At 39.3% G+C, this 60,948-nt stretch overlaps 5 protein-coding genes and 1 long non-coding RNA gene across 8 annotated transcripts in view; 3 read left to right on the forward strand and 3 right to left on the reverse strand.

Annotated features, from left to right (window-relative positions):
- LOC133729480 (uncharacterized) overlaps positions 1-1,126 on the reverse strand; it is a 4,048-nt gene extending 2,922 nt beyond the window's left edge. For all 3 annotated transcript variants that reach the window (XR_009856384.1, XR_009856383.1, XR_009856382.1), the window contains exon 1: positions 1-1,126. This exon is cut by the window's left edge and continues 455 nt beyond it. This is a non-coding gene — a long non-coding RNA (uncharacterized LOC133729480).
- Positions 1,127-8,221: 7,095 nt separating this feature from the next.
- On the forward strand, positions 8,222-10,645 carry LOC133731708 (omega-3 fatty acid desaturase, endoplasmic reticulum). Its single transcript, XM_062159112.1, has 8 exons — positions 8,222-8,718; positions 8,864-8,953; positions 9,096-9,162; positions 9,286-9,378; positions 9,489-9,674; positions 9,754-9,837; positions 10,054-10,191; positions 10,311-10,645. The coding sequence occupies exons 1-8, from the start codon at positions 8,411-8,413 to the stop codon at positions 10,500-10,502; spliced, it is 1,158 nt and encodes a 385-aa protein (XP_062015096.1). The 5' UTR covers positions 8,222-8,410; the 3' UTR covers positions 10,503-10,645.
- Positions 10,646-28,340: 17,695 nt separating this feature from the next.
- LOC133734226 (26S proteasome regulatory subunit 4 homolog A-like) lies at positions 28,341-29,675 on the forward strand. Its single transcript, XM_062161865.1, has one exon. The coding sequence runs from the start codon at positions 28,341-28,343 to the stop codon at positions 29,673-29,675; it is 1,335 nt and encodes a 444-aa protein (XP_062017849.1).
- A 3,173-nt stretch (positions 29,676-32,848) lies between these two features.
- LOC133730341 (uncharacterized) lies at positions 32,849-34,186 on the forward strand. Its single transcript, XM_062157955.1, has 2 exons — positions 32,849-33,687; positions 33,853-34,186. Exons 1-2 carry the CDS (start codon positions 32,849-32,851, stop codon positions 34,184-34,186), a joined length of 1,173 nt encoding a protein of 390 aa, XP_062013939.1.
- An 11,505-nt stretch (positions 34,187-45,691) lies between these two features.
- LOC133730343 (uncharacterized) lies at positions 45,692-47,029 on the reverse strand. Its single transcript, XM_062157956.1, has 2 exons — positions 46,191-47,029; positions 45,692-46,025 (listed from the first exon to the last, which is right to left on the reverse strand). Exons 1-2 carry the CDS (start codon positions 47,027-47,029, stop codon positions 45,692-45,694), a joined length of 1,173 nt encoding a protein of 390 aa, XP_062013940.1.
- Positions 47,030-50,187: 3,158 nt separating this feature from the next.
- LOC133730344 (26S proteasome regulatory subunit 4 homolog A-like) lies at positions 50,188-51,522 on the reverse strand. Its single transcript, XM_062157957.1, has one exon. The coding sequence runs from the start codon at positions 51,520-51,522 to the stop codon at positions 50,188-50,190; it is 1,335 nt and encodes a 444-aa protein (XP_062013941.1).
- Positions 51,523-60,948: the final 9,426 nt, after the last annotated feature.

Here is a 60,948-nt window from a genome sequence, read left to right on the forward strand (position 1 = left end):
AACCAATATAATGTGATAATATGTAGTACACCGTGTTTGGACACTGCTGCAGGATTGTAGGCTCCTCCATAATCTGTTTGGCGCCGATACCGAACCCCAATCGTCGTTGACCACACATCACCCACCACCACAAACACAAAGCTCGCATGCCCAATTCCATGAAGAAGATCAACACCCGAGCCTATATTCCCACCGTCTCCATCCCCAAACCCAGAGGGTCAACAACCCTACTGCCGGATCCGAATCCCCGACCGTCGCCACACACCCAGTCACCACCATCTTCCGCTCACCCAGTCTCCGTGCAGCCACCGTCATCAAATAAAAACCAAACAGATCGAAATCCCAACGCCCCAGTCTCCGATCTCCATCCCAATCACCTCCGACAGCAACCTGTCCGGTCACACTAGACGCACACCTGCGAGGCCAGAGGCCTGCTCCAATCTACACAGAAACCAAGCAAAAAGAGGTTGAGAACTGACCCAAGACGCGAACTCTCCGTCAGCAGAGAAGAGAAAGCATCCGAGTTGAATCGAAATTGCGCTCGGACAGAACGAAACTCGCACGAATGACCTCGCCATTGAATTGAAAGCATCTGAGTTGAATGACCTCGCACGAGAGAGGAAGAGGAACGACTGGAAAGAGCCAAATTGAAATACCCAAAAAGAATAAGCCCATAAGCCCTGGATCTAGATCAACACAGTGGCCACCAAGTGCTCAATTTGTTGAGTTAGATCGAGAACGGAGAGAAAGAGAAAAAGGATTGCGGTGGAGATCGAACAGAGTTTAAGGGAAAAGACCAAATTCCGGAGCTTGTTCATCATAGAGAGAGAGTGAGAGTCCGGGGAGGGGGGGGTACCACCCGAGTAGGGTTTGGAAGGAGTGAGAGTTAGTCATTACGGTTCGAAAGTTTCAGAGTGAAAAAAAATAGTGTTGGAGGAATGGAGGGAATGAAAATTTAGTCCCCCCGCGTTTCTAAAATTTTTAACTTAGTCCCTCCGCAAATTTTTCAAAATTTTTGAACGAGACTTTACACATCGGTTAATTTAATGACCGATGTTTATAATCACAATAAAAATCGATATTTCATAAACCGATGTTAGCATGTATTTTTTACATCGCGTGCAATTCCGACTGATTTAATAGTGGTGATGTCTAATGACATAATTCTAGTAGTGTCTCTCCAACAATATATTTGCAAGTCATGGCACTCAATTTAATCTCATATACTTGCACGTCTTCATAAATTTGCTGGTCATGGTACTCAATTCAATCTCATACACGTGCACGTCTTCATAATTTTTCGTCAATTTTGAGATTGACATTAATTGACGTTGTTAATTGGTACCTAAACCTAAGCGGCTAGGTTTTTAGCAGGGCAGCCCTCTCATCCTTGACTTGTTTTCTAACCCTTAGAGCAACTCCAACAGCTTCCCTATATTTTAATTTTGGGTTAAATACTGCTTATTCCCTATACTTATAGAGTTTCATTGTTTCAGTCCCTGACCTTCGAATTTCACCTAAAAAGTCCCTGAACTCCCAATTTCCTCCCAATTGGTCCCTGCCATCAAGTATCAGTCAAAAATTTCGTTATCTTCCCCTAAAAAGTCTATTATACCCTAAATTACTTAAATTTTTTTTTTTTTTAAATTTCTTTTTTAATTTTTTTAATTTTTGTTCTTTTTACCTCTTCTTCTTCTGGCTCTCTCGCCTCCTTCTGTTCATCTTCTCATCAAGATGGTTCCAATCCACTGACCTTCAAGAGGTGAAATGAAAAAAAGAAATAAAAGAGAGAGAAAAAATATATATATATTTTTTTAAAAAGTGAGGGCATAATAGACATTTCAGCAACTTTAACAGAAAATTTTGACGACAGGGACCAATTGGGAGGAAATTGAGAGTTCATGGACTTTTTAGGTGAAATTCGAAGGTCATGAACTGAAATGATGAAACCTTATAAGTATAGGAGTAAACAGTATTTAATTCTTTAATTTTTCTCTATTTTAGGGAAAAATGAACATCTTTTGCTCCAACAGATTCCCTATAACTATTCCCATTTTAGGGATAATGAGGAAAGAGAAAACAAAATTCCCTAAATTTACAGTAATCTCTAAAATTTTAAGGAAGAATTATGGAGGTTTTAGATATTGCTGTAAAATAGGAAATCTCTTGGAGTTAGAGAAGAATTGGCTAAAACTAACTTTGACTTTTGCTTCCTTATAATACATAAATTAGTGTTACTCCACGGAACCCATATTGTTCACATATATTAGTGTATTTAAATTTTGAAAAAATACACAACAATTCACAATTAAAATGAAACTAAATCAAAATACGTCGTCAGCATTTATAATTATATTTGTCGAATTATATTTGTCGAATAACAGTTAAAGAAAATTATTGAACGAATTTTTGCGTCAAATTTTCACAATAGTTATCTTTCGTGTTTGATGTGCATTCTTTCCGTTCTGTACACAAAGAACAAAGAACATACAAATCTTGTAACCAAAAAAATCAAAAACATACAAAGCAGATTTGCCAGGAAATAAATAATCCCGACGTGAGGACTGGTACGAGTTATTTGTCACATTCACACTTAGCTTTATTAAAAATCTTTCTCTCTGTTTTTATTGCTTTTTCTTTTTCTGGGAATGGGTGCACTGCAGACCTCACTTTTATATAAACTGTCGTATTTTTCCTCTTGTTTTATCAACTGTCTCCATGCATCCATACGATTCTCTTTCTAGTTTCTAATTCAGTAATTTGATAACAAACAAAAAAGAAAAATTCTATATTCCGTTGTTAATTAATTAAGGAAAAAGATACTAATGAAGAAGAAAAAAGAATATTGTCTCTTGCTTTCGGCATAACGGAAAAATGCTAGCAGTAGGCCTGTAGCTGATGACCTTAATTATTATTCAAGTTTAAGTGTTTTTAGGTTGGATGTCAAAAAATTATTGTATAAGTCTTGATAATAATTATTTATTTTATTCCCTAATCTTTGGTGTGTTTGGATGAGAAAATTATAAAATCCGTAAGAATTTTTTTTATAAAAAAAATGGCTGGTGCGGCTGCCCTCAAGCCTTGATTAATGAAATTGAAGAATACAAGGGGGGGGACGTAGAGCCTGAACCCCAGATTACAATAAGCATAAAGAGAACATTCTGAAATAATACCAAGACTCTCCACAAAATCTATGTACTCTGACAAGCACCAATTAGCAAAGAGTGCACGAATGGTTACTCCATTTTCTTTGAGATAGCGGTGACATACCGGAAAGATAACTCTATAACGAAGAAGCATCATTGCAAATAGCACAGCTTTCCCACTATGTTGCCGCACAGAAATAAATCCGACGACACTCAATTTCATCCTGCCACTAGGAGGTTGCGTCCATTTGATCAAGTAAATAGCTCGCCGCCTCGCTAGGCCAAACAAGGCACACAGAGTGTGCATACCGGGACAAAACCCACGTCAAAAAATGATAGGGTCTTATTGCTGGCATAAAGCCACGTCTTACTAATTGTAAAAAAACAACAAATAGAAAAAGAAACATAAAAATATGGGCCTAGAACAGAAGCCCAGGCCCAATTACCATCATGCCCACGCCAAAGATCAAAGCTGCAGGAGGCAGGACGCCAGAATCTCTCCGGCAACCTCACCTTCCGACCACCGACGGCATCGCCACCGCTACCAGCTTGTCGCCGAGAGATCGCAACCCGTCTCAGTCCCCCATTACGCCGGCTAGAGGAAACGATGCACCCAAAATCGATCACAAATCGCCGAAACCATATCGGATCCGATTGATCCGATCTCAACGTCGATCCCAGCACTGTTGCCTCCCAGTCGTCACCTCCCGGTGATCGCCAATGTCGCAACACCAACTCGGACCGGCCTGACATCGATCGTCTGCGCTTCACTCTCGACAACACTGATCCCGCATCAAACCGCCGCAATCCTCCACCATCAGAACCTCCAGCCCGTCGAGATAGTGCTGCCAACCCCCAACAACCTTCACTCCAACTAGGCAACTCATCACCGGACACTAGGTCCCCTCGGGCCCGTCCGACGACGCCGCCACGAGGGCGCGCCGTCGGACGGAGCATCTCCCTCAACGCGGTCTAGGTCTTCACCTCCTATATTTTTGGAGCTCTCAGCTTTTTTTGTTGTAGATGATGGAATCTTTAACTCCATCAATCTAAAATTCCATTAATTGCAATTTCTATTGTTTGGTTGCATCTATTTAGGATTTGAAATGTGTAATAAATTAAGAAAGTTTAAAACAAAAAAAAAGATAAAATAGAAAAAAGTCTTGTTTTGGAAATAAAAATTGAATACTGCAAATGAATTCGTAAATGACACCTGTTTTGGTGGAAATTAAAGTGAGGAATTTAAATAACGAATTCCTTCGTTTTTTTCCACTGAGAAATTTAAAATTTCCAATCTGATAATGCCAAACGAGATAATTGACTTTTAGGAATTATGAAATCTTCACTTTCAATTAAATTCCATCATTTTTTCCCTCATCCAAACACACTCTTAGGAGCTGTTGATGTAGACGTTCTTAGGAGTCTTGTTCATTTTTTTCTTAAGAGAGTAGATGTGATGTAACAAATGCCGCAAATAAAACAAACTAGTAGATAAACTTCTTCATCTCAATTGAATAAAGAAAAATCATTTAAATAAGGATTTTTTTTTTATTAGTAGAGATAATAAATAAGCTTATAAGCATGCGTTTTTGAAAGGATAAATATGCGTTTTAATTAAAAGAAATATTTTTCATAAGGACATTTTTGTCAAGACAAAAACCATGGCAAAACAGAATATAACGGTCATTTCTTTCTTCTTCTTTTTTTCAAAGTTTATGGCCTTAAGTGTATTGAGATTTACACTTTTCATACCTTCATGGGTTTCAATAGTTTTTTTGTCTTTCATGTGTTATGAACGAACCATACCATTTTTAATGAAATTAAAGTATAATTCATCACGCTTTCAATATCATTATTGTCGCTATAGAAAGAAAAATAACCATATAATTGTATTTAGTTGCTAATAGAAAAACATAAAAAATCAATTTTGGAGTTCACCCAGAAATTCAATGCTACCCACGTGTTCTGTGGTTATTTTTTTATTTTTTTCCTTCTAGCACTTGAGAAGATGGAATGAGATCGAAGAGAGCCTATTCCTTTAACCCCCACAACACTTTGTTCCAAGGGGATTCTACAAAATGTCTGAGCAAATTGTAATAACTGCAGACTGCAGGGCAAGGCTGCCATAATTAATGTAAATGAAGCAAGGCATGCCCAAGTTCCCATGCCTTTGCCTTTGCCTATCCTTTTAGTCAGGTTTTGTTCTTTGGGACAGCCTTTAAAGTTTTTATTCTTTAACTAAATATCTTTGCCTTTTCAGATCGTGAAAGTTGAAACCATCATGGTCCTCACTCCTCAGTTATTTATTGGCCATAGCTTAGCTTGCCATATTGACCAAAGTTTTCCTTCATTTCATCCAAATCCTCCTTTTGCTCATTCAATCTTGGAATGCACTATTGAACCATTCAATTCAAACCAATTTGATCTTTTCCAGTTATTAGTATGATTTTTTCAATGCTACTAGAATTATTTGATCATACTTGGATAATAAAAAGAATGCAAGTCCACCACTCTTTGTGATGATGATGCTGATGCTGATGCTGGATGAGTGTAGTTTCTAAGATGTGTGGATTTAGATAATTAGATTCTCGTGATCTTTTCTATTGTTACAGTTCCACCATATGTGTTGTCCCTTATTCTAAATCGATATTACTGTATAAAACATTTGTGACATCCTTTATGCTCGGATTTAATGATTCATTTGAGGAGGGTCGGGGATGGAATCAGATACCTTCAACTTCCCCAAAATTATTCCCCATCATGTCTCCGCCTCAATGCCTGTTACAATCCCTAATGGATTTTTCGTGGCCGTCTTCGCGTCCTCATTGGAGAATAGATTCGTATATCCGCCCTGAATGTTTATATATTGCTACTTTACTCATACCACAATTTCTACAATGTTGAAGGAAATTCATATTTAATGGGTGCCTGACCCAAACAGATTTTCTTATCCTAATTGTAATAGGGGTATATTATTCTAAATATTCTAGTCTTAGTTAAAATAGGATTCCTTGTACTAAAAGATATTGTACTTGTAATCCTCTATAAATAGAGGTCTCTACTATCAATGGAATACACATCTCTCAATATATTTAATGTAACTACAATATCTTGAAGAGTTGCTCACTTATCCTTCTACTGTTGCCTCTAACATATATTGCTAGTTTACATTAACAAATTGATTACTCTGCTTGTGAATTTGAGTAGGGGAATCAAAGTAATTAACATTTCAGCTCAATACATGACTCCCAATACATGGTCGAGAAATCAAAGGTCAGGGATCCCCATTATCAGGTTTTCATTCAATTTTCCCCATTAGGGTATTTGATTTTATGTATGAGGCTTTTTAACACCCCTAATTATTTTGTTGGATTGAATTTTACTTGATTGTCTGTGGCTTCATTGCATTTGCTCATGATTTAGTTGCCTTCTTGTTTTCATTTGTTGTTATGTTTTTTGTGTATGACTTCATTAAATAAAAGACCTAACAAACCAACACTCCAAATTAACTAAAACATTGTGTAATGAAGTCTTTCACTCCGATCAAAAGCACAAAAAAAAAAAAAAAACATTGTTGAATGATAACATAGGTCGTTTTAAATCATAAACCCTAAGGCGCCATAAATAGTATTCCTTTTTTTTTTTTGGTGATTTCTATTAGTACTAATTATTTAATTATTTGTTCTCTTAATTTAAGAGATTAGATAATATTTACACGGTCTCTCATTCATCGAAAGCAATTTCCTACTGATTTTGGAACTTCACTAGCTATAATTAAGCAATCAAAAGATTTTTGGAACATCAAATTTAAACAGCAGTGGACGAAAGTTTCCTATTTAGGTTTTCATCATTTTACACTATGGTAGTGTACATTGTACCACAGAACAAGATTTAACAAGTTTTCCGGAAAAACTTGGTCTGCAATAACAGAATCCAGAAAAATTGGTATTACCAACAGTTAAGAATTCCTAAAATTGTGTCTGATATATATATATATATATATACATACATGATAAATGTGTGGTCCGACTGAATGGACAATTTCTGGGTCACACTATTTTTTTTATTCATACGTTTCATGTTCTTTTTTTCAGTACACCACTTTCTCATTCACAGATAAAAGTCTCTTTTGGGCAACAATAGCTAGCCTCTATTCGATAAGACTACAATTAATTCGTTTTTGAATCCTAGGTCCCTTTTATTGGCCACATCATCATCGTTTTTGGGCAATATTGGACCAGATTAGTAGCATATATGACCCCCTCCAGAAGTGATTCACATGGTTGGTGTTTTTTGGACCTCACATTTGGTCAAGTCCTATGCTTGTAACTAAGGGTATAGTAGAACTTGATGATTTTTCTCAGTCCTCGTTCTGGTGTCACACATTCAACAGGTGACGAACAGGTGGCCTAGAAAAACCAAAAATTCTTGTATGCATGTTCTTAGTCTTCATTTTGGTGTCACACATTCAACAGGTGACGAACAGGTGGCCTAGAAAAACATGAAATGTTGTATGCATCTTCTTACTCTTCTTTTTGGTGTCACACAATCAATAGGGTTATCAATAGGTGCTCTAGAAAAACATGAAATGGTGTATGCATCTTCTTACTCTTCTTTTTGGTGTCACACAATCAATAGGGTGATCAATAGGTGCTCTAGAAAAACGAAAAATGGTGTATGGATCTTCATTTCCTTTAGATTCCTCGAAGTTTAAAAAAACTTGAAGAAAAAATATTTCATTGTTTAATAAGTGTAAATATGAGAAAAAAACATGTTGCATGAAAAATATCTTTAAGGTGGAAATTAAAACTCGTCGATCCTTTCGGGTTTGATTTTAACTTCTTTGGAGAAGTTGAATTATTCTAAGCTCTCCCATATGCATCTCAAAACTGAGAAAACTAAAACCCTCCGATCCCATTAGCTTTATTTCACATATTGTTTCGTGAAGTTGAATCAGGCTAAGCTCTCTCAAACACTCTTTTAGAACACACATAATTTTCTGAGGAGGAAGCTTCGTATTTCGTAGTGGCACGTAGAATAGAATAGATACAAAGATTTGTATGCGTGTAGATATACTAGTGTACCGTTGCACGGTGCACCCATATCATTGCCTCTCTCTTCTTTCAGCTTTATAAATATTAAGCACTGCCCTTAACCTCGGTGCCTGCAGCAGCTAGCCCTCTTTGTCCGCTTTCTCAGAGAACACAAAGAGATTTGAGAACCAGTGGTTTACTCCTTCAAGAAAGGAATCAACTTTAGCTACAATGGAGGGTGTTGAAGCCAAACCCATGAATGGTGTCAATGGGATCCACAACCTCAACAAAGAATACGATGCAGATTTCGACCCAAGTGCTCCTCCTCCCTTCAAGATAGCTGAGATCCGAGCCGCCATTCCCAAACACTGTTGGTGCAAGAATCCATGGAGGTCCTTGAGCTATGTGTGCAGGGACATCATTGTCATATTTGCAATGGCTGCTGCAGCCATTTACTTCAACAATTGGTATGTCTGGCCACTATACTGGGCTGCTCAGGGAACCATGTTCTGGGCTCTATTTGTTCTTGGACATGATTGGTAATTCCTCATTTCACTCAGATGCTTCTGCATTTTTGTACACTTTTCTTCATTTTCTAAATCTTGTTACTGTTTAATTGAAATGAGTCTTTGAAAGATTGCATCTTTTTTTTTCCTGATGTAATTGGTTTTGGATTGAACACAGTGGCCATGGAAGCTTTTCGGACAGTCGCGTGCTCAATAATGTTGTGGGGCATGTTCTGCATTCTGCAATTCTTGTACCTTATAATGGATGGTGGGTTCCTCTGTTTTTCTTCAATCTTCAATGCTTGCTACCTAAAAAGATTTCATCTTTACGTTGTGGTTTGAAAATGTTGTTGATGTGTGGTTGAGATTGAGATTGAGTTTCATTACATATGATTTGATTGGCTTTGCAGGAGAATCAGCCATAGAACTCACCATCAGAACCATGGCCATGTTGAGAATGATGAGTCCTGGGTTCCTGTATGTGCCTGTTCCTTTAATTCACAATGCTAGCGCTTGCTTAGCTTATACATATTGTTAGTGCTGAGCTTCTGGTTGTTTAATCTTCAATTAACTCTGGCTCTCTTTTGCTATTTTTGTTAGCTGACTGAGAAGGTCTATACAAATTTGGATGAGAGTACAAGAAAGTTTAGATTCAGAGTGCCTTACCCCATTTTTGCATACCCATTCTATCTGGTGAGGAAACCCATCTTTCATTGAGCTTATGTCGATTGGTTCAAGATTGTGTTTTAATTTTTTTTTATGGTTCACCTCTTTAATTTGTTCTCTACTGGATTGTTTTGCAGTGGACTAGAAGTCCAGGAAAGCAAGGTTCACATTTCAACCCTTACAGCGACTTGTTTGCCCCGAATGAGAGGAACGATGTGATAACCTCAACTGTTTGTTGGACTGTGATGCTCGTTTTCATTGTCTGTATGTCCTTTATAGTAGGACCTGTCCAAGTCTTGAAGATCTATGGTGTCCCTTACTGGGTTAGTTCATTTTTCTTCGCGATAACAACAGTACATTCGACAGTTTATTTCCTAATTTTGTATTGGCTTTTACTTGCAGATTTTCATAATGTGGTTGGACATGGTAACATATTTGCATCACCATGGTTATGATGAGCATAAACTTCCTTGGTACCGCGGCAAGGTATTGATGGATACATGAATTTAATTGTTACTTGGATATCAACTGACTTATATGCTGAAACTGAAGAATTTAGCACAATGTGAGATTTTGTCAAAAGAGTTAGGCTACGTAAGGGGAAATGTTATCTTGCTCAATTTTCTATCTGGAAGGTTATAGATGGGATCTTGTTGGTACCTAATTAAGAAGCCTTCTTTTCCTGGTGGTTTCATTTTGCAGGAATGGAGTTATCTAAGAGGAGGTCTCACAACCGTCGATCGTGACTATGGATTGATTAACAACATCCACCATGACATTGGCACCCATGTTATCCATCATCTCTTCCCTCAGATTCCACATTATCATCTAGTTGAAGCAGTATGTTCTCCCTCACCTCAACCAAACTAATGACCTGTTCACTATTTACATGTGCAATGTATTAGGATTTCAGATTACTTGATAATTCTGATGGTGGCATTGACATACTTGTATTGCAGACCAAGTCGGCCAAACATGTTCTGGGGAAGTATTACCGAGAGCCAAAAAAATCCGGGCCATTTCCGTTTCACTTGATCAACAATCTTGTGGCAAGCATGAGCAATGACCACTATGTCAGTGACACTGGAGACATAGTATACTACCAGACTGACCCCAAGCTTTACAAAAGCCTCAAGAACAAGTTGATTTGAGTTTCTTGTTAGCTTAATTGAAATGGCAGATATGAATTGTTTCTGTACCGCATAATCTGCCGTTTAAAACCTTGAGAAGGAAAGCTGTATTTGATCATTTGTTAGTTTCTACAAAATAAACTGTGTTTTAGTGACTTCTTTGACTTCTTTTTGGATATTTTAGAAATCTAGAGAGTATTTTGCAAGGCTCCCCTGTATGTTCATTTCAAATTTCAGAATTTGGTCTGTAAAATTCAAGCCTAAGGAAATTGAGCGTATATACATGAGGCGAGTAGAAGAGTTTGAGTTGCATCAACATGAGGCGAGTAGGTTACAAATGAAATTTAAAACGATATATAGTCATGTTATGTTTAGTTGCTTGGTAAATCAGCCTTACCTTCGTGTTACCAAACAAGACCGAAACCTAGTTCTTTGCTTTATAAACATCTCAAGCTGGTGGTGCTACTGATCATTTGGGACAGTGGTGATTATGGTGGTCGACGGTGGCCATGTGGTGGGTCCTGCTCCTGGTTTTTAAGTTGGTGTTGCTGCTCTGCGTAGCTCTGAAGGTGCATGGCCAGCGTTCCACTGCTGCGGGCCTGGTTGGGCTGAATGGGCCTAGTGGGAGTTGTTTATATGCCATGCTTTCCTCAGCCTCAATTTTGGTTAAGAGTGTTTGGGCTTACTTGAGGCTTTTTTTTTTTTTTTTTCCGTTGATTTTTCTTACTAGAAGGATCTTGCTGGTTCGAAGGTTACTAGGAACAGTTCCCGCGCTATGCTGCGGGGATTTGTTATTATTTACAGTTTAATAGTAGAAATCGTAATGTTTCTAGAATTTAACAAAATGATGTTAGAACTTAAATAAGTAGTTTTGTCATCTCTACTCAGCAAGAGCATAAGCAAACAGTAATGGCAGTCACTTCCATAAGTGTCTCTAGTGGACTGTTGTAGGCCATAAATAGGATGCTTTCCTGAAAATTTCGTATCCCCGGTTGCAAACATATGCTTAGAAGTATTATAGGAAGACTGGTCCAAAAGCTTTGTCATTAAGTTCTTCAAAACATCATTTAACTTATTCGGATCGATACATTCTTCTCCTGCTTATTCTTTATAGGATACTTCCCAGCATAGAACATCAATTAAAAGAACATGACATAGGAATAGTGAACTTGACATAGTTCATACCATATAACTGCTTCTTCAGTTTTACAACTCTTGAAGATTTCTTGGCTTGCATCATGAGCACAGTTCTGGCAAACTGTGGAGTTCACATCCCCTCTACAAAGTGCTTGTTGTTGCCACAAAATATACAATCAATCATTTAACATCACAAACACGTATAAACATGTCATATACATATCAATGAGCATACACCAGAACATATCAGATACACATTGATATAAGCATGATAAGAAGACTTGGATCACCAACCTTTTTCAGTTGCTTGGAGAGCCATCTTGATATGAGCAGAGTACAGCTAGAAGTGATGGCAGGAGCCGGAATGAGGAACTCAATAAAAGCCTTTTGTGAAGCACTCAATATGTGAAAAGCTAGATGGTATTGCTGCTGTATTTTCAATGTATCTTGAGTGAACACAGGGACTCCTATTTATATAGAGAAGTGGATCACTCTAAGCCCAGTCCCATCAAGGAGTTAGAGTTTCAATCCAACTCTACTGCATGTACATATCTTCATTTATCTTGTTATACAAGATAAATGCATAAGCCTCTTGTATTTATCTAAACAAAATATATTAGATAGATATCACCAAGTTTAAGTTTATTAATTATCTCATGTTATTTATCCTGCTTTTAAATAACAGTTGTTATGCTTTAAGTAACTATTCTCAATCCACTCTAACACTTGTCCACAGACTCTGTCATTACTATTGCCAATTGTGTCATTGTACAAACTACCAGATATTGACGTATTTAAAGACAATGACTCAAGGAGCAGCTTGAGATTATTTTCAAATGGACTATTGGCAGTGTAGGTTGTGGATGAACAAAATTTGTAAAGAAGATCTGCACCAGAAATGGTACTAGGCACTAAAAGTAGTATAATTATGCAAACCATAACTTAAAAGTGGATCTCTATCCATTTTCAGGAAAAGGTTTATGAAAGGCTGAAATATATGCACATTTAGCTCTCTCTAACTTTTCAGTTCTGGCAGCGACGTAAGTTGAGAAAAAATAGAGGGCAAAAGCGTCATTTCTCACCCCCAAGATGAACAGTAAAATGAATAGTGCAGGAGCTTTAGTATATAGTAAATTATTATTATTATTATTATTATTATTATTATTATTATTATTATTATTATTATTATTATTTTAATAATGTGTTTCAGAAATTTAGAGGATCTGAACAAAACTTTCTCAAGATCTCAACCCTAGCCATAACGGCTAGATTCTGATTTTCTTAACTCTCCGTTTCAAATCTATTTCCTCCTTCTCCCTCCTCCATACTGTCCTCTCACTCCCTGATCTCTTTTCCCTTCATTCAGGGCAGGTCCTGAGCTTTTTGATGCCTAGGGTGAAATTTTTTGTGTGTGCCCAACTAGCCTAAATAGACATGCAGTGATTCTTACAAAAGTCATACTCTAAATCCTTTTTTTTAGGGGTTTGGAACCCAGTCAAGTTAGGCGACTCATCCCCACGCCGATTTTATTACATAAAAAAACATTATACAACGGACATAAAACCAAAACCCCGTATAAAAAAGAATACAAATTTTTTCTGGCCACAGAAAACTCCTAGCTAATCCAAAAGATCACACATAATGTAGCACTTTGACACAATCACACAAATAAGAGACATGATAACGTGTGTCTTGGTAAAACTTACGAAGAATTCCTGAATCAAAAAAGAAAAACCATATTCAAAAGTTGAACAAACAAATAGAAAATGACTTGGAAAAAAAATAGAAATTATCGAATATGCACTTACTTATGGTCGTCCGCTATGAAGTATATGCTTCAACAAGGAAGCCATATAGATATATTCGCCCAGTATGCTACCATTTCCATAATCGAATGGATTACACCAAAAGATCAGTAATGTGCATGAAATTTTATATTCAATAAAACCAATTGAAAAAGCACTAGTATTTTACCTCATCTTGAATATGGTGGCTGACCCCCCAAATGAACAGGGTGCTTACAACATGAAAAGTAGCACAAAATAGCATTGTAGTCCCAAGCCAAATATGATATCTTGCTAAAGCTTCAAACTGAAAGTTGGCAAGCCAAAACACTAAACTTTGAATGATAAACACTTTAGCATAGAACAATAAAACCTGCAAATCTAGAATCAGCTTTTTTCCTTGTTTTTTCTTTTTCTGATCGGGATTGACTTGCAAATCCAACTTCTAATTGCACCTAATATTGAAAATTGAAAACCGATGAATGAGCAGGTTGTTAGAAATCACTTTGAATGATAATTGATAAACACTGGAGCATAGAACAATACCTGGAAATCTGGAATTTGCTTTTTTCCTTCTTGTTCTTTCTTTTCTGATTGAGATTGACTTGCAACTCCAACTTCCAATTGCACCTAATATTGAAAATTGAAAACCAATGAATGAGCAGGTTGTTAGAAATCAACAGAACTCAAAAAACAAGTAACAAGACTTTTGATATCCAAATTTTCATGGGATATCAAAATTGAAGAATACCCAATATGTTGTAGAGAATTGGAAAAATTGTATTGTATTTCATCTCACCATGAGGTTTATATAGGGTTACATCATGTATACACAAGGCAATACATAATAGCTATACTAATCAATCGCACATTACGAGTATGTCAATCGCACATTACAAGTATGTCAATCGCATACATTAAGCAATACCTATTGCATGAATATTCATTATCATTTACAACACTCCCCCTTGGATATTACAAGTATGTCAATCGCATACATTAAGCAATACCTATTGCATGAATATTCATTATCATTTACAACACTCCCTCTTGGATATTCCATGTCAATAGTGTTGCCTCTGCTATGCGCTTCTAAGTTGCCTCGTCAAAAATCTTGCCAAGTAATAAAAACCCTGTGGGAAAAAACAACCTTGGTCGAAGGAGAAAAAGAGCACAACGCGCGTGAATGTGGAGTAGTTGACATCATTCAACACTCCCCATTGTGCCGCTCAAACTCGGTGATGACGCTTTGATCGTTGCCTCACTAAAAACCTTGCCAGGTAACAAAACCATGTGGGATAAAAATAATCTTGGTCGAAGGGAAAAAAGAGCACAACACGTCCTTCACTCTTCGAGATCGAACATGTAGACATCATGCCTCCCCCTGATGTCAATATCTCCACCTGATTGCTACAATCATGGGAGTTTGGATAACTTTCTCAATCCGATGCTCTTCACATGTTTCTCGAAGGTGGATTTTGGTAACGACTTAGTAAATAAGTCCGCTACATTATCCTCAGATCGGATTTGGTTCACTTCAATATTTTGAAGTGCCTGTTGTTGCTGATTATAAAAGAACTTAGGCGATATATGCTTGGTGTTGTCGCCCTTGATGAAACCTAACTTCATTTGCTCAATACAAGCTGCATTATCTTCATAAATGCATGTAGATTCATCTGTGATAGACTTCAAACCACAAGTTCCTCGAATGTGTCTGACTACAGATCTTAGCCATATGCATTCTCGCACGGCTTCATGTAGAGCAATAATCTCTGCATGATTTGAGGAAGTAGCAACAAGGGTCTGCTTTGTAGACCTCCCAGATATCGCAGTGCTTCCCATGGTAAAGACATAACCCGTTTGGGAGCGACCTTTGTGAGGGTCAGAGAGATACCCTGCATCAGCAAAAACCCATCAAAACATCATTGTCATTTTGATGGAGGGGAGGAGGAGCACGGAAGGTGACGTTTTGCCTTGTGGAGTCCGATCCCACACTTCTGTTATTTCTTTTCTCTCTGCAAGGATAGAACAAACCCATATCAATCGTACCTCTCAGGTATCGAAAGATTGTCTTTACACCAATCCAATGGCGGCGTGTTGGCGTAGAACTGTGTCGAGCTAACAAGTCCACTGTGAATGAGATATCCGGTCTTGTACATTGAGCTAAGTACAATAATGCACCTATTGCACTTAGATAGGGTAATTCAGCCTCTAATAAGTCTTCGTCCTCATCCCTTGGACGAAACGGATCTTTTTCAGGCTCAAGACTACGACCGATCATGGGAGTACTCACAGGCTTTGCTTTATCTTCATTAAAGTGCCTTAATAATTTTTGAGTATATGCTGACTGATGGATCATAATCCCATCACTACGGTGCTCGAGTTCTAGTCCGAGGAAAAACCGTGTTTTCCCAAGATCTTTCATCTCAAAATCGGATTTCAAGTACTTAGCAGTTTCTTTTAACTCATCTTGAGTTCCAATTAGGTTCATGTCATCGACATAAACTGCTACAATTGCAAATCCGGAACTTGTCCATTTTATAAATACGCATGGGCATATTTCATTGTTCTCATATCCTTTCCCAATCAAGTAGTCACTTAGACGGTTATACCACATCCGTCCGGATTGTTTCAATCCATATAGTGAGCATCTCAATCTTATTGAAAACGCGCTCCGTGGTTTAGAGCCACTTGACTTGGGTAATTGAAGTCCATCTGGAACCTTCATATATATCTCTGAATCTAGATCCCTATAGAGATATGCTGTAACCACATCCATAAGCTGCATGTCAAGTTTTTCAGAAACTACCAAACTGACAAGGTAGCGGAACGTTATAACGTCCATTACGGGAGAATATGTCTTCTCGTAGTCGATTCCAGGGCGTTGTGAGAAACCTTGCGCCACAAGGCGGGCTTTGTATCTAACAACCTCATTTTTCTCATTACGCTTTCTAACAAAGACCCATTTATAGCCAACAGGGTTTATACTTGGGGGTGTCAGCGTTATAGGCCCAAATACCTGTCTCTTTGTTAGTGAATCCAATTCAACCTGGATCGCATCTTTCCATTTAGGCCAGTCTACTCTTCGTTGACATTGTTCAACGGAGCGAGGTTCGATATCATCGTGTTTTATAATTCCTTGAGCAATAGAATATGCAAACACATCATCAAGGATAATAGAATCTCGATTCAACGTCTCATGTACACTAGTGTAATTCATGGAGATCTCCCTATTCTCTGGAATTGGTTCTAACATTGGAGCGTCACCCAATGATGTCTCTTGGACATAACCATAATCCGGAATATCTTCATGAGACGGGTCATTTATGTCGATGATTAATGGATCTTTTTGTGCCAAACCCGCTTTCTTTTTCGGGCGAGAATCCATCGAACCTTTGGGCCTCCCACATTTCCTTGCTGGGAGCCCGGCCTGAGCCACATTGCCATCACTATTAGTGGTGGCGGCGCCATGCCCAATACCCTAGGGGTGGCGCCATGTCCATGATTTTTAGGGACATCAATCATTGCAGGCACGTTTGCAGCAGGTATATGTGATATTGTCACTTTAGCGATATCAGAAAACGCATCAGGCATAGAATCTGCTACGTTCTGAATATCGAGAATTCTCCGCACTTCAATTTTGGACTGTGCGGTTCGGGGATCAAGATGAGACAAAGTGGGGACAGACCACGACAATTCATGTCGTTCCTGTTGAACATTATTGTTCTTATCTCCCCCTAACGACGGGAAGACTGCCTCATCAAAGTGACAATCCGCAAATCTAGCGGTAAATAGATCGCTTGTCAAGGGTTCTAAGTAGCGGATAATGGTTGGAGAGTCATATCCAACATAAATGCCTAATCGTCTTTGAGGACCCATTTTGGTGCGCTGTGGCGGCGCAATTGGCACATAAACTGTACACCCAAATATGCGTAAGTGTGAGACATCAGGCTCATATCTAGTAACCATCTGGGACACAGAAAAGGGTTGAGTGGTAGTAGGCCTCAAGCAGAAACAGAGAGATTGGTGCGCATAACCAATGCTCTAGCGACCTTTGAAGTCTTTTAATGGCAGATTTTGCGATACCATTTTGGGTGTGAACATGAGCAACAGGGTGTTCAACCTCAATCCCAATGGATATGCAATAGTCATCAAACATTTTTGATGAAAACTCTCCAGCATTGTCAAGACGAATTGACTTAATGGGATGATCAGGGTGGTGAGCCCTTAATTTAATGATTTGTGCTCGGAGTTTAGCAAATGCAGCATTTCTTGTGGACAATAGCATGACATGTGACCATCGTGTCGATGCATCAACCAACACCATAAAAGATCTAAATGGTCCGCAAGTTGGTTGAATAGGTCCACAAATATCACCTTGGATTCTTTGTAAGAATGGAATATTTTCTTTAGTGTCCTTTGCATAGGATGGTCTCGATCCTAATTTCGCTAAAGAGCAGGTTTGCAAAACGAAAGATGGGCTTTAGAAGCAACCAGGGAAGAATCCGGTTGAGCCACGAAGTCACAATGGACTTTAGAAGTAGAAAAAGGAACCAAGGAGGTGTCAATACCACTTTTGGGCCGCAGGGGGTAGGCGGCGCCAGCCCTATCTTGGACCGAATTTCGGTTCTGACTTCTTTTCATTTTGAAAAATGGATGTCCGTGTGAAGTCTTTAATATACGGATCATCATATCACGACCTGGATGTCCCAAACGGTCATGCCAAAGCCTATATGTGTCAGAATCCCATAAGTCATCTCTCATGACATGGTTGGATTCAATAATTCGAATAGTGGTTGCATACAACCCACTAGAGTGACACATAAGTTTCTCTAATACTCGTTTATGTCCGTAGTCATTAGAGGTGATGCAAAGGAACTCTTGTCCATTCTCACAATGTGTTTCCACATGAAAACCATTGGCTCTTATATCTTTAAAACTCAATAGGGTCCTTCCAGCCCTAGGAGCATATAGAGCTTCGGTGACATTAATACTTGTGCCATTTGGCAACATAAATTGAGTTGGTCCTCAACCATGAATCAATTGTGATGGTCCAGCCATCGTAGTCACAGAAGATCGACTAGGTGTCATCCATAGAAATAGTTGCCTATGTCGCAATATAGTATGTGTGGTGCCACTATCAACAAGGCATTCCAACTCTCCAGGAAACATACTGAAAAATAATAAAGTTCGGAATTGAAACATGTCCAGTACATCGAATAATAATATGATACTTTATTGTAGTATCAAATATGACCAGGAAAGTAGAGAGAGATGTTGGTGGAGCGAGGCTCTCTTAAGTACCAATTGTTGGGTGCGCCACATGAGAAAGAGTTAATACAATTGTCACTTATTGACTAAGGCATATTGCCATTACAAAAAATCTTGGAAAATAAGAGAACTAATCTAATCAAAGTTTGCGGCATCCTTGTGCACTTCATCGTCAGCTTTGACGTCCTCTATGGTGAGATGGACGTCTCCACCATTTTCTTCTTCTTCTGCAAGGTATACTTCTTGCTCCCTCAGGTCCCTGTATGCCCTGTATCTTGCAGCTAGTTGCTCGCTTGCCTTGCATTGCTTGAACCAATGCTCACTTGATCCACATCGATGACACACATCATTGTGGTTGCCTCCCTTTAATTGAGGTGCACGTTGTGCACATTGTGGGCGTTCCCTAGGAGGGTTGGTGCCACCACCACGACCCATATTGCCACCACCACGGCCACGGTTGCCACGACCCCCTCTCCCACATGTGGCATTGCCACCACGTGTATCCGCACCAAACTTGCTGTTTCCTTCCTGGTTAGGTCGGTTATATGGACCCATACGTCCCTCATATCCCTTATTCTTAGGGTTCCGCTCCTTGCGCCTTCTTTTGGATGCATTATAATTCACCTCATGAACGCTCTTAGTTCCAATGGGCCTTGAATTATAATTCCTCATGAGTATGTTATCATGTTTCTCAGCTACAGATATGAGATTGATAAGCTGATGAAACCTCGTGATCCGTCCAGCATTGACTTCAGTGCGGTATTGCTTTGATACCACAATGGCTGAAACAGGGAAGGTGGAGAGAGTTTTCTCAATTAGCTCTTGCTCTGTGACAGGTTGTCCACAAAACCTCAACATGGACAGTAGGCGAAGAGGTTCTGAATTATATTCAGCAACAGACTTGAAATCAGCAAAGCGCAGATTATTCCATTGAACCTTCAAGTCAGGGAGGAGGGAATTTTGGACATTGCCAAAGCGCTCTTCTAGCGCTACCCATAGCTCTCTTGCATCCATGATCGACATATACTCCAATCTGAGTGCCTTGTCCATATGGCGTCGCATCAAGATAACTGCTTGAGCATGCTTTGTAGGTGTTCGTACGAACACACGATCTGGGTTAGGTGCCTGGATTATGGGTAATATTCCCTTTGAAGTGAGGTGGTTCTCAACATCGGTTACCTAACTGTGGTAATCCGAGCATGTTGAGTCAAGCATGGGAAAGTCGAGTCTAGGTTCATTCGACATCCCGAAAATAAGAAGAGAAGATATATTAGTTTCGGAGCTAAACTTCCACGAAAACTAAAAGAATAAGATTTTCCGAGCTATGCTACCAAGAAATCAATTTCCAAGAATCTTTTTTGGATTAGACCAAACATTAATGTTTTAATATGGTCACAATTTGATGCTTACGGACGCTCTTAGTCCAAGCATTATGAACACTCTTAGTTCATACAAACGCTCTTAGTTCGTTTAATTATGAACACTCTTAGTTCATGCGAACACTCTTAGTTCATTAAGCGTGAATTCCCACAATTCCGCTTTGTTAAATACTCAAAACCATTTGGCAACATATATTCCAATATTGTGCAGAAAATAAAAGGAATTTAAAATACAATAAAGCAGCAACCTTAATTATAAAAAACTTACGTGATTGTTCTTGGCTTGAAGACACGCGCATGTTGGAGCAGGCGTGTTTTAATAAACTGCAGCAGCAAGAGCAGTGACCGAACGGTGAGCAGCAGCAGCGACTAGTGGCAGCAGCGACAGATTTGGCAGCAGGAAGGTTTTCGGCAGCAGCAGGGTTTTCCGGTGCAGCAGGGACTTTTTCCGGTGTGCAGCAAGGAGGTTTTCGGTGTGCAGCAGCAGCAGCAAGGTGCGGCAAGGGTAGAAGGGGCTGCAGTGGCTTGCTGCAGGTTGCAGGAGGCTGCTGCGCAGGTTGCAGAAGCAGCGGTAGTGGGTTGTTGAAATTCGGAGCAGATTCTCTTCTGAACAGCTTTCACTTCGATTGGTGTACAGGTCTCAAAATAACTCCGATAAGGCTGAAATTCGGAGGTCAGATGGAAGAGACAGAGACAACCAACCTTGATGAAGAAAGTATTTTGATATGAGGTTCCGAACTAGATGTTTCGGGGCTTGCAAGAAGACGGACGTGCACAGGAAAGGGGAAGGATGTAGTTGGTGTGCGTTGGTGCTGCAGGGGCAGCAGACGTGCAGTGGTACTACAGGGGCAGCAGGGATGCGTGCGCAGGGGCACGTAGGTGCTGCAGGGGATGAAGAAGATTTTTGGGTTTTTGGTTTTTGGTTTGTTCTTAGGCTAAGGTTAAAGCTCGTGCTGATAACGTGTTGTAGATAATTGGAAAAATTGTATTGTATTGTATTCATCTCACCATGAGGTTTATATAGGGTTACATCATGTATACAAAAGGCAATACATAATAGCTATACTAATCACTCGTATACATTACGAGTCTGTCAATCGCATACATTACGAGTATGTCAATCGCACATTACAAGTATGTCAATCGCATACATTAAGCAATACTTATTGCATGAATATTCATTATTATTTACAACATGAAACAGGTTTTGTAGACACGAAAACCTGAATTTTGGGCCTGAAATGAAATGAGTCGGTCAATGTTCAGTCCCTGTTGGGACAAATGTGGGTTTTGGTCCTGAACCGTACATTTCAGTCTTGTAAAATCAGGTTGGGCCTAGCTCATGCCTAAGCCTAATACTCTACCTCTTTTTTTTTTTCTAGGAAAACATATGACATGTGCTCAGACGCTTACCTAGGCCTTGGGTAAGTAACCCTGAGGAGGTTGTGGGCTTGGCTGACGGAAACCACCTAAGAGCAAGTTCACCCGTTAGGTCACCAGGTCACCTACTATTCACTGCTTTTTATGTGTTATTTCACCCTCTGGGCCACGAACACAGTGTATTTCGTGCCCTGGGTCACCCTGGATAACTTTCTGGGTCACCATGGTGACCTGCACAGTGTATTTTGTGACCCAGAGAATGAAAATATACACTAAAAAATAGTGAATAGTAGGTGACCCAACGGGTGAACTTGCTCTAATAGTGGTTGCTAGGATACCTGACGTCAACAAGGGCAGTTGCGGTGGCTCAGCCTACCAACCAACTACAGAAGCTAGAGGCAGTGGGACCGGGGCAAGGACCGTCGACGCCGAAACCCGCAGCCCACTTAGAGGAGCAACAACAGAGGAAAGCCCTTAAAGCCAACAACACCCTACCTCAAGTGCCACAAACCATGAACATGCAAAAACATAGCTAGATCATATAGTAGACAAAGGAACCTCCTATTAGGACGCTCCCTTATCACAACCTTGCGAGAAATGACCAAATATTGGAGATGGTTGTTATGAAAGGATCCGAGTTGTGCAACAAGAAACACATCGGTCCCATCCTCCTCTCCACCTTGAAACCCGACGGAGCCTGATCTCCATGGATGACCAACGGCACCTCCATACGAGATACGATGTCTTCAACCACCACCAGGTCGTTTTGATTGACAAGACAGGGAGATGGAGATAAAGGAACCTAAGCCAAAAAACAAAAACAAAACTGTTTTGGGGACTTGGGGTCAGAAATGAAGGCAGGGCCGGCCTTACCCATGGGCATCGTTGGCGACAGCCCAGGGCCCAACATAGAGGGGGCACCAGATTTTATCAATAAGATTTAATATATATAACATATATATTTAATTATATATGTATAGAGAGTGGAACGTGAAAAAAAAAAAAAAAATCAGATTTCTAAACTCATATCACATCTTTACTTCTTCTTCTTCTTCCAACGCACAATGGCAGGCACAAAATTGATTATCCAAGCATCTCTTGCTCTCTCCCAAGTCCCAAACCTTGAAACCCAGCAAATTTTTTCTTTAAATTGGTTTCAATGGTTACTCAATTCTTCAGTTCATTCTCATCCATCACCCAATCTTTCTCCTCTCCATGTTTATGTTATTCTACGATGATCATACAAATTTTTCAGCTTTCCATCGATATAGGCTGAGGTACAAATCAAAATAGGTATTGTGTTGTAAATGATAATGACTATTCATGCAATAGGTATTGCTTAATGTATGCGATTGACATACTTGTAATGTGCGATTGGCATACTTGTAATGTGCGATTGATTAGTATAGCTATATATTATGTATTGCCTTTTGTATACATGATGTAACCCTATATAAACCTCATGGTGAGATTAATACAATACAATACAATTTTTCTAATTCTCTACAACATGTTATCAGCACGAGCTTTAACCTTAGCCTAAGAACAAACCAAAAACCGAAAACCCGAAAATCTTCTTCATCACCGCAGCTCCTAGCCCATGCTAGCCTCACCTGCAGCACCTACGCGCCCCTGCGCATGCATCCCTGCTGCCCCTGCAGCACCACTGCACGTCTGCTGCCTCTGCAACACCAACTGCATCCTTCTCCTTTCCTGTGCACGTCCGTCTGCTTGCAAGCCCCAAAACGTCTAGTTCGGAACCTCAGATCAAAATACTTTCTTCATCAAAGTTGTTCAGCCTTATCGGAGTTATTTTGAGACCTGTACACCAATCGAAGTGAAAGCTGTTTAGAAGAGAATCTGCTCCGAATTTCAACAACCCACTGCCGCAAGTGCTGCAGCTCCCTAGCCGCAAGCCTTCTGCAGCCCCTGCTGCCCCAGCCTCCTACCGTACGCATACTGCAGCCCGTGCAACAGCCGGCCTGCAGCCCTACCTTGCTTTCTTGCTGCACACCGAAAGCTTTGCTGCACACCGAAAACCTTGCTGCTGCCGAAAGCCTTGGACCATCACGCCTGCTCCAACACGCGCGTGTTCTCAAGCCTTGGACCATCACGTAAGTTTTTGTGATTAAAGTTGCAGCTTTCTTGTATTTTTTAAATTCTTTTATTTATTGACGAATTGTGAAATATATGAACATTTAATTTTGAGTATTTAATAAAGCGGAATTGTGGGGATTCACGCTCGGACTAAGAGCGTCTATAAGCATCAAATTGTGATCATATTGTTTGGTCTAATTAATCCAAAAGAGATTCTTGGAAATTGATTTCTTGGTAGCATAGCTCGGAAATCTTATTTTTTTAGTTTTCGTGGAAGTTTAGCTCCGAAACTAATATATCTTCTCTTCTTATTTTCAGGATGTCGAAGTCAATGTTGGACGGATCACGAGGTTTCGTTAAAAACCAAAAATCCCAAATCTGTTTCAACTTAGGATTACAATGCACCCTTCTATCCCCTTCTGTTTCCTGCCATCTTTTTCTCTCTTTTCTGCTATTTGACATTTTCTTTAGATTAGTATTTGTTTTGTGTGCTATTTAGTTTTGTTTTGTTATTTGTTTTCTTTTGAGTGAATTATAAATCTCTGGCATCGAACGATCCTTGCTTACTCTATATTGCTAACGACTTTATTTTGCAGGGTTAAGTTGAAGGCTTGATTTTAGCGTATCAGTCGTTGAAGATGAACTGATGAAGATTGAATGGGGAATTAGGGATCGAGGGTTGAAGAGCTGATTAGCTGAAGTCGTATACTACTTGGATCGACTGAGGTCGAGTACCCCAACATATTTGAGCCCGTTTTAAAGCCCAATTATACAAATACACTTGTACTTGGTCAATATTCGGTACTAATCAGTTTTTTTTTTTTTTAAAAGACATGGACGGGGCCCGAACTGTTCAGTATATACTTTGGTCTGGATTTTAACTATAGCTCTAAAAAATTCAAAAAGACCGGACTGTACAGGTTTGTCCATGACGAGTTGGGGCTGAGCTTTCGGGCTAGAACAATCGAGACTAGTTCTGATGCTTAATCTAGCTTTGTGGAGAGAACTCGATTGCTTGGATTGGAGGGAATTTTGGTTGGTAAAGTTACTCCAGTGGTCGTCATGTCACTTTCAGCTGAATTTTCAGTTAGTAAGAAGAGGAGGAACCAATCATTTAGTAGTACTCTCCTGCCCAAGGAGGGAGCTCTAAGCTCGAAGTTGAAGACTCATAATTCTTATGCAAGGAAGAATCATCTCCTACGGGAAATAAATCATCCCCTACAAGAGAGAAATCATCTTTTACACTTAAGCACTTATCCCTTAAGGCCTCGTTTGGTTCACGGAAATGAAAGTAATTCATTTGTCTTTCCCATGGGAAGGGAAATGAAATTTCCCAATAACTTTCCATTCCGATGTTTGGTAACGTAAGGAAAGTTATCAGGAAAGTTGTTAAAAAGTTGATAAATAATGTAATGTTGAGTCACAAATAACTTATGCAATTGTGCCCCATAATTATGAAAATTGATTTGTCTTCCATGCTATTTTGCCCTTTTTAATCCATTTCCTTTTATTTGTAGGAAACCTTGCATTGAGAATAAAATGACTATTTGAGGCTTGAAATGCGGAGGTTTGAAGCTAGGGGAAGAAGACACGGAGATTGGAAGAAAATTGCAAATCAACTTTTCCGGCGATTTTTCCGGCAAACTTTTCCGGCGACTTTTCCGGCGAGCCGCCACTCATGGAGTGTCTTTTCTCCAGCAAAGGAGGACCATGGTGGTGAGAATATCCCATCACTTGAAATTCAAATATCTCCCTTCACCTTGTCCTTTTGTCACCTTGCCAATTTGGGACCATTTGGGAGACAATGGTGTAAGAGCATCTTTTGCACACTTTGGAACCATAGAGGACACACATAGCTGATCAAAGAGAGGCAAAAGACCAATTCTTCAGCATTCTTGACTCCATTCAATCATCTTCATCCTATCCAAGATCCATTTTCTCTCTAGGGAAGAAACCACCATTTCCACCACTAAAACCACCATCTCCACCTCTATAACCTCCATTTCCTCCACCACTCAACACCACAACTCACCTTAGAGATCCCAAATTTCACTATTCTTACCAATATCAAGAGCTTGGAGCAAGGAGAATGAGGTGACTACCACCACATCATGTTCTTGGAGACCCATCTCCACCACATCTTCCGGCATCATCAATAGTCACCCTTTACTCTCTATCTCTTTATGTATTTGATGTTTAATAGAATGTTGAAGCTTGTGTATCTAACTATGTGTGAGTAATGAACTAGTTGGGGCTAGGGTTGAAAGCCCTAGCCAAACTTGCTTGTATTGATGCTTTTGTTTATAAATTGATGCAAATTCATGTTGTCATTCTCACATGCTAAGTCAATAGTTGAATGCATTACTTAGACCTAATCAATTTGAGTTATGTGTTTGCCATGACATGAAGTTTTTCCTAGAGATTGATTACCTTTAGGCAAAAAGGGAGCATGAAAGCACACCATGTGTGCATGTGAGGGTAGTGAGCTAAAATCACCTAGAGATAGGATTTGCTTGCTTGGTTACCTAAACTCTAAGCTTTATGCATTTAGGGGCAAAGGATTGAGACCTATCCGGTAATTGAATTTGTCTCTAGGTAGTTAGCTCTAGACTTATCCGGTTAGAGTTAATAAAATGAAAGGGGTTTAAGCCTTAGTAGTCCTATCCGGATGCTAAGAGGGTAGTTGGACAATTAGCTTTGCATCATTCATATTCAATTGCTTTAATGCTTGCAAGGGAGGCAAAAAGTGAAACCCGATGCTCTAACTCCCATCCATTTGATAATAACTTGTTTAGTTTAGCTTAGTTTATATTACTTGCTTTCATTGTCTCAATTTGAATAGAAACCAATCTCAAAATCAAAATCAAATCTCTACACACCATCTTGCACATACTCACCATGAACTTTGGTTCACTTGTGAGTCTTTGTTTGTGATTGTACATTTGCATATTCTTCTAGTTTTTCCTTAGGTTTTCCCTAGCTAGGAAAGGATTTACCAATCCTCGTGGGTTCGACATCCTTACTTAATCCCCTATTCTATAACTTGTACCTCTTGCACTTGAGGGTGGCTTCAATGCTAACATGTAATAAAAAAATATGTTGTGAGTAATAAATGAAAGGAAATAAGGGGGAAAGTGATTCCTTTAGGGTTTGGAAGGAACCACTTTCCCCTTTATTTTCCCTTCCTTCAGGAAATGATTTCCTTTCCTTTTGCATCCCAAACGCAGGAAAGGAACAAGTTTCATTTCTTGATGCTTACTTTCCGCGAACCAAACGTGGCCTTAATGATAAAAAGTCAGCAATTAGGGTGATGAGTGATGTTGTACGGCAAGCTATACTGGATATGTTGAATGAGGAAGCTTATCCAAAAGTTTTAATATAGTAATGGTGACCACATAGTTAAATTGGAGTATAGGAGTTGATTTTTTTAGTTTTTGTTTTTTCTGTAATTTGTTAATTTTTATGTGTTTATGATTAATATAAGTAACGCATCTCATACCATTGAAAGTTCCGTATTTCCAAGTAATTTAGTATCCAATCATTAATTTTTGGGTTAATCGACCCTCTTCAATCTTTGGTCGACTAAGATGATATTAAAAATGAACAAAAGTAAAAGAACATGTAGTCGTGCCACTCATGCGCGCAACTCATATTGCTTGATATAAATCATTTCTTTTTTTTCAATGACTAAGCAGTAAAAAATTAAACTTGAGGTTTAGACCTAAATCACTTTTGACCAATAACCAAATGTAATAAAACCTTTGCGCTCTGGTTTCTTCCTCTCAAGTTGAGAGTCGGTGACGCTCAGCCCCACCCCTCGTGGGCACTTTTGCCTGAGTTCCAGCCTATATCGGAGACATTTTACCTCTATTTGTCCTTTCAGTTGTTTTCACTTCAGGTTTGTTTGAGCCTCTATTGCCTCTCTTCCTTGTACTCTGCTGTCTTCGGCGGTTCTATTTTCCTGCCCTCTATCATAGTTTATAAATATGTTCCATGAAGCTCTATTGTAACTCTATAAGTGAGGTTTTCTCACTAGCGCACACATATCCGAATCCGGCAGTGTATCAAGGGATTGTTCATCCTTTAGGTCTCTGTCTCTTTGATCCCTTTATGGATCTCATGAGTCATGAATCTAAATTTGGTAGTGCATTAAGAGACTGTTCATGTTTTGGGTATACGTCTCTTCGATCCCTTTGAGGGTCTTCACTTTTCCTATCTTCCTCTTCTTTGTCTACACTTTTCCTATCTTCCTCTTCTTTGTCTAGTAGTATTGGTAGTAAAGATTGATCTTCATTGCGGAGATGATTTGGGATTTGTTTTTCTTCGTTGTGTTTTTGGTTTCATGTTGTATGGGTGTTTTGGAATCAACATCAATGCCTCCTAAGATTTATCATTCTTATCGAATCTTATAGCCCGAAGCAACTTCCTCTACTACAGTGCAGACGACGCTGCAGCGTCCTCATCCTTGATGTGTTCCTAATAGGGTGGTTACGAGTTTGGAGTAGGAAAATCCTTTTTACTACGTGTGCAATTAAATACTTTCCTCTCAAATATTTACGTCAGAAAATCCTTTTTACTACGTGTGCAATTAAATTCAACCAATTAGGAGTAGGAATGTAATCCAACTTCGGAAATAAAGTCTATATTCAACAAGTCATTCTAGAATATGCACCCACTTCCTTTTCCTGCAAGGTTTCGGAATCCTTCTCTGTCCTGGTTGCATCAACGTCTATAAATACCAACCTCTCAATACATCATGTAATCTATTAATCGTAAAGCGTTGAAACTAAATAACAGAACAAATTAAATATATGGGTCAAGGTTTAGGAACTCAGGGGGGCTCAAATCAACAGAGCGATCAAAACCCTAATGGCGACAAGAAGGAGAAGAAGTACGAGCCGGCAGCTCCGCCGGCTCGAGTGGGCAAAAAACAGCGCAAGCAAAAAGGCCCCGAAGTTGCGACTCGGCTTCCAACGGTGAGGCCTCTCACCAAATGCAAACTCAGGCTATTGAAGCTAGAAAGAATCAAAGATTATCTTCTCATGGAGGAAGAGTTTGTATCAAACCAAGAGCGACTCAAACCAAAAGAGAATGCAGAAGAGGAAGACAAATCCAAGGTGGTTGAAGGTCTCCGAGGGTCACCTCTGGACGTTGGCACTCTCGAAGAGCTCATCGACGACAATCACGCAATTGTGTCGTCCTCGTCCGGGACACACTACGTTGGGATCATGTCGTTTGTTGACAAGGACCAGCTGGAGCCAGGCTGTGACGTTTTGCTCCACAACAAGCAGCATTCCGTTGTGGGGCTTCTTCAAGATGAAGTTGATCCAATGGTGGCGGTAATGAAGGTTGAAAAGGCTCCGGTGGAGTCGTACGCCGACATTGGTGGGTTGGAGTCCCAAATACAGGAGATCAAAGAAGCCGTTGAGCTCCCGCTCACACATCCCGAGCTATATGAAGACATTGGAATCAAGCCTCCGAAGGGTGTCATATTATACGGAGAGCCCGGAACAGGCAAGACATTGCTTGCGAAAGCGGTGGCGAATTCGACGTCAGCGACTTTCTTGAGGGTTGTTGGGAGTGAGTTGATTCAGAAGTACTCGGGAGACGGTCAGAGGCTAGTGAGGGAGATCTTCAGTGTTGCTGATGAGCTCTCGCCCTCGATTGTGTTCATCGATGAAGTTGATGCAGTTGGAACAAAAAGGTACGATGCGCATTCTGGCGGGGAGCGTGAGATTCAGAGAACCATGCTGGAGTTGCTCAACCAGTTAGATGGTTTTGATTCCAGAGGAGATGTGAAGGTGATTCTCGCCACAAATAAGATTGAGAGTCTCGACCCGGCCTTGATTCGACCTGGGAGGATTGACAGGAAAATTGAGTTCCCGCTACCTGATATCCAAACTAGAAGGCGGATCTTTCATATTCACACGTCGAAGATGACGTTGGCCGACGATGTCAACTTGGAGGAGCTGGTGATGACGAAAGATGAGTACTCCGGGGCGGACATAAAGGCCATATGCACTGAAGCCGGGATGCTTGCTCTGAGGGAGAGACGCATGAAGGTCACTCATGGGGACTTCAAGAAGGCAAAAGAGAAAGTGATGTACAAGAAGAAAGAAGGGATTCCCGAGGGCCTTTATTTGTGAGGAAACCTAGCTACTTACTTTTATTCATTCTACGGTCAAAGTTGATTGTATTTTCTTTTCTGGATTCAGCCCTTTAATTTGATTTCGATCATTGTTTTATGATGTGCAATACCTATAGGATTTATATTATGTATTGTGAATGCACATATATTCACGATGCACCCCAACAAATGTTAAATGATGTAAAATATCATAAATTTCATGGATGAGTCAATGTTGGAATTGTGTTACAAATGATCGATCTATATACAGAAGTTGTGGTCGCCTTAATTAATTTGTTTTCATTCCCACTTTTTTGCAAACCTATGAATCATTCCATCCGATGCAACTAAATCTAGTCCATAAACTTAAGTTCTTTTAGTCATCACGTTAAATGGATTTGCTATTCTTGAAACACATATAACCTCTCAATTTGTATAGAGCTACACACCATTCCTCAAAATATCACCCACGAGTGTACTTGTCTTTTGTCCTCTTTCTCTCTCCCTGCTTTCCTGCAGGGAAAGTCGAGTGCCAAGATCAGCAAGATTAGTGTGTTAAAATCCTAATGCGCCGCCGTACATTAGGCCTTATGGTGTACCGTGGTAGACTTGAGGCCGCAAAATCGACTTTAACAATCAGCCAATATTTCATAGAATTTCTAGACCTTTTTTCATTGTTTTTCAACAATCAGCAACTTCTTCTCTTTTCTATTTTTTTCCTTCTTTTTCTTTTTACTTTTTAATGATTATGAACCTGATTGGAAATAAAGGTATGATACATAAATACATATAACTTCAACTTGCGTCGCCAAAAGTACTGGCTACAACTATATATACAAGCCTCAATGATTTTTGACGGCCGCATGCATCATATTTTTACTTAACCATAGTGTGATTCCTGCCCCCTTGTACTAACTTGGTTGACAATAGTGTGATTCTTGCACCTGGGCCTTCTCCTACAAAGGTTGGAACTAGCTAGTGTGTGGGTACGTAATGAGAATTTATCTCATCCAAATTGGTGTTAGGATCCTTATGGGTCTGCCTCCCTTTAAGGACTGCTGCAATTTTTGTTGCTCTTGAAATTTCATCTCATAAGCAAATTTCGTTCCTCCACATTTACTATTGCTCATCTTCCCCGAATGTCTATAGGAACTAAGATTGCCAATCTTTCCACCTTGAACCAAACTCTTAGAGGAATAGTTAGTTCCACCTCGAACAAAGCTCCTTTCTCAATGATAGAAACCCCTTACTTGCTTAACTTTTATCAGAACGAGTGCTCCATTACCTTAACCCACAATCATCTTGTGGTCTTCAAAATCCAAAGTCCCAAGAAATATCAGATTTCTCTCGAAACTAGAAACATGGCGACATTCACTAAAGTCATTTGATCCATCATGCACCTCAATTTTGATTGTTCTAACACTAGCGACTTCGTAGGTTTTATGCACAAACCCACTTCACTAAACCTTCCTACACAGGCCCGTAGGAAGAAAAAATCAATCTGTATGTGTTCGAAACAACCCATATCTTAGATCCACTCAGCTTGTGGCTTCTCTTAACATGATGTGATCACGATTGCATCTCCATAATCTTCTTCGAAATCTTCACTAGCCATGCCTATAGTAGTTCCTCAATTTTCCTTAGCCTTCAACTTTCCACATTAATAACTGATATGCTCAAAACTCATACAACAATAGCACTCCACCTCTTGTCTCTATCTTGATTTCCAAATTTCTCCAACGTCTTCATGGTCACTCTTGAACCAAGAGCTCTGATACCACTTGTTAGGAAATTCGGGTCACCTTCCAAATTCCCTAGCCCAAGACCGAAACCGAATGAAGACAGTAATCACAAACTATGCAAGCAAACACAAGATTGTTGACAAGGTTCGGTCAAACAGTTGACCTACGTCCCCGGGTGATGGTGATGGTGGGTCTACTAAACGAGAAGAAGATTACAAACTTTTGAAGAACGTTTTGGTTCTTCCACTCAAATAACCTCTCTCCTCACAACCCAAATTCTCAATAGAGAATTCCCAAATACACCCGATCTCTCAAAGCTTGCAACTCTCTAAAATCTCTCAAATTATCAGAACACTCAATTGATCCACACGGATCTCTCTAAACGATGTCTCAATGGCACCCTCCAGAATGAGTCTCTTTCAACCCACAACGGCACCTCCTAGAATGAGTCCCTTTCAACTCACATCTTCTCTAAATTGTGTCTTCCAATCTCCGAAAGCACACACCAAACCAATAACCCTGAATGACTATTTATAGGCTCACGATTAGTCCAACTCCCAATAGGATCTTCAATCCTAAACCTTTACTTCTAAAGAAAAACTCCATAAATCCTAGATACACTAGAATTGCTTACCCAAAGCCTTCAGAAATAAAGAATCCAAAACAGACAAGGAATTAGATATTGAGCCGCAATCCTAACAATTGGCATGACATCTTTGAGGAGGAACATGTTGTAGAGATCTCATCCATTGCGTACAATCAAGTCAGATTGAGTTTGTTTGTGCTTTTATGGAGAAAGGGTGACGAAGTTTCAAACAAGATAAGTTTAAGAGCAAGTTCATCCGTTGGGTCACCAGGGCAGGAAACTATTCACTGCCACTGGATCTTTGCTTCCACCCGTTGGGTCAGGGTCACCAGTCAGTTACTGTTCATCAAATATTTTTTTTTTTTTTTTTGTAAAATGAGACATGTATGATGTAAATAAATAGTATTGATAAACAATTTGAAAATGCAATCAAAGAAAATTTTATTGGTAGACAAATTATATGTCCACCGACACTCTTTTTTTTTTTTTTAACTCCACCGACAAAGTTTTTGAAAAGATTTTCACATATTTAAAACTCCACCGACACTTTTATCATGTACACCACCGACAAATTTTTTGAAAAGTGTGAAATTTTTTTGCTTTTCCACCGACAATTTTGTCCACCGACAAGTTTTTTGAAAAGTGTGAAAATATTTAAAAATCCACCGACGCTTTTATCACATGCACACCACCGACAAATTTTTTGAAATGAGTGAGTGATAACCCACCGACACTTTTATGTGTGAAAAATTTCAATAAATAGACATGATGTTTTCACTACATACACACACCATCCGAGCTTAACAAACCTTCACCATTTTCATATCTCTAGCATTACATATTTCCTAAATTTCCCTCGTTGCAATGAACAATTTCTGGGATCAAATTCGACGGTCTCAGGATGAAGATGATGAAGAGATGATGGCCGCCAACGCCATTGTCATCGCTGCAGTGGCAGAAGAATCTGGAAACCAACACCGAGGGCGCGGTTCTCATCCGGGTCGTGCACCAAATGAGGAACCACTTAGAGAAGAAAGGGGCAAAGGTATGTTGGCCGACTACTTTGTCGACCGGCCAGTGTTCAAAGATCCGGTGTTCCGAATACGTTACAGGATGAGTCTCAATCTCTTCAAGCGTATATCTACTGACCTTTGCCAGTATGATCGTTACTTTATTCAAAGGTCAGATGCTACCGGCAAAGTCGGACTGCTTCCGGAGCAGAAGATGACAACTGCCTTGCGAATGCTTGCTTACGGTGCAGGGGCAGATCAATGTGCTGAGTATTGTCGGATGGCGAAATCCACCTCCGTCGCAGCCCTTCAGCACTTTACACGAGGAATTGTTGATCTTTACTCAGCAGAATACCTCCGCGCTCCTACTGCAACCGACCTCAGACGACTTCTTGCCAAAGCTGAGAGGAGAGGTTTTCCAAGAATGATTGGGAGCATCGACTGTATGCATTGGCAAGGGAAGAATTGTCCGACAGGTTGGGCTGGAGAAAATAGTGGTAGGAAACAGATCCCCACTATCATCCTGGAAGCAGTCGCATCTTACGACACCTGGATTTGGCACGCATTCTTTGGAATGCCCGGGGCATGCAACGACCTGAACGTCTTGGCAAAGTCTCCGTTGTTTGATGAGCTTACCGCCGGTATAGAACCTCTGATCAAATTCCAAGTTAACAACAGAGCTCACAGTCTAGGGTACTATCTCGCCGACGGTATTTATCCTCGATGAGCGACTTTCTTGAAAACTGTTCGAAATCCTACACGCCCCAAGGAAATCGAGTTTGCAAAGGCTCAAGAGGGGTATAGGAAGGATGTAGAGAGATGTTTTGGTATATTACAGTCACGGTTTGGTATTGTTAGAGAAGCTGCTCGTGGGTGGCATAAAGAGGACATTCGATACATTATGTTGACGTGTATTATATTACACAACATGATTGTCGAAAATGAACGACCTGAAGACAGCGATGATGAGTTGGAGTCCGATGATGAGGAGGATAACAATATGAGGCCCAGGATTGCTGAGGTATGGGAGGGACCAACCGGTAGAGACTTTGATCCTGTTGGTAGAGATGCTCATCATATGAACGGATTCATGGACCGCTACCAACAAATTAGATCTGAGCACAGTCACTCCAACCTTCAGGAAGACCTCATTCAACACTTTTGGGAATTTCAAGGCAATAGGAGTATCTAGATCAAAGTATTTGTGTGTGTTTTCTATTAGTTTTTATGTTTTTAATTATGTTTGTGTGGTTTGTACTTTAGTTTTTATGTTTTTAATTATGTTTGTGTGGTTTCATTTAGCTTTTCTTTTGTAAGGGTATTATTCAAATAAATTTTCATTTCATCAATCTAATATTACATAAGTGAAAAACCAAGCATTGGAATCATAACAATACAATTATTTAAAATATATAACTCCCTAATTTTCCTAATCCTCATCTTCATTAGGAATCCAATTTGTGTTTGTGGGGTCATCCATATGGTTGGGGTTGGTGGATTCACCCGAAGAGAAATGTGGGGAAGGGACACCACCGGTGAATGGTGGTTGTGGGAAGCCACCGGGGAAAGGAGATTGTGGATAATACCCACCGGGGAATGGTGGTTGTGGATAGCCACCGGGGAAAGGAGATTGTGGATAGCCACCGGGGAAAGGAGGTTGTGAATAGCCACCGACAAAAGGAGGTTGTGGATAATATCCACCGGTGAATGGTGGTTGTGGGAAGCCAGATCCACGGGTTGCATCTTCAGCTTCTTTCTCTGCAATTTTTTTTTGTTTTCTTTGCCAGTAATTCTTTTTGGTTGGCGTCATCTTACTTGTGTCCATCTCCATAATTCGCTCTTCTCTCTCTTGATTTTTGAATTCCCTCTCTTGAATATCCAATTGCAAGCGTATATAATCTCGTTGTTGTTGGTCACGGAGATGTCGAGCATATTCCTCATCACGTTTCTCCTTGGCAGACAACATTGATGTTTGGTTGGTTGCTATAGTCTCCACAGCGGCTGTCAGAGGACTGGAATCATTAGATGTTTTCTTTCCTTTCCGAAGAGCTTCTTTGGCAGCCTTCTTTCCTTGAGGCCTCACCGAAGGATTGGGAGTTGCATCGGCGTTTACCTCATCTGCATCTATGTCCAACTGGACATGAGAATCAGGAACGGATTGTTGTGTGTACATCCGTTCAGTTCCTCCCCTGGAGGTTCCTCCAGCCGAAGAGGAATGGTTTGGAATGTCATTAAATTGTTGAAACCCCTTAACAATCTCGTAACATTCTAAACTAATGAAATCACCTTTTTTTGGTTTTCCCTTCGATTTGGTCATCGCAGCTCTCCACAAATCTTGTGCTTGACGTAGCTATTTAATTTAAACAAAAAAGTATAAATCTATTAGTACAAATATAAACGAGGTACAATGTATCAACTATTTAAATATACTCACCGTATAATGTATAATTTAAATAAAATGAAGTCTAAAGTATGATTATGAAGTACTAATTTGTCTGGCATGCAAAATCATATTCTATCTTATTTTAAATGCCCTCAGAAACTCACTAATAGACTTGATAAAGAGAGTGTAGATCTTTCTTCTGGGGTAAATCTGATCCAAGTATCAGTTGTGAGACAAACTCAGTGATTGCCTAATTCTAAGCTCAACTGTGTGCTCTCTTTTTTTCATCGTACATTTACAAAAACCTCCTAACAATTACACGCCTAGAAGGAACTTTAAACAAAGGCACAGCTATTGAAAAAATCTTTTAAATATATCCATCTTTCTCGATGTGAGAAAATGGAAGCTCATCCATCACAATCATCTCACAACCAACTATTACACATGACTCTTGCGTCCATTTCTTCATAACTACACTTGGATCCTACGTGGCATCACTAGCTAATACTTGTTGTTCTAAATTATCTCTACCATGATACAGTTTGCATACGTTCTCTATGCGCCTCCTAAGTGTACTAGTTCCATTGAAACTAGAATCATAAGCAAAATCTTAATTTGGTAGAAGCTCCCACGCCGTGCCACCACCGGCAGCAGCACCTATTTCTAATAGTGTCTATACTTTGTTGCATTGAATGATGATGAACCTATTTCTGGTTTTTCATTATATATGTTATGACCAAATTTGCAAGAATATGAAGACAAAAAATGCAGGAATCTATATATTGGCCACTTTTAACCCTCTTTTTTTTTTTTTTTTTTTTTGCTATTTCCGATAGTGAATATGTGGTCGGAAATAAACCCTATAATTTCCAACGACTTTCCGACGAAACAAAATCTTATCGGAAAATGACCATTTATTTTCCGACGACATCACACTTGGTCGGAAAAACAATTAGCGGCAACTTTTGCCGCCAAATTATAATTATTTCCGACCCCACTCTAAACTTTTTCCGAGAGGTTGTTTGCCGTCGGAAATAATGGTCATCCAAAATTTGTATTTCCGACGGGCAAAAATTTTTGGTCGAAAATACTGTCACATCCGACCAAATTCTTTTTTGGTCGGAAAAAGTCAGTCGGAAAAGGACATATTTTTTGTAGTGCTTCGACAGCGCAGTGGGGCTTGCCGGAGGGGGGGCTAGGGGTCTGAGAAGCCGGTCTGCAGTCGGGTGGAGTCGCTGGCGACGAGGTTGCGGCATTGCCCAGAAGCTTGCAGTTGCAGGTCCGGTCGCTGCCCAGAACGTGCAACCTCGATCTCCTCCGACCTTGATCGCTGCCCAGAACGGTCCGGGATGCCTCCGGCCTCCCTCCTGCAAGCCGTTCGCCGCCTGGAAGCTGTTGTTGCGTCGACGTCCGCCTGTGTCTATATATATATATATGTATATATTTCCTGAGAACGACTCCTCTCCTTACCAGTCAAGCGGCTTTGATCAATCCGACTTTTATTGGTTTTGAACGTCATAAGTTAATGATTCATGTTCGGATCAAACTACACTTTCAGTGCCTCATACAGGCTTTGGTACCTCTAGACTCGTTGCGACTATCCTATAGCAGAAGCAGATTGACATGTGAGCGAATCCAGGAAAGAACGGAATGGACTGGGTTTGCGCTTGTTTATCATGGGTTTGAAACAAGTTCCCGGATCGATTTCTCGTGTTTCGGTTAAAAGCATGCTTTCACCCACGCCTGCGGCCCCTATATATATATATATAGGGCCTTTCCACTAAGGGATCCTTTTTTTTTTGGAAATTTTAAGAGATCTCTTGTGGGACCCACTTTTCAATTGTATTTGGGCATCTCGACCATTCATTTTTTAGGTTCTAATGTATAGATCATTTCTGTAAATTTTAAGCCAAATTGATGATCGTTACGGTATCGAACTAGATTAAATCAATGGACGAACCGAATCTGTCCAACTTGAACCGTTCGTGTTCATAATTGTAAATCGCAGTTGTGAATGCCTTAATGATTATCAATTTGGTTGAATTTTTTTTTTTTTTGGTTGAAAATTACTGAGATAATCTACTCATATATACCTAAAAACTAAATGGTTAAGATGTGAATATGTGATTGAAAAGTGGCTCTAATGAGCGATCGAGGGGAGAGAAGATACTAGTGATCGAAGCCACTGGAGGCAACTGCAAAGAGTAGGGTGTGGGATTACTTCGACAAGTTTGAGAAGCATATTTACGAGCAAATTGATGGAAAACAAACAAAGGTTGTGCCATGAAGTCCGAGCTAAATGTAAGTACCGCTCCAAATTAAGATTTTGCTTATGATTCTAGTTTCAATGGAACTAGTACACTTAGGAGGCGCATAGAGAACGTATGCAAACTGTATCATGGTAGAGATAATTTAGAACAACAAGTATTAGCTAGTGATGCCACGCAGGATCCAAGTGTAGTTATGAAGAAATGGACGCAAGAGGCATGTGTAATAGTTGGTTGTGAGATGATTGTGATGGATGAGCTTCCATTTTCTCACATCGAGAAAGATGGATATATTTAAAAGATTTTTTTCAATAGCTGTGCCTTTGTTTAAAGTTCCTTCTAGGCGTGTAATTGTTAGGAGGTTTTTGTAAATGTACGATGAAAAAAAGAGAGCACACAGTTGAGCTTAGAATTAGGCAATCACCGAGTTTGTCTCACAACTGATACTTGGATCAGATTTACCCCAGAAGAAAGATCTACACTCTCTTTATCAAGTCTATTAGTGAGTTTCTGAGGGCATTTAAAATAAGATAGAATATGATTTGGCATGCCAGACAAATTAGATTTTACCAAAGTAAGCTTCTCACCTTTTGAGAGAGTATTAGATTTTCAACCTGAAAGCTTCTTCTGCATTTTAAGAATTTCATTCATTCATATTGAAAAGATCCTTCCAAAAAACAATGTTATGATCACCTAAGTACTTACCAATAGACGACTTGTATTGAATACCTAAACAACAAGCAATATCCCTTTTAATAGAGGCATTAATATTGGAAGAAAAATAAATAATGGATGCATTATAGTTGATTTGTTGGCCAGAAGCCTCAGAGAAAGAATCTAAAGTATAGAGAATATGTTTAGCAGCATAATGAGAAGCTTTAGCAAAGATAAGACAGTCATCTGCAAACATGAGATTGGAAACTTTAAGTCCATGGTTGGAAGAAAGGATACCAACCTGAGTTTTTTTATTTTTTATTGTTCAATCACACGGTGTCCTCAAATGCTTTCTAGGCCCATTAAAAGGACACCAACCTGAGTTCTTGGTTTAGTAGTAAGAAGATTGAGAGCTCTAATGAAATGTTCCATAAAAAGAATAAATAAATAAATAAGGGGATAAAGGATCCCCTTGCCTTATACCTCTAGTAGGTGCAAAGTTACCATAAGAAGAACCATTAATGAGAATTGAAAAAGAACCGTAGTTATACAAGTTCTAATAAGGTTGATCCAAGAATGATGGAACCCAAACAATTCTGAAAATCGTAAGCTTTCTCCAAATCTAATTTAATAGCTACACTTTCCTTTCTGCCTTATTTCTTATTAAAATAAATAAACATTGTAAGCTTTCTCCAAATGACCAAATCTAATCTAATAGCCATACTTCCCTTTCTGCCTTATTTCTTATTAAAAGAAGTAAACATCTCATGAGCAATGAGAATATTATCATGAATCAATCTAGTTGGTGCAAAAGCACCTTGATTCTTTGAAATGCATTTATCAAGTAATGGTCTTAGACCGGAAACAATAATTTTGGTAATAACTTTATGAGCAATAAATAATGCATAGACTCATGGGCCAATATTGATTAATGTTTCTGGATTCTCGGACTTTGAAATCAAGGCTATAGTAGTCTTATTAATAAGGGAGATGTCCAGATTATTAGAAAAGAAATTAGAAATTAGTTTATGAAGAAGGTCTTTTACCTGATTCCAAAAGGTAGGGAAGAAGATAACATGTAAACCATCAGGTCCCGAGGCTTTAAAAGGTCGAATATAATGAAGAGCTATAATCACATCTATTACAGTAACTGGAGCTAGGAGATGATTGTTATCAGAGTTAGTTATACAAGGTTCAATTCAAGAAATAAAAGAATTAATAGCTTCTTTACTTGGAATTGAAGATTGAGAAAAACGTCTCTTAAAAGAAGAGATAAGAATATCAGCAATCTGATAAAAATCATTGGTCCAAGAACCAAGATCATCTTTAACTTCAAGAATTTGGTTTGTTTTCCTTCTAATACGAGCTTGAGTTTGACTCGCTTTTGCAATTTTGACTGCTTTCGGATTTTGTACCTCGACCGCTGGAACTCCACGCACCCAATCCTCATCGACCAAACTCTCTCTGATCTCAACAAGCGTGAAATCCCTCTCAAGATCCAGCTCATCGTCTTCCTCGAAGAGTTTTACGACTCGCTCTTCACATCCGACCCGGATTCCCTTCCCAAAATCCCTCTTCCTGGAGGAGCAATTTTATGATATATACCAGCAGCAATTTGGCATTTATCAATATATTCAACGCAATTTGGGGTTTATCAATTTAGCGTAGATTCTCTTCTTGTTCTTCATTTTGGGTTCCTGGCTTTTGGTGTCTAAATTAGCGTTCTATAGCCACCAGGATCGAGGTTTTGGTGGTTTTGTGAAATGGGTTTAATTTTGTCATGGTTTTGAATAAATGGTTTATAGTGGGTGATTTGGTTTTGTGAAATGAGTTTAATTCTGTGATCGGTTTTAAAACGAGGGGAGAGTGATAAAACACACAGTAGTCCTCTGCTTACTAGTTTCAGTTAGGGGTCATCATGGCCGGGCTAGGGCCGGCCCTACCCTAAATTTTAGGGCTTAGGGTCGGGCCGGGCCGGGCCTAGTCAAAGTCGACAAAATTTAGGGCCGGGTAGGGTCGGGCCAGAGCTTAAATATGCTAACCCTTACCCGCCCGAAAAGCCCGATCCGTTAGGGCCGAAAGGACCGGGTCGGGCCGGCCCTCAAATAGGGCCAAATAGGGCCGAAATGGGCCAAAAAAGGGCCTTATTTTGTTTAACAAAAAAAAAAACATTATTTTTTTCTTCTCAAAATATGGCTTAATGGTATATATTTGTAATAAAGGACTCATTGTTTTTTATTGAACATATTTACCGAAGGTGGAAGTCACTGAAATGTTTACCACTACCATATATTCATATATGGACGACATCCAACGGTGCATTTTAAAAAATTCCATTTCGTCCCCCATTTTGCTCATGGAGGATAACAAGCCTAATAAACGAGTTATACTACATTAATAGGCATATAAGGATTATGTGCGATCCAAAAATTTTGAAATGGAAATCGACCAATCTGAAAATTCTCATATGTTTATACAACATTGATAGGTATTGTGTAAAAAAATTAGGCCGATCTGCCATGAATAAGGCGCCCAACGTAGCGGTCAACGCTTTGCACAAGCAAACTTCCCTAAGGGGAGCGGCACCATGCGCGGACAAACGTTGCGGAATTTTGACATCCGTAAGTAGACCCCCTACTCATGAGAGTGTGGGAGCTGAAAGATCGAAAAAAATGAATTGCCAAGGACCGGTTAAGAGCATATTTGTTTTATGTTCTATTTAGGGTATTGAGTTGACCGGGTAGATCGAGGTCCAACCGAATGCGGAAATTGTTGAAATTTCTACCACTAACATATATTCATATGCAAACAACATCCAGCGGTTCATTTTAAAAAATTCCATTTCGTCCCCCATTTTGCTCATGGAGGGTAACAAAGCCTAATAAACTAGTTATACTACATTACAAGACATATAAGGATTATGTGCGATCCAAAAATTTTGAAATGAAAATCGATCAATCGGAAAATTCTCATATGTTTATACAATAGTGATAGGTATTGTATAAAGAAATTAGGCCGATCCGCCGTGAATAAGGCACCTAACGGAGCGGTCAACGCTTTGCACAAGCAAACTTCCCAAAGGGGAGCGACACCATGCGCGGACAAACGTTGCGGAATTTTGACATCCATAAGTAGACCCCCTACCCATGAGAGTGTGGGATCTGAAAGATCGAAAAAAATGAATTGCCAAGGACCGGTTAAGAGCATATTTGTTTTATGTTCTATTTAGGGTATTGAGTTGACCGGGTAGATCGAGGTCCAACCGAATGTGGAAATTGTTGAAATTTTTACCACTAACATATATTCATATGAAAACAACATCCAGCGGTTCATTTTAAAAAATTCCATTTCGTCCCCCATTTTGCTCATGGAGGGTAACAAGCCTAATAAACTAGTTATACTACATTAATAGACATATAAGGATTATGTGCGATCCAAAAATTTTGAAATGAAAATCGATCAATCGGAAAATTCTTATATGTTTATACAATAGTGATAGGTATTGTGTAAAGAAATTAGCCCGATCCGCCGTGAATAAGGCACCTAACGGAGCGGTCAACGCTTTACACAAGCAAACTTCCCTAAAGGGAGCGGCACCATGCGCGGACAAACGTTGCAGAATTTTGACATCCATAAGTAGACCCCCTACCCATGAGAGTGTGGGAGCTGAAAGATCGAAAAAAGTGAATTGCCAAGGACCGGTTAAGAGCATATTTGTTTTATGTTCTATTTAGGGTATTGAGTTGACCGGTTAGATCGAGGTCCAAACGAAGGCGGAAATTGCTGAAATTTCTACCACTAACATATATTCATATTTAAATAACATCCAGCGGTGCATTTTAAAAAATTCCATTTCGTCCCCCATTTTGCTCATTAAGAAGTTAACATTACATTGGTAAAATGGTTTCAACTCGACCAATTGATTATTTTTAGTTATGTTGATTACTTGATTTATTTCAAAATTGGTATTACATGAATATATTGTCCAATTTGAAATAATAGCTTTGTAATTATTACAGTTAATTAGTTAACAGTAATTATTGGTAAATATTAAAATACACATAAGATTAGATTAAAACGGCGGCATTTTTGCCGAATTAACGGTTAATTCTTTAAAAAAAATTATTTTTTTCTTCTCAAAATATGGCTCAATTTAAAAGACTCATTTCCTAATATGGCAGATTGAAATAATTTTCTACACTTCCATAGTTTTATACATATAACACATGTAATAGAAAATAACAAAAATAAAATATAAATTTTAGGGCCGGGTTAGGGCCGGGCCGGGCCTAGCCCTTACGGGCTCAATCAGGCCGGGCTGTAGGGTAGGGCCGGGCTTTATTTGTGTGACCCATACCCTACCCTAAATAAAAAAGGGTCGGGCCGGGCGGGCTTAGGGCCCAAGGGCCATATGATGAGGCCTAGTTTCAGTTATGTGTTACTAGTTCAGGTATGAAGGAAGAAGATAAGGGTTAAAAATGTAATTTAGCTCCTAGGTAGGTTTAAAGTGGGAAAGTTAACGTCCACGTCCACATCAGCAGTTAACGTCTAATTTGGACGGAATCTGAAAAATTGGACACAGCTGATTAAAATTGAAAAGCTCAGGGGTGTTTCTAATTAAATTGAGACCATATGGACTAACATGAAGTTACCCCCAAACCTCAGGGGGTAATCCATATTAAAAAACAACAAAAATGTAAGGGGGTATTCGGGTATTCTGGAAGGGACCACCACGGTTCCGCGGGAGGGGGCGGGGGCGGGGAATGAAAATCAAAATCCTCAAACAAAAAAATAGATAATGATAAGTGAATAAAAAGAAATCAGAGCTACATAAGAAATTAAAAGAAAATTCTCAAGAAGCTACAAGAAAAATAAAAAATTAAGTTTCTTGATACGTGTCCTATTTCTCAAAGGGTAGCAATGCAAGCTAACTTGAAACTTTTTAGCAGAAGTATGAGATGCACTTAATCTCTTTTTCGGTTGCTTAGGGTGAAACTCACTAAGGGCAAGTTCACCGGGCTTGTTCTTGCCCGGGCACCACGTCAAAAGGAGGCTGGGGGGGAGGATTTCGCCACTGTTCATCCTTCCACCGGAACTGGGGCAAGACTACAGGGGGAGGCCCAGGGCACCAACTCGGGCACCATGGTGACTGAGCCCGTGACCCAGGCTGCCAGGCTGGCCCAAGAAGAAGAGAAGAGGGGAGACGCGCGTAGCCGAAGACGTGAAGGCCAACCGCTTGTCTTCTAGCGGCGACAGGGCAGCAGGTGCGTTGGGTGCCACGATTTTGTCGTCTAGTGGCGTGGAGGTGCAGTGGAGGTGCGACGTGGCGTGTAGCCGTTGGGCTACTTTGCAGTTTGAATGTAACGGTCCACAGATCTGGACCGTTGATTTTGAGCCTTAAAGGGATCTGACGGCTTCCATTCTGGTAGAAGAGGTTTAAAAAAATAAAAATAAATAAATAACCGTTAGATTACAACGGTAACAAAAAAAATATAACCACAATTTCCTATAAATACCTCACCTCCTATTTTACTTCTCACACCAAAAAAATCATCTTTCTTCCTCAAAATTTTTTGTTTCTTCTCCTCATAGCTTTCATACTCTACAATTTTTTGATTCCAATATGAGTGTACGAGGCAATACGATTGTCGAACCCGTAGGAGATCCAAGTATTGATGGGACACGTTGGCAGACTATTGAAGACATTCAATTGTGCAAGTCTTGGAGGGCTGTTAGCCAAGATCCGGCAAAGGGTACGGAACGAAGAAAAGATGATCTATGGATAGAGGTACGCCAACACTATGCCGAACATTGGGATGAATATGTCCGATCATTGCAAGCTTTTCAAGGGAGGTGGAAAACCTTGAAAGTCGAACTTTATGCTTGGCATTGTGCGTTAAGGCAAGCGAAGCTTTGGTACAATAGTGGTGCGAATATGATTGATGAGGTATGAATTTGTAGTGTAACACAAATATTAATTTTTATGATTCTTTTAGTGTATATTAAAATTTAATTAGTTGATACATCTTACTTTAAATTATTAGTTGAAATATTTTGTTGATAATTATACTTTAAATTATTAGTTGATATATTAAAATTTAGTTGATAATTATACTTCAAATTAGTACTTCATAATCATACTTTAGACTTCATTTTATTTAAATTATACATTATACGGTGAGTATATTTAAATAGTTGATACATTGTACCTCGTTTATATTTGTACTAATAGATTTATACTTTTTTGTTTAAATTAAATAGCTACGTCAAGCACAAGATTTGTGGAGAGCTGCGATGACCAAATCGAAAGGAAAACCAAAAAAAGGTGATTTCATTAGTTTAGAATGTTACGAGATTGTTAAGGGGTTTCAACAATTTGATGACATTCCAAACCATTCCTCTTCGGCTGGAGGAACCTCCAGGGGAGGAACTGAACGGATGCACACACAACAATCCATTCCTGATTCTCATGTCCAGTTGGACATAGATGCAGATGAGGTAAACGCCGATGCAACTCCCAATCCTTCGGTGAGGCCTCAAGGAAAGAAGGCTGCCAAAGAAGCTCTTCGGAAAGGAAAGAAAACATCTAATGATTCCAGTCCTCTGACAGCCGCTGTGGAGACTATAGCAACCAACCAAACATCAATGTTGTCTGCCAAGGAGAAACGTGATGAGGAATATGCTCGACATCTCCGTGACCAACAACAACGAGATTATATAAGCTTGCAATTGGATATTCAAGAGAGGGAATTCAAAAATCAAGAGAGAGAAGAGCGAATTATGGAGATGGACACAAGTAAGATGACGCCAACCAAAAAGAATTACTGGCAAAGAAAACAAACAAAAAATTGCGGAGAAAGAAGCTGAAGATGCAACCCGTGGATCTGGCTTCCCACAACCACCATTCACCGGTGGATATTATCCACAACCTCCTTTTGTCGGTGGCTATCCACAACCTCCTTTCCCCGGTGGCTATCCACAACCACCATTCCCCGGTGGGTATTATCCACAATCTCCTTTCCCCGGTGGCTTCCCACAACCACCATTCACCGGTGGTGTCCCTTCCCCACATTTCTCTTCGGGTGAATCCACCAACCCCAACCATATGGATGAACCCACAAACACAAATTGGATTCCTAATGAAGATGAGGATTAGGAAAATTAGGGAGTTATATATTTTAAATAATTGTATTGTTATGATTCCAATGCTTGGTTTTTCACTTATGTAATATTAGATTGATGAAATGAAAATTTATTTGAATAATACCCTTACAAAAGAAAAGCTAAATGAAACCACACAAACATAATTAAAAACATAAAAACTAAAGTACAAACCACACAAACATAATTAAAAACATAAAAACTAATAGAAAACACACACAAATACTTTGATCTAGATACTCCTATTGCCTTGAAATTCCCAAAAGTGTTGAATGAGGTCTTCCTGAAGGTTGGAGTGACTGTGCTCAGATCTAATTTGTTGGTAGCGGTCCATGAATTCGTTCATATGATGAGCATCTCTACCAACAGGATCAAAGTCTCTACCGGTTGGTCTCTCCCATACCTCAGCAATCCTGGGCCTCATATTGTTATCCTCCTCATCATCGGACTCCAACTCATCATCGCTGTCTTCATGTCGTTCATTTTCGACAATCATGTTGTGTAATATAATACACGTCAACATAATGTATCGAATGTCCTCTTTATGCCACCCACGAGCAGCTTCTCTAACAATACCAAACCGTGACTGTAATATACCAAAACATCTCTCTACATCCTTCCTATACCCCTCTTGAGCCTTTGCAAACTCGATTTCCTTGGGGCGTGTAGGATTTCGAACAGTTTTCAAGAAAGTCGCTCATCGAGGACAAATACCGTCGGCGAGATAGTACCCTAGACTGTGAGCTCTGTTGTTAACTTGGAATTTGATCAGAGGTTCTCTACTGGCGGTAAGCTCATCAAACAACGGAGACTTTGCCAAGACGTTCAGGTCGTTGCATGCCCCGGGCATTCCAAAGAATGCGTGCCAAATCCAGGTGTCGTAAGATGCGACTGCTTCCAGGATGATAGTGGGGATCTGTTTCCTACCACTATGTTCTCCAGCCCAACCTGTCGGACAATTCTTCCCTTGCCAATGCATACAGTCGATGCTCCCAATCATTCCTGGAAAACCTCTCCTCTCAGCTTTGGCAAGAAGTCGTCTGAGGTCGGTTGCAGTAGGAGCGCGGAGGTATTCTGCTGAGTAAAGACCAACAATTCCTCGTGTAAAGTGCTGAAGGGCTGCGACGGAGGTGGATTTCGCCATCCGACAATACTCAGCACATTGATCTGCCCCTGCACCGTAAGCAAGCATTCGCAAGGCAGCTGTCATCTTCTGCTCCGGAAGCAGTCCGACTTTGCCGGTAGCATCTGACCTTTGAACAAAGTAACGATCATACTGGAAAAGGTCAGTAGATATACGCTTGAAGAGATTGAGACTCATCCTGTAACGTGTTCGGAACACCGGATCTTTGAACACTGGCCGGTCGACAAAGTAGTCGGCCAACATACCTTTGCCCCTTTCTTCTCTAAGTCGTTCCTCATTTGGTGCACGACCCGGATGAGAACCGCGCCCTCGGTGTTGGTTTCCAGATTCTTCTGCGACTGCAGCGATGACAATGGCGTTGGCGGCCATCATCTCTTCATCATCTTCATCCTGAGACCGTCGAATTTGATCCCAGAAATTGTTCATTGCAACGAGGGAAATTTAGGAAATATGTAATGCTAGAGACATGAAAATGGTGAAGGTTTGTTAAGCTCGGATGGTGTGTGTATGTAGTGAAAACATCATGTCTATTTATTGAAATTTTTCACACATAAAAGTGTCGGTGGGTTATCACTCACTCATTTCAAAAAAAATTTCGGTGGTGTGCATGTGATAAAAGCGTCGGTGGATTTTTAAATATTTTCACACTTTTCAAAAAACTTGTCGGTGGAAAAGCAAAAAAATTTCACACTTTTCAAAAAATTTGTCGGTGGTGTACATGATAAAAGTGTCGGTGGAGTTTTAAATATGTGAAAATCTTTTCAAAAACTTTGTCGGTGGAGTTAAAAAAAAAAAAAAGAGTGTCGGTGGACATATAATTTGTCTACCAATAAAATTTTCTTTGATTGCATTTTCAAATTGTTTATCAATACTATTTATTTACATCATACATGTCTCATTTTACAAAAAAAAAAAAAAAAAATATTTGATGAACAGTAACTGACTGGTGACCCTGACCCAACGGGTGGAAGCAAAGATCCAGTGGCAGTGAATAGTTTCCTGCCCTGGTGACCCAACGGATGAACTTGCTCTTAAACTTATCTTGTTTGAAACTTCGTCACCCTTTCTCCATAAAAGCACAAACAAACTCAATCTGACTTGATTGTACGCAATGGATGAGATCTCTACAACATGTTCCTCCTCAAAGATGTCATGCCAATTGTTAGGATTGCGGCTCAATATCTAATTCCTTGTCTGTTTTGGATTCTTTATTTCTGAAGGCTTTGGGTAAGCAATTCTAGTGTATCTAGGATTTATGGAGTTTTTCTTTAGAAGTAAAGGTTTAGGATTGAAGATCCTATTGGGAGTTGGACTAATCGTGAGCCTATAAATAGTCATTCAGGGTTATTGGTTTGGTGTGTGCTTTCGGAGATTGGAAGACACAATTTAGAGAAGATGTGAGTTGAAAGGGACTCATTCTAGGAGGTGCCGTTGTGGGTTGAAAGAGACTCATTCTGGAGGGTGCCATTGAGACATCGTTTAGAGAGATCCGTGTGGATCAATTGAGTGTTCTGATAATTTGAGAGATTTTAGAGAGTTGCAAGCTTTGAGAGATCGGGTGTATTTGGGAATTCTCTATTGAGAATTTGGGTTGTGAGGAGAGAGGTTATTTGAGTGGAAGAACCAAAACGTTCTTCAAAAGTTTGTAATCTTCTTCTCGTTTAGTGGACCCACCATCACCATCACCCGGGGACGTAGGTCAACTGTTTGACCGAACCTTGTCAACAATCTTGTGTTTGCTTGCATAGTTTGTGATTACTGTCTTCATTCGGTTTCGGTCTTGGGCTAGGGAATTTGGAAGGTGACCCGAATTTCCTAACAAGTGGTATCAGAGCTCTTGGTTCAAGAGTGACCATGAAGACGTTGGAGAAATTTGGAAATCAAGATAGAGACAAGAGGTGGAGTGCTATTGTTGTATGAGTTTTGAGCATATCAGTTATTAATGTGGAAAGTTGAAGGCTAAGGAAAATTGAGGAACTACTATAGGCATGGCTAGTGAAGATTTCGAAGAAGATTATGGAGATGCAATCGTGATCACATCATGTTAAGAGAAGCCACAAGCTGAGTGGATCTAAGATATGGGTTGTTTCGAACACATACAGATTGATTTTTTCTTCCTACGGGCCTGTGTAGGAAGGTTTAGTGAAGTGGGTTTGTGCATAAAACCTACGAAGTCGCTAGTGTTAGAACAATCAAAATTGAGGTGCATGATGGATCAAATGACTTTAGTGAATGTCGCCATGTTTCTAGTTTCGAGAGAAATCTGATATTTCTTGGGACTTTGGATTTTGAAGACCACAAGATGATTGTGGGTTAAGGTAATGGAGCACTCGTTCTGATAAAAGTTAAGCAAGTACGGGGTTTCTATCATTGAGAAAGGAGCTTTGTTCGAGGTGGAACTAACTATTCCTCTAAGAGTTTGGTTCAAGGTGGAAAGATTGGCAATCTTGGTTCCTATAGACATTCGGGGAAGATGAGCAATAGTAAATGTGGAGGAACGAAATTTGCTTATGAGATGAAATTTCAAGAGCAACAAAAATTGCAGCAGTCCTTAAAGGGAGGCAGACCCATAAGGATCCTAACACCAATTTGGATGAGATAAATTCTCATTACGTACCCACACACTAGCTAGTTCCAACCTTTGTAGGAGAAGGCCCAGGTGCAAGAATCACACTATTGTCAACCAAGTTAGTACAAGGGGGCAGGAATCACACTATGGTTAAGTAAAAATATGATGCATGCGGCCGTCAAAAATCATTGAGGCTTGTATATACAGTTGTAGCCAGTACTTTTGGCGACGCAAGTTGAAGTTATATGTATTTATGTATCATACCTTTATTTCCAATCAGGTTCATAATCATTAAAAAGTAAAAAGAAAAAGAAGGAAAAAAATAGAAAAGAGAAGAAGTTGCTGATTGTTGAAAAACAATGAAAAAAGGTCTAGAAATTCTATGAAATATTGGCTGATTGTTAAAGTCGATTTTGCGGCCTCAAGTCTACCACGGTACACCATAAGGCCTAATGTACGGCGGCGCATTAGGATTTTAACACACTAATCTTGCTGATCTTGGCACTCGACTTTCCCTGCAGGAAAGCAGGGAGAGAGAAAGAGGACAAAAGACAAGTACACTCGTGGGTGATATTTTGAGGAATGGTGTGTAGCTCTATACAAATTGAGAGGTTATATGTGTTTCAAGAATAGCAAATCCATTTAACGTGATGACTAAAAGAACTTAAGTTTATGGACTAGATTTAGTTGCATCGGATGGAATGATTCATAGGTTTGCAAAAAAGTGGGAATGAAAACAAATTAATTAAGGCGACCACAACTTCTGTATATAGATCGATCATTTGTAACACAATTCCAACATTGACTCATCCATGAAATTTATGATATTTTACATCATTTAACATTTGTTGGGGTGCATCGTGAATATATGTGCATTCACAATACATAATTTAAATCCTATAGGTATTGCACATCATAAAACAATGATCGAAATCAAATTAAAGGGCTGAATCCAGAAAAGAAAATACAATCAACTTTGACCGTAGAATGAATAAAAGTAAGTAGCTAGGTTTCCTCACAAATAAAGGCCCTCGGGAATCCCTTCTTTCTTCTTGTACATCACTTTCTCTTTTGCCTTCTTGAAGTCCCCATGAGTGACCTTCATGCGTCTCTCCCTCAGAGCAAGCATCCCGGCTTCAGTGCATATGGCCTTTATGTCCGCCCCGGAGTACTCATCTTTCGTCATCACCAGCTCCTCCAAGTTGACATCGTCGGCCAACGTCATCTTCGACGTGTGAATATGAAAGATCCGCCTTCTAGTTTGGATATCAGGTAGCGGGAACTCAATTTTCCTGTCAATCCTCCCAGGTCGAATCAAGGCCGGGTCGAGACTCTCAATCTTATTTGTGGCGTGAATCACCTTCACATCTCCTCTGGAATCAAAACCATCTAACTGGTTGAGCAACTCCAGCATGGTTCTCTGAATCTCACGCTCCCCGCCAGAATGCGCATCGTACCTTTTTGTTCCAACTGCATCAACTTCATCGATGAACACAATCGAGGGCGAGAGCTCATCAGCAACACTGAAGATCTCCCTCACTAGCCTCTGACCGTCTCCCGAGTACTTCTGAATCAACTCACTCCCAACAACCCTCAAGAAAGTCGCTGACGTCGAATTCGCCACCGCTTTCGCAAGCAATGTCTTGCCTGTTCCGGGCTCTCCGTATAATATGACACCCTTCGGAGGCTTGATTCCAATGTCTTCATATAGCTCGGGATGTGTGAGCGGGAGCTCAACGGCTTCTTTGATCTCCTGTATTTGGGACTCCAACCCACCAATGTCGGCGTACGACTCCACCGGAGCCTTTTCAACCTTCATTACCGCCACCATTGGATCAACTTCATCTTGAAGAAGCCCCACAACGGAATGCTGCTTGTTGTGGAGCAAAACGTCACAGCCTGGCTCCAGCTGGTCCTTGTCAACAAACGACATGATCCCAACGTAGTGTGTCCCGGACGAGGACGACACAATTGCGTGATTGTCGTCGATGAGCTCTTCGAGAGTGCCAACGTCCAGAGGTGACCCTCGGAGACCTTCAACCACCTTGGATTTGTCTTCCTCTTCTGCATTCTCTTTTGGTTTGAGTCGCTCTTGGTTTGATACAAACTCTTCCTCCATGAGAAGATAATCTTTGATTCTTTCTAGCTTCAATAGCCTGAGTTTGCATTTGGTGAGAGGCCTCACCGTTGGAAGCCGAGTCGCAACTTCGGGGCCTTTTTTCTTGCGCTGTTTTTTGCCCACTCGAGCCGGCGGAGCTGCCGGCTCGTACTTCTTCTCCTTCTTGTCGCCATTAGGGTTTTGATCGCTCTGTTGATTTGAGCCCCCCTGAGTTCCTAAACCTTGACCCATATATTTAATTTGTTCTGTTATTTAGTTTCAACGCTTTACGATTAATAGATTACATGATGTATTGAGAGGTTGGTATTTATAGACGTTGATGCAACCAGGACAGAGAAGGATTCCGAAACCTTGCAGGAAAAGGAAGTGGGTGCATATTCTAGAATGACTTGTTGAATATAGACTTTATTTCCGAAGTTGGATTACATTCCTACTCCTAATTGGTTGAATTTAATTGCACACGTAGTAAAAAGGATTTTCTGACGTAAATATTTGAGAGGAAAGTATTTAATTGCACACGTAGTAAAAAGGATTTTCCTACTCCAAACTCGTAACCACCCTATTAGGAACACATCAAGGATGAGGACGCTGCAGCGTCGTCTGCACTGTAGTAGAGGAAGTTGCTTCGGGCTATAAGATTCGATAAGAATGATAAATCTTAGGAGGCATTGATGTTGATTCCAAAACACCCATACAACATGAAACCAAAAACACAACGAAGAAAAACAAATCCCAAATCATCTCCGCAATGAAGATCAATCTTTACTACCAATACTACTAGACAAAGAAGAGGAAGATAGGAAAAGTGTAGACAAAGAAGAGGAAGATAGGAAAAGTGAAGACCCTCAAAGGGATCGAAGAGACGTATACCCAAAAGATGAACAGTCTCTTAATGCACTACCAAATTTAGATTCATGACTCATGAGATCCATAAAGGGATCAAAGAGACAGAGACCTAAAGGATGAACAATCCCTTGATACACTGCCGGATTCGGATATGTGTGCGCTAGTGAGAAAACCTCCCTCACTTATAGAGTTACAATAGAGCTTCATGGAACATATTTATAAACTATGATAGAGGGCAGGAAAATAGAACCGCCGAAGACAGCAGAGTACAAGGAAGAGAGGCAATAGAGGCTCAAACAAACCTGAAGTGAAAACAACTGAAAGGACAAATAGAGGTAAAATGTCTCCGATATAGGCTGGAACTCAGGCAAAAGTGCCCACGAGGGGTGGGGCTGAGCGTCACCGACTCTCAACTTGAGAGGAAGAAACCAGAGCGCAAAGGTTTTATTACATTTGGTTATTGGTCAAAAGTGATTTAGGTCTAAACCTCAAGTTTAATTTTTTACTGCTTAGTCATTGAAAAAAAAGAAATGATTTATATCAAGCAATATGAGTTGCGCGCATGAGTGGCACGACTACATGTTCTTTTACTTTTGTTCATTTTTAATATCATCTTAGTCGACCAAAGATTGAAGAGGGTCGATTAACCCAAAAATTAATGATTGGATACTAAATTACTTGGAAATACGGAACTTTCAATGGTATGAGATGCGTTACTTATATTAATTATAAACACATAAAAATTAACAAATTACAGAAAAAACAAAAACTAAAAAAATCAACTCCTATACTCCAATTTAACTATGTGGTCACCATTACTATATTAAAACTTTTGGATAAGCTTCCTCATTCAACATATCCAGTATAGCTTGCCGTACAACATCACTCATCACCCTAATTGCTGACTTTTTATCATTAAGGCCACGTTTGGTTCGCGGAAAGTAAGCATCAAGAAATGAAACTTGTTCCTTTCCTGCGTTTGGGATGCAAAAGGAAAGGAAATCATTTCCTGAAGGAAGGGAAAATAAAGGGGAAAGTGGTTCCTTCCAAACCCTAAAGGAATCACTTTCCCCCTTATTTCCTTTCATTTATTACTCACAACATATTTTTTTATTACATGTTAGCATTGAAGCCACCCTCAAGTGCAAGAGGTACAAGTTATAGAATAGGGGATTAAGTAAGGATGTCGAACCCACGAGGATTGGTAAATCCTTTCCTAGCTAGGGAAAACCTAAGGAAAAACTAGAAGAATATGCAAATGTACAATCACAAACAAAGACTCACAAGTGAACCAAAGTTCATGGTGAGTATGTGCAAGATGGTGTGTAGAGATTTGATTTTGATTTTGAGATTGGTTTCTATTCAAATTGAGACAATGAAAGCAAGTAATATAAACTAAGCTAAACTAAACAAGTTGTTATCAAATGGATGGGAGTTAGAGCATCGGGTTTCACTTTTTGCCTCCCTTGCAAGCATTAAAGCAATTGAATATGAATGATGCAAAGCTAATTGTCCAACTACCCTCTTAGCATCCGGATAGGACTACTAAGGCTTAAACCCCTTTCATTTTATTAACTCTAACCGGATAAGTCTAGAGCTAACTACCTAGAGACAAATTCAATTACCGGATAGGTCTCAATCCTTTGCCCCTAAATGCATAAAGCTTAGAGTTTAGGTAACCAAGCAAGCAAATCCTATCTCTAGGTGATTTTAGCTCACTACCCTCACATGCACACATGGTGTGCTTTCATGCTCCCTTTTTGCCTAAAGGTAATCAATCTCTAGGAAAAACTTCATGTCATGGCAAACACATAACTCAAATTGATTAGGTCTAAGTAATGCATTCAACTATTGACTTAGCATGTGAGAATGACAACATGAATTTACATCAATTTATAAACAAAAGCATCAATACAAGCAAGTTTGGCTAGGGCTTTCAACCCTAGCCCCAACTAGTTCATTACTCACACATAGTTAGATACACAAGCTTCAACATTCTATTAAACATCAAATACATAAAGAGATAGAGAGTAAAGGGTGACTATTGATGATGCCGGAAGATGTGGTGGAGATGGGTCTCCAAGAACATGATGTGGTGGTAGTCACCTCATTCTCCTTGCTCCAAGCTCTTGATATTGGTAAGAATAGTGAAATTTGGGATCTCTAAGGTGAGTTGTGGTGTTGAGTGGTGGAGGAAATGGAGGTTATAGAGGTGGAGATGGTGGTTTTAGTGGTGGAAATGGTGGTTTCTTCCCTAGAGAGAAAATGGATCTTGGATAGGATGAAGATGATTGAATGGAGTCAAGAATGCTGAAGAATTGGTCTTTTGCCTCTCTTTGATCAGCTATGTGTGTCCTCTATGGTTCCAAAGTGTGCAAAAGATGCTCTTACACCATTGTCCCCCAAATGGTCCCAAATTGGCAAGGTGACAAAAGGACAAGGTGAAGGGAGATATTTGAATTTCAAGTGATGGGATATTCTCACCACCATGGTCCTCCTTTGCTGGAGAAAAGACCCTCCATGAGTGGCGGCTCGCCGGAAAAGTTGATTTGCAATTTTCTTCCAATCTCCGTGTCTTCTTCGTTTGTGCTTCAATCTATATCAATGTAAAGTGTGTAGTTTCACTTACTATCATAGATATCGCTTGGCTAATGTACCAAGCAAGCCAATATATTGTGACACGGATAATAGATTAATTAACTAGTCAAATCTCGGTTGAAGCTTTCAACCAAATCCCACATCTCAATGTAAGCAACAGAGTATTATGTTTCAGTAAAAGGGACATGAAGAACTTACAGTTTCAAGCATTTTGATTTTTTACAGTTGCAACGTTTGCAAGTCTCAGCTTTTCCAGTGTGTTCTGTTCTGCATCTAGCAAACCCAACATTCCTAGTGGGCAGCAAACTCGGAAAGGATACACCCAACAACAACTTGACCAGATGCGCATTGAGGTGGCTGACTATTTGCAGACTTTGCTGTAGATGCTGACTAGCAAAGTGATTTTGAGTAAGGCTAGCTAGATTTTTTGTGAACTATCTTGGGAGTAGTTGTACTGTTGCAGCAACTGTGAACAAAACTACATGTACACTTATTGCAATGGTATGTTTTAAGCTAGCCTTGAAGTAGGTTGAGGTCTTTTTGCCTATTTTTTGAACTATTAACATCTTTGATGTTGGATACAAATTAATGCAATGCCCCATATTCAAATTATTTGGGATTTCATGTTGTCAAATGCGGATTAGATAGATGCATTGTAGCAGCAATTACAAAGTTAGTGGACATCATGCTCATGTAAAGGACATGATGTATATATGTCTATTTCAAATCAGTATTAAACTACAAAAACGATGTCATTAAAGAGATGATACATCAGATTGGAAACAAAAATCGATGTCTCTTTATTTAGTGCACATCGAGTTATTAAGTAAGAAACGATGTAACACAACGCAATGGACATTGACTTATTAAATAAGAAACGATGTAAAACAAACCAATGGACATCGATTTATTAAATGAAAAACGATGTCTAGTATAAGTATGAACATCGGTGTCAATCTCAAAACTGATGTTTAATAGAAAAATAGACATCACTTCGTAAAAGGAAACGATGTTTAACAGAATAATGAACATCGGTCGAGTAATACAAAAGAATGTAGATTCAATCTTAAATAGTGTGATATATGACAAGTACCCGTAAAGCTTATAAACAGCAGGCAAATTTCAAAAACACCGATGTCTAAGAATATATTACACATCGTTTCTAGAATGAGTAACGATGTTAAAATGAATACTAGTGCTATTGGACCTATATTTCGTTAAGCATTAAATGCATAAATATGAAGGTTTAACAATATCTAAAAACACCAATTTGTGATCATAATAGCAGTTTAACATCGATTCTGGAATCTAATCTGATGTTTATTGTTGTATGGGACATCGGTTTTTAACCGATGTCTATTTTTTGGCGATCTTTTACATCACCCACTAACACATGGGTACAAAAAAAATTTTACATCGGTTTCTGGCCGATGTATATGAGAAAAATTCTAGTAGTGAAGGTTTTGCTGATATTGGGTATCTCTCTGACCCACACAAATGTCATTCCCAAACTGATTAAGTGTTCACCATGGGTAAAGACCGTGATATCTTGGAGGTCTATAGAATAGATCCTAGTCGCTATATCTTCAAACAATGCAGAGATTATTGCTCTACACGAAATGGTTCATGAATGAATATGGATTGGATCCATAATTATGCATGTTCGAACAATTGTGGTTTGAAGTCTACCACAGATGAGCCTACAAGCATTTAGGATAATGCTGCATGTTTTGAATAAATGAAGTAAGGCTACATCAAAAGCGACAACACCAAAGATAATCAGCAACAACAGACTCTCCTCAAGATCAAAGTGAACTAGGTTTAATCTGAGGACAGTGTGACAGGCTTGCTCACTAAGTCATTGCCTAAATTCCACTTTCGAGAAACATGTTGGTAGCATCGTTTGCGGAAGTTATCCGAACTCCCATGACCGTAGTCATCAGGAGGAGATGCAGACATCAGGGGGAGATGTCTACATGTATGGTCTCGAAATGTGAAGGGTGTGTTGTACTCTGTTTTCCCTTCAACGGAGGTTATTTTTGTCCCACGGGGTTTTTGTTACTCGACAAGGTTTTTAATGAGGCAACGAGAGGAGCACCACGTTTGGGCGACACAAGGGGGAGTGTTCAAGTAAATCCAAAATATGTGTCTGGCCCAAACTCTAGGTTACTTGACCTAGTTGTAATAAGGTTTTGAATTAGAGATATTCTCAGAGAAATTTATAGATATCCGATTAATTGTACGATTATCTTTCCTTGTACAACTCAGATTTTATGCCTTGTAATCCTCTATATAAAGAGGCCCCTATTATCAATGAAAGCACGACTCAATTCTCTCCCAATTTCAGTTTTCCTTAAACAAATACGCTATAGTTTCCGCAAAATTACAAGGATATAATCAATAGTTGTAATCTTTAGGTTTGAGGAATAATCTTTTCACATGAAAGAAATATTACGGCATTGCATCATTTGTTTAGTCTTGTTTAGTTTGTTCGAATATATGATTTGTCTTTATTTTTTACAAAAATACATTGAGAAATTCGACACTAAAACTTTGAGAAACAGTAAAAATACATTTAGCATAACTGCGCAAGTGAGATCCAATGCAAGGAGTCCTTCAAGTCTTTCTTATCTCTCTCATCTATTGGATGATTCTCAATTGTAATTGTTAGGTCAAGAATTTTGAAATCCGGCAATATTAGCGAAGCCAAGATGAGGATTGTCATTGTATATAATTTCACTACGTTCTTCCAGTCTGATTATTACATATATAGTTTTCGGCTTTGAAATACATGAAATGAAAAAGTAACAGATAATTAGATTCAAATCTAATATATTAATACTAGTTTGTGCAATTTTTTTGGGTGTTTCTAAATGTACCCAGCAGAAATCTAAGTACACCCAGCAACTTATTTAAATTAAAAATATATAGATAAATTCTACTAATTTTCCCATTATGCCCCCATCTCTTAACATTTTACCTAGATTTTTCCAACATCTTACACCTAGTGGCGGAGCCACATTGGGGCACACTGGGTCCCGTGACCCAGTCAACTTTTCACTATATATATAATTAAGCTGCTCAGATGGCAAACAGCCAGCTTAGTGCAGTGGGTTTGGCATGTTCTTGTTATATTAAGGTCCAAGGTTTGATTCTAGCAACTATCATTAATTTTTTCATGTGGCTTGCTATTATAAACTTGACATAATTTTAACAGTATTCTTATCTTAAATTAATCTTATTTTTAGATTATAATTGTTCTCTCATATTTTTTTATCGGAACTTTCATTAAAATTTGATATATAGAGTTCTAAATTTTTTCTGTACAATTTCTAAAAGTCCTCACCTGGGATGAAGTTCTAGCTCCGTCACTCGTTGATACTTTTAAGTGATGTAGAGAACTCTTGTAAAATAGAAAAGCATAGTTGCAACATGTAACGTCTCTTAACTGAATTATAAATTTCTTGTTATTTTCTAAGATTTTTTATGTTTTGATATTTTTTTGTTTGTTTTTGTGCCCCAGTAATCCTAAGTTTCTGGCTCCGCCACTGCTTACACCTAGCACAACGTCAAGTCGTTCGCTATTCAAGGTTGTTTTGCCTATGAGATGTTTAATTGCAAATCTCTTTCTATGTGTTTTTGTTAGGGTTTCCTGATATAGAAGATCAACTTTATTTATATAAGCAGCTAGTGTTAGTTTTATTTGTAGTATGAGCATGATGGGCAAGCAGCCTACTTTTCAAGGAGTTTTGTTTGAGTTCCTGGGTTTGGATTGAATTACAAGACAGTGCTTTGGTGAAATTTGGTTCACTGTTCTACCATAAATGAAAAAAGGGTTTACTGTGTTTTCTAGTTTTCCAGCGACTCATGTGATTTAGCTGTCTACCTTTCCACCTCAAATTACGTACACGCGATCTTCACCATCACCGGATTCCTGTGCAATTTCACAGTTTGGTTTCTCAATGATTGAGTTCCATAATTAAAAGGTCGGTAGCCTAGCCTACCTTTATTTAGCTTAGTCTCATTCTTGTCATCACCGTTTAAAAAAAAAAATTAAAAAAAAGTTGTTGTTGTTTTTCTGGAATAGAAGTACTCTTGGTTAAGAACTCTCTCTGCGTACTAGAATTTTCTTGATTTTGGATACAGAGACAACAACAAATCAATTTCATGAAATGAAGGCTTATTAAATAGGAGTGAAACAAGTGCAGTGTTGAACAATTGATTCGCACTTTTGTTAACTCTTGAAAGAAATTCTTTTGCTTTAATTGAAAATCAGTTCAACCAAAAACTCAGGTATATATGTTTGCAAGCAATTAGCATCGTAGAATTGCTCCAGTTACCCATTTCTACCAAAACATGTATAATTCTGAATTTCTAGCCGATGAAAAGAGAAAGGGAAGAAGATGTTGCTGGGTATGTTTTTTGTGGCATTGTTTTGTAGAACGAGGGTATTTTAGAAAATTTAACTGGATTTAACTAAATATAAATAGCTGGGTACACTTAGAATTTTGCTGGGTACATTTAGAAAGACGGGGAATTTGATTCTATACCCAAATTGACACACCTCTTTTAGAATAAACCCAATCATAAGAGTGTTTTAATATACACCCAAATCAATTAATTTTTTTTATGCAACATAAAAAAACCTGTTAAATAGAATAAATAATAAAACCCAATGTTGTTAAGAATTACTAAAGCTGCCACTATTAAATAGGATTGATAATAAAATCCAAATTTGTTGCCGATGGAAGCCGATCATGAAACGGCTGCCCATAGACGTCGCCCAAAATTATTCAACCCTTGATTTCAGCAATTGAAAATTCTCCTCTGGGTTGGAGGTTACGTAATCTCCATATTGAAGAGTCTAATCTGTACATTCAAAGCCGGTGTCAATATCTCTACAAGCTTGTGATATAAATGGATTGCACAATCAGAGGTTGGTGGGTTGCTTGTGTTCGACAGCATATCCGATTGGTACGGTTGATGAGTATTGTGGTTGCTACCTATTCAAAAGGTGTGTGTGCTCCTGACGAAGAGGTATTTGTTTTGTGATGGTTCTAGGTTTTTGCTATTGAGTAGGTATGATAGACTATACAAGTTATTGATTGCAGGTTTTTGTTTCATCTTCTTGTTTCTCAATAGATACTACAAGTTAATTTTGATGGCTAAAGAGTACACCCACCTGGAATTTAGGTGCGACCTTCTCAAGTTTGGACGTGTTATGACCGACGAGTTAAGGGCAGATATTACTGAAGTGAAGCTTGATCTGATAGAGTCCACACCATTCAGGGATTTGTTTAGAGCTTTTTATGAGTGGCAAATAATAGACTCTGCTTGTAGGAAGTCTAATAGTGACATCGTTTCTCTTTTAAAATGCTTTGACAAGGAAAAAAATTCATTTCAGTTTGGGGAAATTACTGGTACCATATCTGTAGGTGACATTCCAAAACTGTTTGGTTTGAATATTGAAGGTCGTGAGATCAACCTTAACGAGAGAAAAGGGGATTCTGACTTCATTAAAAGACGATTCCCTGGAGTGAAAAGGTTGTCCAAGGTGATCCTGGAGCAACTAAGTAAAGATGTATCTAACACTATTACGCTTGGCATTTTTGAAAGATAAGGGTAAATCAATTATTAAGAGCAAGATGATATGGAAACATGTGAAAAGAGAAGGGCAAGTGAGTCTATTTACGTTCAATGTATCAAACAAAGACAGGGACTTGCTTACCTGGTTGGGAAGGAATAATGTTCATCATTTCCCTATTATTTCAAGCAAGGAATGTCCTAAACAAGATCCTTCCAGGTAATTATCTTGTTCCTTACTATCAGCACTCCTAATATGTGTGTGTATGAGCTTATTCATTTGTTTTCTAATGTACAGTGTGGACAGCGGGATTGCTGTGACGTACATTATCAAGCGATTATCGGAAGGTCTTGAATTAGAGTCTACCTTTAAAAAAGGTGCCTTGACTCAGCAGAGAGCACATGTTTTGGGAAGGTTCTTAAGTGACAACAATGACGGTTAGGCTCATCTTTGTGAAAGGAGTTTGGGAGGGACAAGAATGCCATTTGGAAGGTCTTTCATCAGTTTTTTTGTCTTTTCTGGAATGTTAATGATTATGGATGCTTAAAGTGATCTTATATGTATTTTTTGCAATGTTTGAGAATTTGTATGATTAAAGTGTGTTTCTTAAAACACGATGGATCGTGTGG

The sequence above is a fragment of the Rosa rugosa genome, chromosome 2, assembly GCF_958449725.1.
Source record: "Rosa rugosa chromosome 2, drRosRugo1.1, whole genome shotgun sequence".
Taxonomy (NCBI): Eukaryota; Viridiplantae; Streptophyta; class Magnoliopsida; order Rosales; family Rosaceae; genus Rosa; species Rosa rugosa.

Bases quoted from the DNA above. Each gene is read 5' to 3' on its own strand.
- LOC133731708 (XM_062159112.1), top strand. From the start codon at position 8,411: ATGGAGGGTGTTGAAGCCAAACCCATGAATGGTGTCAATGGGATCCAC. The intron at 8,954-9,095 runs GTGGGTTCCTCT...TTGGCTTTGCAG, and splicing joins CTTGTACCTTATAATGGATG to GAGAATCAGCCATAGAACTC. The intron at 10,192-10,310 runs GTATGTTCTCCC...CTTGTATTGCAG, and splicing joins ATTATCATCTAGTTGAAGCA to ACCAAGTCGGCCAAACATGT.
- LOC133734226 (XM_062161865.1), top strand. From the start codon at position 28,341: ATGGGTCAAGGTTTAGGAACTCAGGGGGGCTCAAATCAACAGAGCGAT.
- LOC133730341 (XM_062157955.1), top strand. From the start codon at position 32,849: ATGAACAATTTCTGGGATCAAATTCGACGGTCTCAGGATGAAGATGAT. The intron at 33,688-33,852 runs GTACTATCTCGC...TGGTATTGTTAG, and splicing joins AACAGAGCTCACAGTCTAGG to AGAAGCTGCTCGTGGGTGGC.
- LOC133730343 (XM_062157956.1), bottom strand. From the start codon at position 47,029: ATGAACAATTTCTGGGATCAAATTCGACGGTCTCAGGATGAAGATGAT. The intron at 46,026-46,190 runs GTACTATCTCGC...TGGTATTGTTAG, and splicing joins AACAGAGCTCACAGTCTAGG to AGAAGCTGCTCGTGGGTGGC.
- LOC133730344 (XM_062157957.1), bottom strand. From the start codon at position 51,522: ATGGGTCAAGGTTTAGGAACTCAGGGGGGCTCAAATCAACAGAGCGAT.